A 56,918-nucleotide genomic window follows, 5' to 3' on the forward strand; every position below is an offset into this window, starting at 1 on the left:
TTATTAAGCACAAGTAATTTCCGCTATGTTGTCCTTGGTGTCAGTGCTTCTTGGTTTCTTATGATATGACTAATAAAAATCGGGCCCCTCGGTTAACCCCATTTCTAACCGTACTGCAAGTATCATAGGCATGAAAAGTAACCTTTCTCTCCCATCTTTAAAATCCCGCCGGCAAATCAGTCGCATACAGTGCGACGCTGCTTGAGAAATAATATTGAAATGTCCAAGAATTTAGAAGACAAAAAAAAAAAGATTGAATCGTCGCGACGGCACATCACAGGCTCCGAGGCGTCGAAGTCTCTATAACGAAATTATTTTTAAAGAGTTCTGATAGCGTCCACGCAACAATGGTTGCTGATGTACTGTCAAATGCTCATATGCTGCGGCCTAAAGCTCACGGCACGGAGCGAAAACGCGCTCACAGCGAAAGCAAAACATTGTGCGCGGGCATGCATGCAGACGCGCAGTCGATCGCTGCGAACCCGTGTGATCGCTGCATTGAGGCTTCGTTCTGTTATGCCCCATTTGGTTATACAGACAGCCCACTATAAGAACATATTTCACATAGTTTACTCTCAGCGTTTGCCTACCTTTCACGCAAGAAGCCCGTTCCGGAGACTCCATCGCGGCGACCGCGCGCACTGGCGTTCACTGTACGTATTCGGTAATAAGACAGCGTCTGTAAACGATTACGTGCTTTCAGTTTGGTCAAGATTATTCTATCGACAGTCAAAAACTTCTTTTGTTTTGAGAGTGCTTACTCTAAAGCCGCTCGAGTTCGCTCTTCTCCACGGGCGGCCATTTTTCCAAGAAAGTATGCCTTCCAACCACTCGACCATCGACCAAAAATCCACCATCGCGGTCAACATCAGTCCCTTTCCACGTAAGTATGAGGCTCGGAGCAGGAGCTATGGCGCTTCAAAGTAACCTGGGGCCTGACGAACCAACCGACTGAGCTATTTTTCCGGGCAACATCCAAGAGTCAAGAGCTCAAATCACCTGTTCTCTTCCTTTTTTTTCTGTGTTTCCCCCTTTTCTTTCTTTTTTTTAATGTCTTTTCTTTTAGTTTATCACTGTACGTGAATCCTCCTAAAAATTATATATATCCTCAATTATGTATGGCCACACATGTGCACGTCATAAATACCAGGTTCTCTAGCCGAGTGCCATCCGTGCGGTATAACCGAGCTCAGATTGGTCCACCTTGACTGATCAAATAAGGCACCACTGTAGGTTAAATGAGGCGTACAACTCCTGCGGGACCCGCCGTGGTTGCTCAGTGGCTATGGTGTTAGACTGCTGAGCACGAGGTCGCGGGATCGAATCCCGGCCACGGCGGCCGCATTTCGAGGGGGTCGAAATGCGAAAAGACCCGTGTACTTAGATTTAGGTGCACGTTAAAGAGCCCCAGGTGGTCGAAATTTCCAGAGTCCTCCACTACGGCGTGCCTCATGATCAGAAAGGGGTTTTGGCAAGTAAAACCCCATAATTTAATGTTTAATTTAACTCCTGCGGGGGCGGTAGAATATCCGCCTCCCGTGCAAGAGGACCGTGGTTCAAATCCAGGTGCCGCGCAATTCTCCACCGGAAAATACAAAAAAAAGCCGTGTATTGAAAAAATTGCACAAACAGGCCTGGAGTGCGGCCTGATCCCGGTGACCAGAACCGGTAACGCACTCTCTCACCACAGCAGGATAGGCCACCCTGGTGCAGTACTTGGCCACAACCTCCTATATGAATACAACAATGAAACCTCGGCCCTCAGTCTCCAGCAGCCGCGAAGCAACTGACCACGGCGGCGGTCAGATCTGTGACGCAGCAGAGGGTGCTAAGAATACCTGGCTCCGGACAGGCCGCCATTGGAATATGAACCTGGCAACGTTTAACGCTAGGACGTTATATAGTGAGGCGAGTCTAGCAGTGCTATTGGAGGAATTAGAGGGCAGTAAATGGGATATAATAGGGCTCAGTGAAGTTAGGAGGCCAAAAGAAGCATATACAATGCTAAAAAGCGGGCACGTCCTGTGCTACCGAAGCTTAGCGGAGACACGAGAACTAGGAGTCGGATTCCTGATTAATAAGAATATAGCTGGTAATATACAGGAATTCTATAGTATTAACGAGAGGGTGTCAGGTCTTGTTGTGAAACTTAATAAGAGGTACAAAATGAAGGTTGTACAGGTCTACGCCCCTACATCCAGTCATGATGACCAGGAAGTCGAAACCTTTTATGAAGACCTGGAATCGGCGATGGGTAAAGTCAAAACAAAATACACTATACTAATGGGCGATTTCAATGCTAGGGTAGGCAAGAAGCAGGCTGGAGACAAGTCAGCGGGGGAATATGGCATAGGCTCTAGGAATAGCAGAGGAGAGTTATTAGTAGAGTTTGCAGAACAGCATAATATGCGGATAATGAATACCTTTTTCCGCACGCGAGTTAGCCGAAAGTGGACGTGGAGGAGCCCTAATGGTGAGACTAGAAATGAAATCGACTTCATACTCTGCGCGAACCCTGGCATCATACAAGATGTAGACGTGCTCGGCAAGGTGTGCTGCAGTGACCATAGGATGGTAAGAACTCGAATTAGCGTTGACTTGAGGAGGGAACGGAAGAAACTGGTACATAAGAAGCCAGTCAATGAGTTGGCGGTAAGAGGGAAACTAGAGGAATGCCGGATCAAGCTACAGAACAGGTATTCGGCTTTAACTTAGGAAGAGGACCTTAGTGTTGAAGCAATGAACGACAATCTTATGGGCATCATTAAGGAGTGCGCAATAGAAGTCTGTGGTAACGCCGTTAGACAGGAAACCAGTAAGCTATCGCAGGAGTCGAAAGATCTGATCAAGAAACGCCAATGTATGAAAGCCTCTAACCCTACAGCTAGAATAGAACTGGCAAAATTTTCTAAGTTAATCAACAAGCGTAAGACAGCTGACATAAGGAACTATAATATGGATAGAATCGAACAGGCTCTCAGGAACGGAGGAAGCCTGACAGCAGTGAAGAAGAAACTAGAAAGTGAAGAAAAACTAGAAAAGAACCAGATGGGTGCGTTAAGAGACAAAGCCGGCAATATCGTTACTAATATGGATGAGATAGTTCAAGTGGCTGAGGAGTTCTATAGAGATTTATACAGTACCAGTAACACCCACGACGATAAGGTGAGAGAGAATAGTCTAGAGGAACTTGAAATCCCACAAGTAACGCCGGAAGAGGTAATTAAAAACGCCTTGGGAGCTATGCAAAGGGGGAAGGCAGCTATGCAAAGGGGGAAGAGGCAAAGCAGAAGGGTGGGTCTGAAAATTAATCTGCGGAAAACTAAAGTAATGTTTAACAGTCTCGGAAGAGAACAGTAGTTTACGATAGGTAGCGAGGCACTGGAAGTGGTAAGGGAATACATCTACTTAGGGCAGATAGTGACCACGGATCCGGATCATGAGATTGAAATAACCAGAAGAATAAGAATGGGCTGGGGTGCGTTTGGCAGGCATTCTCAAATCATGAACAGCAGGTTGCCACTATCCCTCAAGAGGAAAGTGTATAACAGCTGTGTGTTACCAGTACTCACGTATGGGGCAGAAACCTGGAGGCTTACGAAAAGGGTTCTGCTGAAATTGAGGACGACGCAACGAGCTATGGAAAGAAGAATAATGGGTGTAACGTTAATGCTATCTTCGGCTGGTCGTTTCTGAGCACTCTGGAGCGCTCTCGCGAGCGGCGTTGTCTTCGGCTGGTTGAAAGAGGGTGCGCGCCCTGCGTTCGGCTGGTTCTTCTCGATTGCTCTCCTCTATATTGGAGCGCTCTGAGGCGCTCCGAGCCCTGTCGTCGGAGCAGTCATCGAGATTGAAACGTCATCGCAGCGCCGCGTCGCTGCTGTTGGTGACGGCCCAGCGTAACCTTGGCAACCTAGGCCACTGCATGCTGGCGTCTCGACGAAGGTTCGGCCCCCCCGGCACGTCCGCCGGTTTTTCCGGCAGCTTTGGATGGGCGAAACATCGGACGTTGGCAGTAGTCACGTGGTTTCGCATCAGCAGTTTCCTCCTCCGAGAGCGAGTCGCACGTTCGGCTTGCGCGCTTGTCCCCTACCTTTGAGCTCGGGAAACGACCGATCTACCCGACTCTGCTTCGGGGCATACAGGCGACCAGTCGAAGATACCATAAGGGATAAGAAAAGAGCAGATTGGGTGAGGGAACAAACGCGGGTAAATGACATCTTAGTTGAAATCAAGAAAAAGAAATGGGGCATGGGCCGGACATGTAATGAGGAGGGAAGATAACCGATGGTCATTAAGGGTTACGGACAGGATTAAGGCGTTTGCAGACGGATTAAGACGGATTAAGACATTAAGACGTTTGCAGGGACAACATGACCGGGGTAGTTGGAGAAGTATGGGAGAGGCTTTTGCCCTGCAGTGGGCGTAACTAGGCTGATGATGATGATGACATAAATGTCCAGGAGGGCTGCCGCGTGGTGTTTTTCTTGAGCGCCGTAAGCGAAACCTGCGAGGAGCGCGCCGCGTGATCCCTTATACTACGTAAGGGAGGCGCTTCCGACAGATGGCGACTCCGTAATTCCTCGCCCCCAATACAGCTTCGCTGTAAAGTGACGCCGTAGAAACAGTAGGCATGCTTTATTCAGTTCACGATCGAAGTAAAGAGCCGTCGTTTTGGAGGGCCGCAAGAGTGTAGCACGCTGGAGGCGACGACGCACTTCTAGACCGCAGTGGCGAATCCGACGCGGTTTTGGTTCCTGTCGAACACTGTGTAGTATTCCTGCGTGAATGTGGCGCCTAAGATCCAGAGGCGTGCTTCCGACGCATCCGACTCGGAGATGCGCGTGAAGCACTGAACACCGCCTTCGATCGGAATCTGGAAAAAAGTGCCGCGTGTCAGTGCGGTTGGGAAGGATCTCTTATTTATTTAAAATTTCCTTACAAGCCTCATATGAGGCATTGCGTAAGGGGGGCGTCACTGTAAGCATTAAATGGGCATATAACAATACATAAAATATATACATGATAAGTAGATAGTACAGTAATGTACACCCAGCATTTTATACATATATTAGAGTATTGCGCAAAAATAATAGGAAATGGTTGTGTACATGTTATACAAAAAGACAAGAGATACAGTTCATTCAGCAAGCAAAATAACGATGTACAAAAGTAACCACTTCAACGTCATAGGATAAAAAGTACAAGATAATTAAACAAAAGAATGACCCCATAATTAAAGACAAGACAGCATGCAGAACGCGTAAAAATGAAAAAAAGAAATCATCCCGTTTGTCGAAGGTAGGAGAAGGAGGAGAAATAGACGGAAAAATAGGGACGTTAGCCAGTTAGACAGGGGGTTAGCCAGACCGGCTGGCTACCTTGTGCTGTGGAAAAGGGGCAACGGGAATAAAAGATAATACAAAAGCGATATTAAAAAAGTAAATAAGGAAGGAAGAGCAAAACTAAAAGATAAAAAGGAGAGGAGAATAAAGCACTGCTTAAAATCTGTCTCTAAGAGCAGTCCACCGCAAGAAGCGCAACAACGCTTTCAAAGCTTTCTGTGATGAGGGCGGTCTCGGCCAGTCTCCCAGGATCTTTTCCTCCGACAAACAGCATTTGTCAAGACTATCTAGCACTCTTGAAAGTTATTTCCTGGACGCACTGAAGCGGGGACACTCACAGAGAAAGTGGGCAATTGTTTCCTCGCAGCTACAGTTATCGCATGCATGCATGTAGGGCTGTTGGCCATTCAGATTCGAAATGAGTACGCATTCGGGATGGCCACGCCAAGCCACAAGCGGCACAGTAGCGTCTCCTCAGCTCTAGGTCGTCTTGACGGCAGGCGGAGCCGTAGAATCGGATCCAAGTTGTGAAGTCGATGGTACGTAGTGGAATATCAACTTAAGAGCTGGCAGAATTAACCAGAATTTCTTTGGAAGACGATGACATGGTAGGCTGCCGCTAATGCTTAGGCTTATTTGCGCTTGGAGCGTTTCTGTTTTACCCGCCCCCCTAAAACAAAGCCAGATATAAAAATAAACAGTGCATATTTACCCTAATGGTATATCTTTCTCCTTCAAGCGGGAAGGACTTGCCGTTCAGGTTGAGAGTGATTGGTGACAGGCTGGCTATACCGTTGCAATCGACCTCGTACTGAAAGCGTCAAAAATGAATGGGTGTAAAAACATGAAGCTCAATCTTGAAGAAAGACGTAATTTACGTCCGCCCCACACACAAGTGCCCATGTAACAATGAAGGGAGATGGCGCCAAGACCTCCCAGTTTGCACTACTCAAAATTGCATCATCCGCTCGCCAGGCTTTGTGCGGCAGAGAACGCGCTGCGAAGCTACCATGGTGACCGCAGCTCCATTGCGCAGAGCCTAGCGAGCCGAAACACGTTGGTACGAAGCAAAGAAATATCGCGTAGTTCGAGGCACAACTGCGCGCCTGTGCTTCGAGTGATGTGCGTGTGCCTCGCATGGGCAAGCGCGGCATAACTCGAACGCCGAAGCGCGAATTGCGTCCGGCACATAACAGCGCGGATGTGAACAGGTTAAGTATCGACGCGCCAAGCTCCGGCATGCCATCACATAGACGCATGCGTCACATCACACCACGTGGACGCACATCACATCGCATCACACTGACTCACGCATCTTCTGAGGCTACTATCCCAGACCAATTCTTCTCCCATACTGCCACTGAACTGTCCACCAACACCACCGCCGAGTGGCTGGTTCAAACAGGCAGTCTAGTTGATTTCGTCAGCACAACTATTATGTACGCCGACCCTGGACCCTGTACTGAGGGTTTTGACTGCCTTACAGCGCTGCAATGATCTCTCTTGTGGTTGCCAATGTAACCTCGTTTTCGTCAGAGCATTAGAGATTGGAGCCGGTAACTCACGGATGGACATTCAAATAGTAATAAAGTCCTCACATCAGCGCAGCGTCTCCGCGGCACTGTGTGCCTTGCCCTTTCACCACGAAAAGCTTAACAGCACGATTACCACGAGAGGTAGCCAGTGCTTTGTGTTAATTCTGTGATAGGCGATTATAGAGGAAATAATAAGAAAAGTGGCGGAGATCTGTGCAGCATGTATCAGCTGCACGTTATAGACACGGAGAAGCTGGGGAGCATCGTCACACTTCTTTAACCTTGTTACTGGTTTACGACTGCCTTCGTGCGCAGTACACTCGTTGCACCGCAGTACGCCACGGGTTGTGCCGCACTTCCCATTTACCCTGTGCAAAGAAGGTGAGCACTTCGCGAATCCCGGATACCCCGCGTATCTTGCATGTCTCTTCCAGCCGCCCTTTTTGCTGACATAAAACTGTTTCGTGCCCAGCGGTTCGAACCGCAATGGGTGCACCGCGAACTACTGCAGCTTTTAGCGCTCGGGCTCCGTTAGTACGCGCGTCAGTGTTGCGATGGGGGGACGCCGAGTTCGATGCTATTTTGCGGAGCATGCGTTTCTTCAAACTGCCTTATTTAATTTCGTCGCTGACACGATGATAACTTTATTTTTTCAGTTTGTTGCGGACAAGACACAGCTGGACAGCTCTGGCCTGAAGTGCGCAATTAAGTGCAAGCGTTACCTTGGGAGCTCGTATCTAAAGTTGTGGCAACGGAGTGAGTGAGTAAGGGAGTAAAGACTATTTCAAAACAAGGTATTGACAGGTGACCTCGTTGTTAAGCAGCCACGAGCTCTTGGGCCTGGGCGGATTGTTCAGCTCTCTTGATGACCTTGGCCCGCAGGTCAGGGCCGGAGCTGAGCAACACGGCCTCCCACTGCTCAGTATTACTTATTTCGTGCTTTGTATGATTTTCCGCTGGGCACGTACAGTCTCGGTCAAAAAATTTGAACCCGCTGTGAACAGTCGGGGAGCGGCTGCGCTCCGCTATCGTGACGCTGCCGCCGTCGGCGCGCGCCGCTGCTCGCTTGCGCCGAGAATGAAGAGGGTGAGGGAAGCATTTCTCTTGCTCTCAAGCATCCTTTGATAAGAGCGCTCGTGAAGAATAAATGCGTCGTTCGTCCTGCCAGCTGCGAGGTCGTCTTACGGCCGCTGTGGTACGGCGCTTCGTGTGAGTAAATGCGCTCGCCTGGGCAAAGCTGCCCGGCTTCCATGCAGCGCATTATACTACAAAAATGGTCCTAATAATCGAAATTGCCTATTACAATTTTGTCCTACACATTCAAAGGCGAGAGCCTTCGCATTACGGTTTTAGATTAATGTCTTGAATGTGTTTCGGAATGCGATGAAAACAAGAGATAAAATATAAACTGACATCTCTCAGTGCTGTCTAGCATTGTTCCAGGTTTTATTGTAATATGCGAGCAATTCAATCATCGTTCGTTTAGAAAAAACCAGAAGCAGTAATTTCGACTACAATGACTTGCTTCGGAAAGGGCCTGTAATCACTGTTACAATATTTCAAATACGTTGACCGCACTTCTCCACTATATAAGGAACGACCACATGAGTGCGTTTGGCGTTGAAGTTCTTTAATTAAAGCCACAATAAAATTTGCCCTGCCTGAGTAGCCGAGTTAGAACTATTCCCTTGGCATTTTGGAAAATGCGCACTACTTCGCCTTTTTTGATATCTTCGTGCACAAGGCCTCATTGTCGTTAGGGCTCACTTTCGTGCACACGTGAGGCCAGTGTAAGTTCATCTTGTTTGCATTGGGCATCACGCGTTTGAATCGCGTAAAGTACACCACGGCCACGAGATTATAGTATTCTCGCATATTGAAGGCGTCACAGCGGTGCTGCTGTCGCTGTCACGGGTTCCCTGGAAGAAGTATTGTGGATATAGTTTACGGAGGTATCGTTCGTCTCTACGAGAAAGGGCTTCACAGGCAGTTTTAAAAAATAGGTTATACGTAGCGTCCTTTCAACGAGAGACCTCGGCTAGTTTACAGTCAAACACATGCACAAGCTGTAATTGTTCGAGCCAACCACAGACCAAGCCACACTCAATGCCTTGAAGGCATGCTCGCCCTGTGATTTCGTCGAGGTATGCAGGTGCCACCCTGAAGCTTATGCTTTCTTGATTAATTTGCTACTTGTTACTTTCATGATTACAAATTCGAGATGCCATTGTAGCACATTATTGAATATATCATTCAGCTGCTGAAGACAGATCTTAGCTACGATCCTCGCAAAGTGCCCGTGTTCGAGCATGCGCCGGACTATTCATAGCGTTGTTCCTTTAATTTGCTCCCAAAAATATTAACTGATGATTACGATACTCGGAATTGCGAAATTTGAGCGTATCGCGTTTGCCAGCGGTCGCCAGAAGCCCCCGCCAGCTCGTCCAGCATACGCTGCAAACGGCATGCTAGCCGGTCGGGTGGCTTCCGCTTTGCATGGCTTCGCCACCGCCGCGCTCGCGCCGCGCTCGCCGCACTAGCTTTTCACAAGCGCTGTTATCAAACGACGCTTGACATGCTTTCCTTACCCTCTCTACCCTCGGCGCAAGCGAGCAGCGACGCGCGCCGACGGTGGCAGCGCCGCGATAGCGGAGCGCAGCTGCTCCCCGGCCGTTCACAGCGGGTTCAAGTTTTTTGACCAAGACTGCACGACCACATAATACGGAACAGATCCGTTTCTTTCTTACAATGGTTACATGTATTAGGGTATTGGTTCAGGTAGTAGTAGTGATAAGCTACGGGGTTTGGGTAGGTGTTAGTCTGATGTCGCCGCCAAGCTACTTCTTGTCGCTTGTTAAGCGATTTGTGTGCTGGCGGGTACACTGCCCTGGCTAACGGAGAAATTATTTTATTTGTAATCGACAGAACCGATACTGATAATAATTGTTGTAGGTTAAAGAAAAAGAAAATTAACAGACTGTTGTGAGCACATATTTTATTTAGCTTATCATCGTTTATTTAAACAAATATTACCGAGAATTGAAATGAAGCTTCAACTTTATGGCTCTTTAACTGAACAATAAGAAATGATATCATGTTTCCGTGAACTGCGTCTATTTGGACATCTAAAGTGGGCAGACTTCGTGTATTATGCACCTACTTTGAACTGATAAGGGTGCCTTCATGGAGCGGAATTAGTTTCTTGGCTGGATATGCGGTTTAGGTACTGGCAGGCACTAATGGCTGAAAACAGACGCTCGAAAACGGCTATTGTGTCGACTGACGAGTTATATGATTTCGTCGCGATGCCTTTAGGCCTGTTACGTTTCGCCTACGACGCGCGGTTTAGCCGGCGCGGCTGCAACAAAGCGGCAGACATTTTGGCCCGTTCGGCGCCGCCGCTACGCCTCCCCGCCAAGCGCGTCCAGGCATGTTCCGATGCCACGTGTCTTCATGTGCGTGTGTGAGTGTATGTGCATATTGGTGCCCACGCTTGTCGAAGCGCGGCAGCCGGGGAGAGGAGCTCCCAACAACTGTGAAGCGAGGGGGGGGGGCTGACCGGCGGCGACACGACAGTATGAGCCACCTTCTCCTCCCCATTGTGCCCGAACGGCGCCGGCACGACGGCTGCGCCACCTTATCCCATTGTGCCCGAGCGGCACAGTCACGTGCTCGTCTATAGAGGGGTTCCTTCTTGCCCTCAACTGCGACAGTATAAAAGCAGCTGCCCCCGGACGCCAAAGGAGGGCTCCGATTTCTTCTGTTGAGTAAAGTGCACTCCCGTCTCTCTACTTCGGTCAACCTGACCGCCAACTCTTTGCGATGTTAGAATAAACAAGTTGTTTTGTTGTTACCAGTCGACTCATGCTTTGCCGGGACCTTCGGATGCTTCCAGTTGTACCCCAGGCCGCCAGGCCAACGCTACCCTTGGGGCTTGCGACCCAGGTGCAACAACGGGCGTCAGCGCCGAGTTCCCAACAACTCGTGCCAGCGGCGCGACCACAACAACTGTCTGCCAGCGGTGAGATCGCGACAACGGAGGCCAGCAGCGAAGATATGCGGTTGACTGTATGCTGAGCAGCTCATCGACGATCCGGGAGCAGTGCAACGAGCCCTGTGTGATGACTGGTTGCCTGCAGCGGAACGACTGCGCTGGATTCTTGGCTGCGAGGTTTGGTGAGTGCGGGACTTTCTTCTTCTGAGCTTTGCCAGGCTTTTGTTAGTGTCAGAAACAGAGCTGGTAATTGTGGTTGTCGTTGCTGCCGGGTTAGTTTGCGGCAAGACAATAATAGGCAGTAGAGAAAGCAGCATTCAGAGCAGCCATGGATTTGAAGTCGTTGCGCAAACCGAAATTGTTGGAGCTTGCAAGAGAGTTGGGTCTGGATGTCTCGGACAAACTCAGAAAACCAGAACTGCTAAAGGCTATTCTTGAGTTAGAGGCTGAGGATGACGAGCTGTCGGAATGCCTTGAGACTATTGAGGAGAGGTCAAAAAGACATGAGCGCGAACTTAAAGAGCAAAAAGAGAGACAAGAGCGCGAACTTAGAGAGCAAAAAGAGAGACAGGAGCGCGAACTTAAAGAGCAGAAAGAAAAAGAAGAGCGCGAACACGCTTTGGAAATGAAGCGTCTCGAGGTAGAGATGGAACGCGCTCGTAATGGAAGTCAGGCACACGGTGCAGGAGAACGCGTATTGTTCAAAATGACTGACCTGATGCGGCCGTTTAAGCTTGGAGAGGACATTGGTTTGTTCCTGGTTAACTTTGAGCGAACGTGCGAGAAGCAGGGGTTCTCTCGGGAAACGTGGCCACAGCGCTTGCTCACTTTGTTACCCGGCGAGGCGGCCGACGTAGTCGCTCGCTTGTATAGAGAGGAGGCAGAGGATTTCGACAAAGTGAAATCGAGTCTGCTAAAAAAGTACAGGCTGTCAGCGGAGGCGTTCCGTCGGAAGTTTCGGGAAAGTGAGAAAGGCAAGAGTGAGTCATATACAGAGTTTGCCTACAAGCTTATGTCAAACATGCAGGAGTGGCTCAAAGAAGAGAAAGCGTTTGGTGACCACGATAAAGTTCTGCAGTGTTTCGGGCTAGAACAGTTTTATAGTCGGTTACCGGAGAACGTGCGGTACTGGGTCTTGGATAGGCCAGACGTTTGTACGGTGGCTAAAGCCGCTGAGCTAGCCGAGGAGTTTGAGACGCGTCGGGCTCGCGGAGCTAAGGACGGTCAAAAGGGTGAGTTTGGCTCGAAGTTTGAGAGGCCGAAGTTCACACCCATGAGAGCAAAGGGGAACACACGTAGTGCGGATGCGAGTGAAAGCAGTGCGACCGAACCTAAGGAGACGGCGGCAGCCGAAGCCGAACGCAGAAAGCGGTTCGAGACGAGGCAAGCGCGCGTTTGTTATACGTGCCAGAAGCCGGGTCACTTTTCGGCGCAGTGTCCGGAAACAAAACCAAAAGTTGTGTTTTTGTCATTATGCAGCACTGACGAGAACATGAAGCTTCCCGAGCCTTACATGCGAGACCTCCTCGTGAACGGGAAAGAGTGCCGAGTGCTTCGCGATTCCGCAGCTACGATGGATGTAGTTCACCCCTCTTACGTAGAACCCCATATGTTCACGGGCGAGTGCGCATGGATCAAGCAAGCCGTGGAAGCTCATAGTGTGTGTCTGCCCGTAGCAAAAGTGCTTATTGAAGGACCTTTCGGAGCGCTTGAGACGGAGGCGGCAGTGTCATCTATGCTGCCCCCCCAGTACCCGTACCTATTTTCGAACAGGTCCGATCACCTCCTGCGCGAGAAGGGGCTTTTGTTTGGTGAGGCTAGCGTTCAGGCCTTAACCAGATCGAAGGTTCGGGAGCTCGCTGCAAAGGCGGTAGTTGCGGGGCCGACGTTGTCCAACAATGAAAAAGGGTCAGAGGCGCAGCAAGCTGATATTCAGAGCACGCCTGAACTGAATAAAATTGAGTCTGTAACGTTAAAGGCACCAGATACTGGAGAGGAAATTCCCGATGCGGGAAAGTTAGAAGAGCTATCTGCAGATTTGCTCATCGCGCCTACGTCAGACGGACTTGATAGGTTGCTAAAAGTCAGCCGGTCGGCTTTGATAGCCGAGCAAAAGAAGGATGGCAGCCTAGAAAACGTACGCTGCATTGTCAAGGAAGGTATCGCCAAGAAAAATGCTCGTTTTGTGGAAAGAGGTGGAGTCCTGTACCGGAAGTATCTAGACCGCAGAGGAGTGGAGTTCGATCAGCTGATCGTGCCTCAATGCTATCGTCAGGATCTGTTGCGCTTGTCGCACGGGGGTTCGTGGTCCGGACACCTAGGAGTTAAGAAAACTAAGGACCGTCTCTTGCAAGAGTACTATTGGCCAGGGTGTTTTCGGGACGCAGACCATTTCGTGAGGACATGTGACACCTGTCAGCGGGTGGGCAAACCAGGGGACAAATCGAGGGCGCCATTGAGATTGGTACCTATCATTACGGAGCCTTTTAGACGGCTCGTTATTGATACAGTGGGACCTCTGCCGGTAACAGCCACAGGGTACAGACACATTTTGACTGTGATCTGCCCAGCGACAAAGTTCCCTGAAGCAGTGCCGCTTAAAGAACTCAGCTCAGTTGAGATAGTCAATGCACTACTGTCCATATTTGCGCGAGTTGGTTTTCCTGCGGAAATCCAATCAGATCAGGGCACAGTGTTTACTAGCGCTTTGACGACAACTTTTCTCGAAAGGTGTGGGGTAAAGCTGTTACACAGCTCAGTGTACCACCCACAGTCGAATTCCGTTGAGAAGCTCCACTCCGTCATGAAGCGCGTGTTGAGAGCATTATGTTTTGAACATCAAACTGACTGGGAGCTGTGGCTGCCTGGGGTGATGTTTGCATTACGGACCGCGCCGCATGCGGCTACGGGGTTTTCGCCAGCTGAACTGGTGTACGGTCGCTCGCTGCGATCTCCGCTTCGCATGCTTCGAGAATCATGGGAAGGCAGGGGCGACGACCCAGTCGTGGTGGAGTACGTGCTTAAGCTCCTCGAACGCTTAAGAAGGGCACAGGAGGTGTCAGGTGAAGCAATGGCAAAGGCCCAGCAGAGGGCCAAGGTTTATTATGATCGGACCGCCAGGGCCCGTCGTTTTGAGGTGGGCGATGAGGTCATGATATTGCGCGCATCGCTAAACAACAAACTAGACGTGCAGTGGGAGGGCCCAGCACGAATTGTTCAGAAACTGTCGGACGTTAACTACGTGGTGAGTCTGCCAGGAAAGCGGAAAGCACAGCAAGTTTACCACTGTAATCTGCTCAAACCTTATAGACAAAGGGAAGCAGTGGTGTGCATGATGGTAAACGTTCCTGAAGAGCTTCCGGTCGAGCTTCCGGGACTAGGCTCAGTGACGAACAGGAAAGACACCGGTCAAGTCATTAGTGACCTTATCAGTAAAGCACCGCTGTCGCCTGAGCAGAAAACCGAACTACACCAGCTCTTACAAGAGTTTCAAGGTCTGTTCTCTGAGAGGCCTGGTAGGACTTCTGTCCTTACTCATGACATAGAACTTTCCTCCCCGGAGCCAGTACGATCCAAGGCGTATCGGGTGTCACCCCGCCAGAACGATATTATGGAGGCTGAGGTAAAGAAAATGCTACAGCTCGGTGTTATTGAGGCAGGTGAGAGTGATTATACCTCCCCTTTGATTTTAGTTGAGGTACCGGGCAAGGAACCTCGTCCTTGCGTCGACTACCGCAGGCTTAATTCCATCACTAAGGATCAAATTTATCCGATCCCTAACATCGAGGAGCGCCTTGAGAAAGTTAGTAGCGCTCAGTTTATTTCCACCCTAGATCTTGTCAGGGGTTATTGGCAGGTTCCACTTACAGAAGAGGCTAGTAGGTATGCGGCGTTCATTTCACCAATGGGAACATTCCGTCCTAAAGTGTTGAGTTTTGGTTTGAGGAACGCGCCATACTGTTTTTCAAGCCTCATGGATAAAGTGTTGCGGGGACAGCAAGAATTCGCTTTACCGTATCTAGACGACGTAGCGATATTCTCCGCATCCTGGTCTGAGCATATGGCACACTTGCGGGCAGTGCTAACCCGCCTGCGCGAAGCGGGCTTGACAATCAAGGCTCCCAAGTGCCAGTTAGCACAGGCCGAGGTTGTCTACCTCGGTCACGTGATTGGTCAGGGTCGTCGCCGCCCCTCTGAAATAAAGGTGGCCGCTGTGCGAGACTTCCCGCAACCGCGCACGAAGACCGATATTCGGTCGTTCTTAGGTGTCGCCGGCTACTATCAGAGGTGCATCCCCAGGTACTCTGATATCGCGGCTCCCCTGACGGATGCTCTAAGAAAGACAGAGCCGCAAACAGTCGTCTGGGACGAGACAAAGGAAAGAGCTTTTAGCGCCCTAAAGAGTGCCCTAACAAGCCAGCCTGTGCTACGATCGCCAGACTATACAAAAGGGTTCGTTGTTCAGTGCGATGCTAGTGAGCGAGGCATGGGCGTTGTACTGTGCCAACGGGAAAATGGAGAAGTAGAACACCCCGTCCTGTATGCTAGTCGTAAGCTGACCAGTCGTGAGCAGGCGTATAGCGCCACCGAGAAAGAGTGTGCGTGTCTCGTGTGGGCCGTTCAGAAATTGTCATGCTATCTAGCCGGCTCAGGGTTTATCATTGAGACGGATCACTGCCCTCTCCAATGGCTGCAGACCATCTCTCCCAAAAATGGCCGCCTCCTGCGCTGGAGCCTCGCTTTGCAACAATATTCCTTTGAGGTGCGTTACAAAATGGGGAGTCTCAACGGTAACGCCGATGGCTTAAGTCGAAGCCCCTAACGTAGGAATCAGCCTCAAAATTGTTTGTTACTGATGTTTTTCTTCCTGAGGCAGGATTTTTAACATATTGCTTTTGTTTAGTGTTTCAAAGTGATGACATGCTTTCTAGTGTAATTTTCCAATTTGTGGACGCGTTCTAAGTGCTGCTAGACTACTGTAAGGACCTAGGCAGTGGTATAAAAGGGGAAAGAGCCTGGCAGGGCTTAGTGAGGGTTGTGCCGTGCTTGCTGACTGAGCGGTTGAGTTTCAGCGTAGTTCTAACGCTTGCCGGGAACGAGAACAAAAATGTGAACTCTCCCGAAGTCACTTTGCAGTGTCCTGTGCGAACCTGAACGAGAGAACGAGGCCTTCTCTGTGCGCTGCGCTCAAGAAACGTCGAGGGACGCCCGACTTCGGTTATGAGCATCATCGAGCGACATCCCTCCGGACAGCGGATGCAGTCCCCTGACCATCGGGATCTCCTTCCCCCGGCGGGGCGGTCTGTTACGTTTCGCCTACGATGCGCGGTTTAGCCGGCGCGGCTGCAACACAGCGGCAGACATTTTGGCCCGTTCGGCGCCGCCGCTACGCCTCCCCGCCAAGCGCGTCCAGGCATGTTCCGATGCCACGTGTCTTCATGTGCGTGTGTGAGTGTATGTGCATATTGGTGCCCACGCTTGTCGAAGCGCGGCAGCCGGGGAGAGGAGCTCCCAACAACTGTGAAGCGAGGGGGGGGGGGCTGACCGGCGGCGACACGACAGTATGAGCCACCTTCTCCTCCCCATTGTGCCCGAACGGCGCCGGTACGACGGCTGCGCCACCTTATCCCATTGTGCCCGAGCGGCACAGTCACGTGCTCGTCTATAGAGGGGTTCCTTCTTGCCCTCAACTGCGAGAGTATAAAAGCAGCTGCCCCCGGACGCCAAAGGAGGGCTCCGATTTCTTCTGTTGAGTAAAGTGCACTCCCGTCTCTCTACTTCGGTCAACCTGACCGCCAACTCTTTGCGATGTTAGAATAAACAAGTTGTTTTGTTGTTACCAGTCGACTCATGCTTTGCCGGGACCTTCGGATGCTTCCAGTTGTACCCCAGGCCGCCAGGCCAACGCTACCCTTGGGGCTTGCGACCCAGGTGCAACAACGGGCGTCAGCGCCGAGTTCCCAACAACTCGTGCCAGCGGCGCGATTACAACAGGCCTCTCCAAAGCGCCTGACGTATTGAAGGTAGTGTTGGACACTGTCCCCTGGTGTCCTTAGCGGCACATGTGTCTTTGGTACTTGTATACCACTGTGGGTTTTTCTATAAGTTTTGAGTCTCATCTCAATCACCTTCAGCACGTACTTGGGTTTCTCAGAGCCACTAGGTCGTAATAAAATTTTACGAAACGTCACTTATGTGCTCCAGGTTACTATCCTAAGGCACGTCGTTTCGAAAGAGTGCATTCTTCCAAATCTTGCCGAAATCCGCGCCGTTGCCGAGAAGTCAAAGCCAGCCACTGTAGAAGAGCTTCGGAATTCCATTTGTTCAAGCTCATATTTCTGGCATTTCATCTGCAATCTTGCCTTCGTCATTGCCCCTTTTGACGCAACTTGTCCGCAGCGCTGACTTCTTGGCTGAGTGCGATGACTGATTTACAGCAGTACGGCGGCTCCTCACGTCCCTTCCGACAATGCACCACCGACAGAGATCCACGTGAACGTTAGCTCGGTTTCTGATTTGGTGCTGTTTTAGCCGAACGCAACGACTGCGTTGGGCCCAACGCAAATTACCACCGGCTTAATTCTCTCTTCTCCATGGAAGCGAAACTTCTTCCCTAGAGGGACACTGTTCTTCCTTTCCTGCACAATGTTTCTCAAGCGACACGTAGTATTATCAGAATTTCGCTGCCTATAAGCCAAGGAATGCCGGCTGCTCGCTCGCTCGTTTACCGCCGTAGATCAGTGGCGCCAGAAATGTCATGACGCATCGGCATATAAGGTTCTCGCTATTCTCCCGTCATACTGGTTTGGCACTGGGGCCCGTCTATACTGCTTCCAGCTCTACACCAAGCTGCTGCCCACAGTCACCGCAGCCTCTAACTCATGCGAAAAACCTCTCTTCGCGAGTGCGTCGTCGAGCCGCTCGAGCAGTGTTAATCCAATAGCATTAAGGGCTCCATGTTGCCGAAAATCCGGTATCGGCGTCGCTGGACTGGCCCTTGAGCGAAACTTTTTGTATATATTTACGTATATGTATATGCCACGCCTTGCTGTATGACATGCGGTATATGCCTGTTATTTTGCCACACCATTCTATCACTAAGTAGCTCATCTCTTGTCCTTCATTCTTGACAAAGTTATTCCTCGGAATTTCGAGAATGGCAACCCACAAACAAATTTCATGAAGCAAAACACCGACAGCGCATGCATCTTATGTTAAATCTTCTCAGACTTAAATATTAACAGTTTCAAACAATAACAGAAACGTGAAAATGATGTGATTTTTTTTGGCGCGGCTGTGATCCAGGAGGTAGCCTCCTGGATCGGCCCAACCAAGAGGCCGCGTTTCTACCCGAAAGGTCGCCTTCGTGCATAGCGGTGAACACTATCATTTCCCGGTAAACATGACGGTTACATAACCTGCAGTTGCCGGGAAGTGTGAGAAGCAGTCAAGATCCTTTTAATGTTATGTGGTTCCGCTCGTAAAGGCGAAGCTTAAACGTCCTCCAAATTTTTTCAGAACAACGTTGTCACAAGTACGAAACTATAGCATAGAACGCGTCTCAAACTTAGCTACAATCCGGCTTTGTTGTCTTGTAGTTCGCATAGGCTGCTAGGATTGTTGCTTTTTCCCCGGAGGAGGGAGGGCATTTGCACTGAAAAATATAGGTGCCAGCACGAAGGGCACACACATTTAAATATCAAGGCGATTTGTGGACTCGTGTATTGTGCTAGCTAGGTCAAGGCGGAACCGCATGGCGCGATTTCGGGCGCGATTGACGCGCGGAGGGTGGGACGCGCGCGTCATTTTGACGCGTGCCCAACATGATCCGTCACGAAATCGCGCCGCCGCGTGCAGCTGCTCGGAGTAGGAAAAAAAAAAAAACGCGTCGCGCGGCGCGTCCGCCAATCAGAGTTTAGGTAAGTCACGTGGCATTTGGTCACGTGGCATTTTGTTTTTTTGTTTTGCCATCAGATGGCCCTGCTCTCTGCGCATCTCTAGTGTTCCTGTATATGCCCCCGTGAGCAGAGTTGCGCATAACTTTTCCGGCGCCGCTCGCACCGCTATTCGCCGAGTGCGATCACGTGGTGCAAAATGACGTCAAATGATCAACTGCGCGATCCGAAGCCGACTTTACGGAAACGGCGCCTACCCGTTTCTGTCAGTGCCATCGAAATTGCAATCAGCAGACCGTCGAGCGTGCGTAGAAACCATCGGCTCCGGGTTGCAGGTAGGGTATTGGAGGATATTAAGTTAATGACTTTGGTGAAGTGCTACGAAGCAGGTCATTTTGACACTTGTATTCCAGTATGACGAGTTGCAGCGCACCAAATTGCGCAAATCGCACGGAAGGTGGCGCAGCTTTTTACGCGGTGCCGTGCGGGCCGACGAGACCGGCCGGCTCCGGAAGGGACCAGGATATGCGAGGTCCATTCGCCTTGTTTACAGAGGTGAGTTCGGCTTGTTTACACTAAAGCGGCATTTATCTCGAGTAACACTCCTGTACACGCTGAAATGCGTACGCCTGGCATAAAAGGTTGTTCACTTGTGCAGTTTTTGGTGTATATGTGCAGCGCGACACAGACGCGGTACAAAGAAAGGACGACACATCTGTGTCGCGATGCACATATACGGCAAGAATGTTAACTTGCCAACTCGCTCAGTTCGCTTTGTTGGTTGTACGGTTGTTCTGACTATGCGGCTCCAGAAAAGTGTGTTCAGAAGAGAGTAAATACTAGCAGGTACAATTTGCTCGCTGCACCCTGGCTTTTCTTTGCTCCGTTTTTATTTTAATTTTTTGTCGACGCTCTGATTTTTCATATAAAGTCGATTGATGTGCTATTGTTCATTGTTTTTAGTAAGCGAAAACACCGTGCGCCCGCTTATGATAGAGCTGTGATAGCTTCAGCATTTACCGCCCGCAATATGTTGCTTGTTCGATCAGCCTTAGTCGACGTGAGGAATGTGAAATTATTTTTGTACGTTTAATAAGCGCTGTGTTATAGGAAATTAACCTGAGTAGTATGAAGAGATAAAGAAATATGTGCTGTCATATTACAGTCTGCAATGTGTCAATAATTAGTTTGCCAGTTTGTCATCTTATGTGATTAGTCCAATAAAATAAACTGTTGTTACTCTTAATAACTTGTTGCCTTTCCAGTGGCTTTGAATTCTGCCCCCAAGGCTCCAAGAACCAGCACTCATCCCCTGCTGCCACCAGCCATTGCTCACCCATTCCCTTGTACGAAATAAATTTGATCTAGAAGCTCGTGCATCTTAATCTTTTTCCCGTTGCAGATTTGCTGCTACGGAATAGCTGTTAAGTTTGCGGTGTGAATCGTAAAAATAAAGTTTGCATAAGATGTGCGCATGTGAACATTTCAAATGCGTTGAAATTTACGTGTCTGCACCACATATATCGAAAACGTGCAGCTGCTGTGAACGACGTTTAGTGATGAATGACGGCCAACGGTCACTAACATAATTGCAGGTGCGATAGTTCTGTTGGCGACCTTAATTCGTCTCATTTCGGCAGCCAAAATGTGCTCACTTAATGGTCTACCACACGTGTGTGAAGTTTTCTTTAAACAAGCCCTTTAAAACATTTCCTGCCTTCCGCTTCCGCGAGAAAACTTCATATGCACGCTGAAAAACATTGCACCGCTTTTTGTTGCAAGGCACCGCTTTTTGTTGCAAGCGAACTTTTGAGGTGTTCGAGCCACGGGCGTAGTGAGGATTTTATGTGGAGGAGGGGGGTCCTATTCTTTATATGTACATTCGTGCGTGTATTTGTATATGTGCGTGTAATATCATCATCATCATCATCATCATCATCATCATCAGCCTAGTTACGCCCACTGCAGGGCAAAGGCCTCTCCCATACTTCTCCAACTACCCTGGTCATGTACTAATTGTGGCCATGTTGTCCCTGCAAACATCTTAATGTCATCCGCCCACCTAACTTTCTGCCGCCCCCTGCTACGCTTCCCTTCCCTTGGAATCCAGTCCGTAACCCTTAATGACCATCGGTTATCTTCCCTCCTCATTACATGTCCGGCCCATGCCCATTTCTTTTTCTTGATTTCAACTAAGATGTCATTTACCCGCGTTTGTTGCCTCACCCAATCTGCTCTTTTCTTATCCCTTAACGTTACACCCATCATTCTTCTTTCCATAGCTCGTTGCGCCGTCCTCAATTTGAGTAGAACCCTTTTCGTAAGCCTCCAGGTTTCTGCACCGTAGGTGAGTACTTGTAAGACACAGCTGTTATACACTTTCCTTTCGAAGGATAATGGCAACCTGCTGTTCATGATTTGGGAATGCCTGCCAAACGCACCCCAGCCCATTCTTATTCTTCTGGTTATTTCAGTCTCATGATCCGGATCCATGGTCACTACCTGCCCTAAGTAGATGTATTCCCTTACCACTTCCAGTGCCTCGCTACCTATTGTAAACTGCTGTTCTCTCCCGAGACTGTTAAACATTACTTTAGTTTTCCGCAGATTAATTTTCAGACCCACCCTTCTGCTTTGCCTCTCCAGGTCAGTGAGCATGCATCGCAATTGGTCCCCTGAGTTACTAAGCAAGGCAATATCATCAGCGAATCGCAAGTTGCTACGGTATTCTCCATCAACTTTTATCCCCAATTCTTCCCACTCCAGGTCTCTGAACACCTCCTGTAAACATGCTGTGAATAGCATTGTAGAGCTCGTATCTCCCTGTCTGACACCTTTCTTTATTGGGATTTTGTTGCTTTCTTTGTGGAGGACTATGGTGGCTGTGGAGCCGCTATAGATATCTTCCAGTATTGCGTGTAATATATGTACACACAAACTAAACATTTTGGGGGGTTGGCACGTCTCCGGCTACGCCAATCGTTCGACCTTAGCCTGCATTAAAAAGTGTCATCTTGCTCAGCGCTTGCGTACAGTTGCCGCATGTAGCTGGCTACCAGTAGACAAAAAAGCAAATGGAACACCGCGCGGCATAGAGTTTCTAAATATACTAATATGAAATTCTATGCCGCGCGGCATTTGCCTCCCGCGCGCGCGAGGAGTGGCTCCACTGCAGAGCTGGATCATAAACCGGACCTATGCGCAACTCTGCTCTCTGCGGGAACATATACAGGAACACTACGCATCTCGACGGAACCTTTCTGGTGCAATTTTTTTTTTCTCGGCAGAACTGGCGCGTGCGTCAAAGAAAGAACGTGCTACCGTGATTTCGTTCGCGCATCGTGTTCACCTAAAATGGACAAAATAACCTTCAACGAGGTCGTAATAACTGAAATGGAGAAGCGTCGCGTCCTGTGGGACGTACGCGACCGCAATTACAAGCACATCAAACGTGACCAGGCTTGGCGAGCTATAGCAGATACCCTCAGCGTAGACGGTATAGCAGATACCCTCAGCATCCCCTTAATAGTAGCAATCGCCCCTTCTGCTCGGTTGTAAGCGGCTGATACTCTATTTTCTATCTGAAGTTGTAAACAAGCAGCGGCCTCTCAGCATGCGGTAGGTACATAGTCGCAGTTTCGCACACAATATTGCTGCTTGAGATTAAGCTTGATAAATACACTTCAGACAAAAATGTCGCTGCCTAATTACACTAAGATTATTTTTATTGTAGTGTTCTGTGTGTTTAATGGCATATTATATATGCCTTAACTGAGACAATTCATGTCGTCGGGAGTTATGTTGTCTGGCAACCAGGAAAACGGGACGTGAAAGCGCCGCTCCCTTTTTTCGTGCGGGTGCTCGCGCGTCGGCGGCAACGTGGGCGTTTGCCGCGAGTCGCGTTTAGCTGGAACCGCATGGCGCGTTTTTCGCGTGCGAAAAAAGCCCTACAGGACGCGACGCTTCTCCACTTCAGTTATTACGACCTCGTTGAAGGTTGCTTTGTCCATTTTAGGTGAACAAGATGCGCGAACCAACACGGTCCGCGAACGAAATCACGGTAGCACATGCTTTCTTTGACACACGCGCCAGTTCTGCCCAGGAAAAAAAAATGCGCCAGCGAGCTTTCGTCGAGATGCGCAAAGCCCCTTAAACCTCGTAAGTAGTGACACTCTCCTCCTCCGTCTTCACTCCTCCTCGTTTCTCCTCTTTTTCACGCTCCCTCCTCGACCGTGGCGCCGCCTACACTGCTCGAGCGTAGCTACGGCGCCAACATGCGCTCCTCGCCACTCCGTAGACACTTCTCGAGCAAAAATGGCGCTGATGCACGGCGCGAGGGCCCATGTGACGCTACTAGGCCAATAGCGACGCGGCGTCGGCCTCGACCACAGCGCGCGAGGTGGAGGCGACATTTCTTCAAAGCGTGGCAGTACTTTGCGAAGTTTAAGGGGCTTTAGAGATGCGCAAAGAGCAGGGCCATCTGGCGGCAAAATCAAAAACCAAAATGCCACGTGACCAAATGCTATGTGACTTACCTGAACTTTGATTGGCGGACGCGCCGCGCGACGCCTTTTTTTCCTACTCCGAGCAGCAGCACGCGGCGGCGCGATTTCGTGACGGATCATGCTGGGCACGCGTCAAAATGACGCGCGCGTCCCACCCTCCGCGCGTCAATCGCGCCTGAAATCGCGCCATGCGGTTCGGCACTTAGACATCTACCGAAGGGGTCCTCTGTCGAATGCCGTCCATACACTTCTTAATAAAATAGCACCCTCGTTATCAAATGTAATAATCTGAGATCTGCTGGAAACTAATATGTCACATTTGTCCACTTTAGAACACCTGACAAATATAGTTTAAAGATATTGTCTTCTAATGTGTGTTGTTGGCCCAGAGTTACAGAGTTGTGAACTTTGGTTCAATTTTTTTAGTTTATCAATTTTCGGCCATTATCATAAAGAAGTTGAGCTGCTGATTCAATGTTATGTTTCCCGTAGTCGGTAGCATTAGGTTATCTTTTAAATGCTACAGAATTTATTGAAATCTGTTCAACTGTTTTATAAGGAGGGAATTTCCACGTTGTACACGTATTTGAATAGCACGATCAGAGTTGGCTTCGAGCCTAAAGCTCCCTCTTAACGCCTGTTCGCAAATTAGCTGCTACATCGTCGTGACGACTTGATATTAACAACTGTAATTTATGATTATGCCACTGGCATGATCAAACATGATATCATGCCCCTATGCTACTTCCTCTCTTTATTGTACCGTTTTAACAATAGAATAATGACACGAATTTATTTCCAGTAAGCAGAAAATGCGTGGACATAAAATTATGCGCCATTTTCCGCCGTTTCTTTTATGGTGGCAAAAAACGCAAATATCGCGGTGAACAGAAGACGGACACTTTTTGTCGGCGTCTGTAGAACTGGACACTGGCACCGCGGTACAGGAGGCTTAATGACATAAGTGTTAGAATACGCCCTGCTTCGCTAGAAAATAGAGCAAAAATGATCAGTCAACACCTACGAGGCGCGGAAGCATTCACGTCATCGTGGTAAGATTTCTGCGGCGTGCTTACGTATCCAGCAGGTGTGCGCGTAGCGCCAATGACCCTGTGAAGAATTTCCACTTCCGCTTTGGGTCCACTGATGAACGACGTTCCGGAATCGACCACAGCATTGCAGCCACCGACGCAGAGCGTCGTGCCTTGAACGTCCATGCTGCCCAGGGTAGAGAGAACGAGAATTAATGTACTGAAGAAATTCCCAAAACAGGACACAGCACAGCGAAATAATACAGAGAAACGTCTTTGGAAACAGCTGCTTTCCTGCCCGTGTGCTACAGCAGCACCTACGCACTTCGTATATCGCTACGTAGACTGTGCCGTATGAAAATATATATGAACACGTTAATGGATTCACTCTGTTGCGGTCTTTTCTGAAATGTACCCGCAGAAGCTACCCTTTTAACTTTTGTCTTTGTTGCGGCGCTGCAGCAGTTTTGGTTGCTCATCTGTCGTGCGCTCTTTCATCTTCTGAAGTGTTTTTATATTGAATAATGTAGGAGGGGAAAAAAATCTGCCGCGAAATAATTATATCGTTGTTCGAAATCATGACGTCTACCTAGCTATAAAATCCGTCATTTTAGCTAGATAGCATGAGTTATTTATTTATTTATTTATTTTCAATACTACCATTCTCTTTATCGAGACCATAGCAGGTGGGCATATTGTTACAATGTAAGCGTTGATACAGCATTTTTCCATAGAACATGTGTATACAAAATACAATAAACTAGATACGCTACATGTAGCTGCGCAGTACAGTCTGGAAAAATACAAATGTAGAAATAAAGACATTGTTTCATGCATTTAACTGGTGAAGTCAACTCTAACGAGAAAAGAAATGTTATAAATACAATAAATTGTGATACAATACAATCTCGTGAAATGTAAATGCAACACAACTATTTAAAACCTAACAATGTATAACTTAATACAATCATAACATAACATAACATAACATAAGAGATAGATCTAAACAATGTAAAAAACAAATTTGGATAAGACTAAAGTTCTAGTAGTTATTTCTTACTCTTTTCTATCATGTTACTAAAAATTGATGGCGATTCTATATCAGCTATTGTTGAGTGGAGGTAGTTGCACTCCCTAACAACAGTAGGGAAAAAGACTATATAAATGTGTCCGTTTTACATGGGTAGTCAACTAACATTTTGTTATGCTTATGCCGTGAAATACGGGACGTAGAGAAAGTAATGTATTTTGAAGAATTTATGTTAAAGCGGTTGTGCAACAGGTTGCGTATGAGCTTTAGCCGAGCTTGCCTTGCTCTATTTACCAGTGTGTCCATTCCGGATGAAGCCAGGAGTTCTGTGGGCGAGTCAGTGGTTTTGTACTTGTTGTGAATAAACCGTACTGCTTTCCTTTGAACTTTTTCCACCTCGGTTATGTTTGTCTTTGTGTCAAGAAACCAAACCGTGTTGGCGTATTCCACTAATACTGGCCGCACAAAGGTTTTATAGCATAGCAGTGTGATATGACTGGGAGCAGACTTCAGGGACCTTTTAAGGAAGAAAAGCTTACGAGTGGCTGCTGAAGTGATGTTGGCAATGTTCTTGTTCCACTTCAAGTCAGATGCTAGAGTCAGTCCTAGATACTTGTGCTGAAATTTAGTTAGGGGTGTACCATTGAGAAAGTAGGTGAATCCTGACTTAATCTTCTTTGTTGTTACTACCACTGCCACTGATTTATTGATGTTAATAGACATTTGCCATTGTTCACACCAGGTATTTATCTCATTAAGGCATCTGTTCAAAGTAAGGTGATCTTCATAACTTCTTATTTCTTTATATATAATGCAATCATCTGCAAAACGCTTTATGTTGCAAGATATGTTAGTGACGATATCATTGATGTAAATTAAAGATGAGATGGTGCTTGATCATGGAAAAGAAACTGTGAACGTTGTGATAAAAATCCCTAGTCCATGCTGTAATGCTTCCGTTTCCAATAATTGACTCCAATTTTGCAATTATCTTGTTGTGACACACACAGCCGAATGCTTTGCTGAAATCTAGAAATATTATGCCTGTTTGACCGCGGTTGTCAATAGTCTGTGCTAGGTCATGTATAACTTCAGTCAACTGTGTTACTGTTGACATTCCGTGCAGAAATCCATGCTGATTGGCTGTTAGTATGCCATTTTCTTCAAAATATGTTATTAGGTATTTTAAAGTTATATGCTCTAGTATCTTGCATGATGTACTAGTTAGTGATATCGGTCTGTAGTTGGAAGGAGAGTTTGTGTCACCTGATTTATGGATTGGTATTACCTTTGCTTTTTTTCCAGTCATCTGGCACACGTCCGGTTGAAAGTGATAGGCGATAGATAATGCCAAGTTATCTGCTGCACCATTCGGCCTATCGCTTTAAGAATTGCTTCGGGACGTTAATTACATTATGGGATTTTACGTGCCAAAACCACTTCCGGATTATGAGGCACGCCGTAGTGGAGGACTCCGCAAATTTCGACCACCTGGGGTTCTTTAACGTGCACCTAAATCTAAGTACACGGGTGTTTTCGCATTCCGCCCCCATCGAAATGCGGCCGCCGCGGCCGGGATCCGATCCCGCGACCTCGTGCTCAGCAGCCTAACACCATAGCCACTGAGCAAGCACGGCGGGTCGTCAGGGCACGTCGTCAGGGCCACTAGAATTTTTCGTGTCCAATCCAAGTATAGAAGATTAAAGATTCCTGAGTCAGTTATGCTTAGTGAGTCGATGGTGAAACCTGTAGAAATTATTGGGGGGACAAACCCGTTATCTGCAGTAAATACCGATTGGAAGTACTTGTTGTATGCATTAGCTTGGGAAACATTTTCATCGTGGGCTTAGTGTGATATTAAGTTGTGCCTTGGCGGTAATCAACTTTGATGTCTGGAGTGATTGATTTTTAGCCTCCTTCAAAGACCGACGTAACCTTTTCACTTTTCGTTTGGCATGAATTACCTCACGCGTTACCCATGGGTTGTATTTCCGCGATTTCCTTGTTTTTAACAGTATAAATTGTTCAATGCAGTCATGTATTACTGTCTTAAACTTAATCCAGAGGGCATTTGCGTCTGCCGAAGGATTGCAAGCCATTTCCATAAAGTCTGTGAATTCATGTGCCATGTACATCAAAACATTGGCGTTGTCCGATTTCGCAAAGTCGATGATGGGGCTTTCTAAAGACCCTTTTTTGTATACTAAACGACAGAGGTAGGTGACATATTGGAATAAGGTGGTCAGATACGCCTTCAACAATAATAGTATGTATTTTGTTTACAAAGAAGTGATCAGAGAGTAGTATTAGGTCGAGTATATTACTTGCAGTACCATGTGAGCGTGTTGGTTGATCAACTACTTGTTGCAGGTTGAAGTTTAGCATTAAATTAGCGCTTCTGAAGTACGTGATGAGTATTGTATTTTCTTCCAGTTAATTTCTGGAAGATTAAAGTCCCCCATGATGATAATTCTTAGGCTGTGAGCGTGGCACTGCAAAAACTCATGTACGTTATTTATGAAGCTTTCGTCCGAGTCAGGACTTCGGTAGACGCAGCCTACAATTATGGCAGTGTTGTTGCAGGTAATTCTACAGAACACGGCCTCAGCATCCCTCACATTTGGCAACGGTTTGTATGGGAGGGATTTCTTTATCAGCAGTGCCACGCCACCACCACGTGTCTGTCTGTCTTTTCGAATGGCGGAGTAATCGGGCGGCACAAATTCGTGATTTAAGACAGCCGATGAAAGCCACGTTTCAGTTATCGCTACTATGTCAGGATTATGTTCAAGGAGGAGATTTTCAAGCACGTCAGTCTTATTTAAAATGGTTCTCCCGTTTATATTCGATAACGTTAGCTCTTTGACTGCGCTTGGCTTCGTGTGATTGGACGCTTTGCTCCTGCGCTTTCTTTAAGTAAAACTCTCTCCCCCTTGTCCTCATCCCAAGGGAAAACTTGGTCATTAATGTAAAGTTTATCTAATGACAAAGAAACCCTGTCATGCTTTTATCGGTTTGGCGCTATTCCACAGCATTTTCCTCATTTCTCGAGTTCATTTACAGAAGTCTTCCCCGATAGACAAACCTGTGTTTTTTAGCTTGCGCCCCTTTCCTAATATTATAGATTTCGTTATGGTTTCGTTATGAGCGGGTTTACCAAGACGATGAATTCGCTCTATGGCTATACGCTGCAAGCCAAGCGTGTCCTGGATGATGGTCTTATCTACAGTTTGTTCTAGCTTTTCACTGTTTCCGTCAGACCGTATACTATTATAGGTTTGACCGTCTACTCTGGTTTTCCAAGTCGTTCATTCGTTTTTCCAGTTTCCTTGCACTCTATTGTATGTCTTGTATTTGGTTTACGCATGAGGTTGTCGTCGACTCCAGGCATGACAGAGCATCTAGTTTTTTACTATACTAGTTATAATTTCAATAATTTTACCTCATTGCTTTGTCCCTCTGGACTTTGGACACCGAATTTCTCCTGCAAGTCTGCACGCTAACTTTTAGCGCCGCTATTCTCTCGCTCCCGTGGGTTTCGGAAGGAGGGAATGGTCAAGGGGCTACTCTGATTTCGCGAGAGGTGGGCTTTGCAGAGGTGCAAGTAGGAGCCGGCGTACAGCGAAAAAAAAAATAGGGATGAAAACTTTTCTCGCCCAGCCTGTCCGAATCCGTCTGTGGCTATAGAAGGTGCTTGGCCTCTTCAAATTACTCCTGTGTGACACAAATCAAGAGTGCGAATGGTGAGGGTTGTGGGTCCACATGAAATGGATGAGGCGCAGCTCCTTTAGCCCAGGTTCGAATCTATCCTCGCAATTAGTATTACGCTGTGTCACAAAATAGATTTCTGTTACCATGTGGAATGTGACGGGCTTCAGACATTACCGCACTTGATAAGTGGCGCTCGGGCGGAGCAGTTGCCGGAAAATTTCGCAAGGCTGGATCTGCCTGCAGCAAGCAACATACTCCTTCTACTCGCCTCAGAACGGCGCATCCACCTTCGGATTGATTTCCAGGCACCTGCAGATCCATGGCCTACTTCTGACAGCCGCCATAATCGCTTTTGCACTGTTTTACGGGCGCTCGCTCCATTGACATGTCGCCAATAAGCGCTATCGGAGACACCGCTAGCACTCCCCAGTAGGCGCTGAGGTCATAATCAGTGTTCAGCATACGGTGTTGTCTCAGCACCATACGTCACAAAGAACTTAGCACCCGCAGGTTCCAGGTTTACTGCTGATACGCAAGCAGATGATAGCAGGATTCGGATTCGTGAGAGCTAACGTTAAATCCGTGTTTACTTGTTTGTTAATGACGTTTAACGTTGTCATGACAGCCTTCTCATTTTACACGCGCACATGGATACTTCAAATAATCTGGCTATTCCGTGGAATATGTAGGGTGTTGCAGAAGAAAGCATCTCGGATGATGCCTTCTAGTTGTCACGAAGGCATCTTTGTCTAAAGCTTCTTGGTAGCTACGAAAGTGCGATGTGACCATGAAAACCGCGTCGAGGCTCGCGCATACTGGCCCAACGTGCTTGGCGCAAAGCCTTATTCTACCTACCCCATTCCCTCCTTAGCAAGTGGGCTCACTTGTCCATGGTGACCTGCCAGTAACCGGGCTGGTTGACGGCCACATAATGGATGTCACCCGTGTGGCGTTGCGCGTTGATGCCTCCGAAGTAGATCTCCCCGCCGTTTTGCTCGCTGGGCTGCTTGCTCAGGTAGAGCGAGAACACGGCCTGCTGGACAACGCCCTGCTTCACCATGGCGTCGAACAGTGGCAGCTGGTGGTTCTGCAAGATGCTCGGGAAGGCCAGTCCGAAGACGCCGTCATACTTTGCGTTCATGAACAGCTGGCCGTCTGAGTGATCCATCTCGGCGAACTTGTACTGCGTCACAGTGGCCGGACCGACGCCCACGTTGTCGATGCTCACGACGCCCCGTACCACGCCGCCACTGTAGCGGATCCGGATGTACCGTCCGTCTTTGGTGTAGGTGCTCGACTGGCTGCTGTCGTACTTTGTGTGGTTGCCTGCGATCGTGTGGAGGTAAGAAACCGAGGGTTATGAGTTAGGTTTTCGAATGGCGCAATGAAAATCATAGTAGGCGTGCGTATACTTACGGCAGGCCATGCTCTGATCACAATTCACCGACGGCACCCAAAAGTTACTGGAGCCCGTGTCCATGAGTAGCTTGAAAGATTGGGGTGGGGTACCGACAGTCAGGACTCCGTAGTATTGCATCTGTTTAGGAATAGTAAGCGACAACAGAAATGAGAAGAAAACATGAATGTTGTCGAAGCGGATTTCTGAAAAATTATTTGTCTTGAGCTACAAGAAACTGGCACGCACTGTGCAGCAGTTGTCAGCTAAATGGGAGTTTTTATTGGCATGTAAGCATATTCTCGAAATTAATTTTTAGTCTTACATTGTTGTAGTTGGTCAGGGTTATCGGGACGGAAGCCCATCCGAGATTCGCTGTTACATTGGGGTCTTTCCATCCCAGTTGGATACTGAAAAAAAAGAAAGAACAAATTAAAGTAACTACACCAGGAAAAAAAAGGCGATTTAGTGTACATGAGATCTCGCTACAATAATGAGATTTGCAATATCACCAATTGATCCCTGGTACCTCCAACGCCTTATAAATGTCTATTACCCGTATCAACACTCTAGACTACATGTATAAGAGTGTCAACAGTGTTCTGTTGCGGGCGTCTACAGCTTTTGGCCCATTATAAACATGAATATAAAAAAAAAGCGCTAGCGTGTCTTACTGTGATATATGGTTGAACTTCGCCACGCAGGCGATATGCGACGCTACCTGCTGTGGTTGCTTAATGGATATGGCGTTAAGCTGCTAGGCTCGAGGTCGCGGGATCGAATCCCGGCCACGGCGGCCGCATTTAGACGGGGGCGAAATTTCGAAAAGACCCGTGTACGTAGGTTTAGGTGCACGTTAAAGAACCCCGGGTTGTTAATATTTCCGGAGACTCCCACTACGGCGTACCTCATAATCAGATCGTGGTTTTGGCCCGTAAAGCCCCCGATTTCTTTAAATATATGAACCTGCGAATTCCACGCCAGTTCACAATTACATTTATTGCTGTAATGTGTAATGCTCTTTTGGATAAATATGATAGCGGAGGAATGTGCTTAGGGAAATGCTCGCTCATACGACGTCACGTAGCACTAAAGGGAAAGAAAAAAAGAGTAGTGCCTTGGCATCTGCGGAGAAGCTTGCCTGTTTGCTTCAACTACGTTTTCTTACACGAAATACGTGTCAAACGCATATCTGGTTTGTCTAGAATAACGTTAGCATAACTTGTGAAATGTTTGTACGTCGGATTCCTTTAAAGTTGTGCTTTAGATTGCGAGATTATAAGCTGTTGTGTGAAAAATATATACCAGTGATATGAATACAAACATTTCGTTTTGCCTGCGTTCCTACAATTTCATTGTTTTCAGCATAATTTTAATAAGAAATAGCGCGTGTCAATTCATGCATCCGAGCTTCTGGTTTAAAGATACATTAAAGGCAAGCACGAAATAAATCATGAATGGCCATGTATTTGCTCGAAACACAATTTTCTTTTGCGTGAAGCTGTTGATTACAGTGAGAAAAAAAATGCTGTTTCGCCCTTATGCAAAACAGTGACACCACAGATGGCCCAGTATTATGCTCAGTAAGTATTGCACTATTTCGAGCGCTTTAGCGCGGAAGAAGTTCTTCAAGCTTTGGTCCATTTAAGAACACAATGTAGTCGTTTTCAATCGTTAATGCGTTGACCAAACCTCCGGAGCCGCTATCAAAATCTAGGACGTCACGAAACGCTGGTGCGGGAAAATGAAGGGGCCGTCTCCCGTATTTCGTATTCACGTATCTTCTGTCTTACCAAGGCATTCGCTAACAGCAAGAGTTGTCTTTTCGGCATTCTAGAAACGTTATTTAATGTTTACGAGAACCGCTTAAATAATTACTTTTAGTGCCGCTTTAAGCGTGACAGCGTCACACACACACACACACACACACACACACACACACACACACACACACACACACACACACACACACACACACACACACACACACACACACACACACACACACACACAAACAAACAAACAAACAAACAAACAAACAAACAAACAAACAAACAAACAAACAAACAAACAAACAAGCAAGCAAACAAACAAACAAAGAGCTTAACTAAAACAAGGTAAAAAGCCTACAATTTCACGACGTTCGCTATCTTGCACGAAATTTGAAACTTTCCTAAGTTCTTTTGAACCTACCGTCTTCACTGTACATAAAAGGGGTAAAAAGGGTAATAAAAGAATGTCTGTACTCACTCATCGATCAATAAAGCTGCAGAGAGGTTATTACATAATTGTATCAGCAGCTACATGAAAAAAAAAAACTTTCTGAAGCCCTGCCCATATGGTTTTCGAACGCGTGGATTGACTTCCTTAGCTTTGATTTAATTAATTGATTACGCTGAAGAATCACTTAATCTCGTTAATTTTGACGGCTTGGTTTCTTGGACTTTATTAAGGAACTTTTTATACTATCATCCATAGCATGTTGTTTGCCAAACTACCATTTGTTAGAACAACCAATCCAGCACATGTTAAACAGTTAACAAATTCACCGAGAAATGATTGTGTGTAAGCATATAAGTGTCTACACCAGGTGCTTATTTTGAAAGAAAAATTATTAACCTAGAATTGGCACGAGGCTCATACCGGTCCCTTACTGTTCTGAATTTAGGTCACGTCGCCCAATGTAGGGTTGGAAACCAGAAGCCTCTCTTCACGTTAACTTCTCGGCCCTTTTCTCTATTGATGTATATATATATCAATGATTTACCCAAGTGTCCTCACTATTCATATAGTGTATCCTACGTTCAGGTCGTACTACTATTTCAAAGAGAATTACCTGGTATTCCTGAAATAACTCTCAATGGTCACCTCATTATGGCTTTCGACTGAGTGGAATTTCTCGGTATTAAATTAGATTGTCACTTAATGTTTCTTGATCACATTGCTTGCGTAAAACAACAACAACAAAAACAGGATTTCACATATGAGCACTAATCAAACCATGTGCATTTTTTTCCCCAAAGAGACATTATTATCGGCTTGATTTGCTTTCATAATCATAGTACCACTGGCACTGCTTCTTGGGCTAGTTTTTATTACTTTCACGTTCTGTTCTGTACATAAAAATAAAACACAGGTGATTGGCATTATTACTTACAGCGATTTTCCTTGAGGGATACATCTTGACTGCGTATGTACTGAATTCTTCCTGTTAATTATTTGCTCAACTATCCTCAAGGGATCTTAGTTGACAAATTACTAAGCGAACAATTTTCTTATAAATTCACAGGCTCTATATCTTGCTTATAAATCCCAATAGTACCAGTGTTTTATCTCATGGTCATTTTCATTTACATGTATTATTATTATTATTATTATTATTATTGGGTTTGAAGACATATATGCAGTACGCAGGAAAGGGAAAGCAAGGAACAGGCTGACAACTGACACCGGAAGGGGTATGTCACTTTAACTATGAAAAAATGACATCCTCTTTTGTTGCACGAGAACAGTTAGTCATTTATATGCGCCTAGATCATCCTCATCCTTATATCCGTTTAAACGTCACTTCTAAAGTTATTTCCTGTGGAAAAAAGTTTAGATGGTCTATTTCACTACTTCGCTGATATCATTACCTCTCTGAATTTGAGACCCTTGTCTTTATATCAGCTGTATCTGACGGGTCGCATCACGAATATAGTCACAAACTGAACCTGAACGTGAAAAGTACAAAGACCAAATACACATTCGCGTTTTCTAAAAACAAAACACTGTGAATATAAGTAGTTCAATCACGTGCGCATGCCGACAACATGAGCAATAATGCCAAATTTGCCTTTTGAGAGGAGGGCGCCATAAAGTGGTTTCTTCACTGTATTCAAGAGCGAACCTTTCATTTCCTAGCCACTTCCGAGCTTTGAGGGTTTTTCCCTCCTAGTAGACGACGAAGCGGTGGCGAGGCAGACAAAATGGCTTATGATAAACCTATCTGTACTAGGCCTACTGATGTGCCAGGAGACCGGCTTTGTTCTTTACGGAATTAGGCAATGAAGCAACAAGCGCCAGCTAAGTATCCCTATTGCAACAGATATACGCCTTCAAGAGCGAACGTCTTTTATTAAAGCGAAGCGTTCTTTTTGTTCCTCCACGGGGTCTAGCGTGTCTGCTCAGTCGGGTTATTGCCGAGTAAAGTGTACCGATTTCGGAGAGCTAATGGCGGAAACTCTATTCCGAGGTCGCGTGGCGGGCGCTTTTGTGGGATAGCGCGGGTAAGGCTGAGCATATAAAAACCGACGTTGTAATTGTGCCCGTGGCTTTTGCACTGATGTTCTAGGACCGAAGCGCATTCTCAAACTTAAGAAGAAGCGCCTCACCGTGCACGTGCATATTCACTATAAGTATACGTGGCGCAAGACGCGATGCAGAACGCCAAGTTACATGTATGCGCGTCACCGCGAAGCCAATTGACACATAACTTATGCGCTGGTAGGAGAACCTCGCGCGTAGTTGGAAATAAAATAAGATTGCACCAATTATGCGTGTTTTTTGCATAGCACTTAATTGGAACCTTTGAAATCGGACGTGGAGGAAAGGGTAGCAGACATCGTAAAACATGACGCGGTGCCCTAAGGGAGAGGCCATGCAGTACACAACACCAAACATAGGTGTATATTCAGGGGGGGGGGGCAAATGATGTCGTTCACTCCCCCCCCCCCACACACAAAAACACACTTTTGAAAACGGGCACTGGCACTTTCCGCTGCACGCTGGAAAATCCATTACAACTACAGCTGAAGCGAAATGTTCTTTCTTAGTAGAGTGACCACATAAGTAATGCTTTTCTTTACTACGCCTATCCATGCTTGGACAACGAAGGTTGCCTTTTGTGCTGTCTCGGGATTTCCCGCATCGAACGACGCGCGGGATTCGCCATCCATGCTCACGTTGCGGATACCACCTGGCGCTGGGCAGTTCCCGCCCTAACAAACCTTCAGCTTGCGTAGCTTGCATTATGCCCCAGTGACTATAAACTATTATTGTCAGCCGCGCCCAATGAATGATGTGCTCCACAGCCTGAAATCGTTGGATTATCAAGCTGGAACTATTTATTCCCTGACCGTTGCAGCGTTGCAGTCTCAGTATCTTATCACCATCAAAAATCTTATCAAACCTCTTACAGGTATAACCGTAAAATTTAACTGTGCAATCACGACTTATCGTAGATGTGCTCCTGAAGATGGCCATGGGCGGACTCGCAGAGCCATATCAATATCTACGGAACCGACTGGAATTTTTTTCTAAAGGCATGTGTCGCTTCTGACTGACGATTTCATTTTCAGGCTGTTTCTAGTTAAGAGCTACACTATTGCTTGTTTCGCAGCAGAAGCAAACACGGCAGATATTTCGTAATTTGAAGAAGATGACGCCACTTTTTGGGGATGTGTACCGAACATTTGCACTTCGAAGGTTGCTTATGTAAAGCAGTAACTGACTGGTCGCTTTATCCCAATTTTCATGCGTTATACATGGCATTAGCTTGTATTCCCCCGGTACCCTCGGTAAAGTATGCGGGGCACAGTGTTTATATTTATTCGATGTACGAATCAATGTTCCGAGAGACGAGCGGTTGATGTTTATTCTTTGTAGCTTCATTGCAGCCTTTGTAGAAAGTTTCTCATTGAAGCGTTACAGTGTGTCATGCTGCCGCTAATATAGATGTTTCCTTGGCTCCTAAAACAACGCACGATATACGGGCCTGAAATTCCGTGAAAATGGGAAAATTTTAAGCGCAAGTTGGTTGCGAAACTCACTTTCGTGCCTTAAAAGCAAGTGTCGCAGATAATTGCTAAACCCTCGTTTTTTCATGTATTTTCGTGAACTACTGTAGCGGCGCGACTATCGCCCCCACAGCAGGTGAAGGAGGAGATGGGCTCACGTGCAGGTCGCGTGAGAATTGTACGCACTAGCGCATTCGACCTGACCGACCGCGTGGTCGGCCGCTCCCGAGATCCCGCTGCACCGTGGCGACGGCGGCTATACTTGTTCGCGCCGCCTGCCACAATACCGTCAGTCACGATTTAGGATCGAGTGTCGACGAATGTGTGAAATTTACATAATTTTATCCCAAGGTGGGGGCTCGAGACTCCATACAGAGAGCTAGTCAAGGTGGGAGAATGACTCTGTGCATTTTATACTGGCCCATCTTAGTTACATAGCAGTTAAATATTCATTTATTGTACAGTCAGTCAGGCTACGTTTCCTCATTAAATATATTGAATCACCCGCTCTAATTACATGCACAAGGAAAGAAATAGTATTTCGCGATTGCTCCCGAAGCGCCCCACTTCAAAGGTCCCGTCAAAGAGGATAGTGCCTTCATGAAAGCGGTCGTGTGAAGCGATACATTTCACTCAGAAGTGAAATGGGTGTACTTTAAGAAAGCAGAATGTTCAATTTACTCAACGCTTAATATTCATTGTCTATTCCTTGCAACCACTGCACTGTAATGGCAAAAATAGGTCGCGTTCACAAACGTGCACGCCGTGAATGTAGGGGTTATTACGAGATTCGTAGTTTGTTTCCCCAGTGTCCTCGGTGAGCTAAACAAGACATCTTGTTTACATCTAGCGGAAATTGTGGGCATGGTATGGATAAGGTGTAGGCAATGTTCCCAAATGAGTGGGTTAAATGCACATTTTCCAGTAGAATACGTATGCAAGTGGTCCATAGCGTAATTAGTCTGTTTTACGAGCGGTGTAAGACTTAGACGGCTGCGCTGGTATAAATACAATTGGGGCAAAATTTTGCGAACATAAGGGGAGCAATACGCCAAGTTTGTGCGCCATGGTAAATACGTCTTGATCAAATACAGCGTTAAAAAAATGTAAGCAAGTGTTCGAAAGTATCACGCTACTACTATTAGCGAAGTTTCCTAATGTCCCAAGAAAACTCCGAGTTTCAGATATTTTATAATTTGAAGGAATAGGCAGCACATTAAGTGCAATGTGTTGCGTAGTTTTAACCTTTGTGGCGTATGTAGAAGCGTTGCGAAAAATTATTTAAGATTGATCTTTTTTCTTACTTTTTCACGTGTGATATATTAGTTTCGCCTGGTGTCCTAACTGAACTAGAGAATGCAGCTTCGTCATGTTTGGTGACTGTAGGGACAAGTTAATGGATGATGTGTAGGTGAAGTTCAAAATTGATGGGCAATTTGGGCGTTCGCAATAAATTACGTGTGCAGGCACTCCCGAATCTATGAGCATATCTATGGAGCGGGGAAGAACTGAGCCCGCTGCCCTGGCAGAACTATAAAAGCAGGTGAGACCAAATATAGCAAAAATTTGTGGTACACTATGAAAACTCTCTGTGCGAAGCTAAATACGGTTGGATCAAACACAGCCTTTGTAAAAAAATTCTTATTCAAGTGTTAGAGCATGTGCATGACCGCTAGCCATGCTTCCCAGTGTCCCGACATAGCTGCAGTTTACAACAGGTTTATATTTTGTGGAAAAGGGAAGGGAGACATGGTAGCTGCAATGTGCGGCAAAATTTTTACGTTTCTGGTCCGGTTAGAAGCGTTGCAAATATTGAAGGAGCTGTCGTTTTTCTTGCCTTATTTTCAGGCGTCATAACACGTTTCGTCATAACTTCAGCGATGTCCTCGGTGAAGTAAACAAGACATTTTGTTTAAATTTGGGGAAAATAAAGGGCGTGTTATGGACAATATGTAGGTAAACTTCAAATGTAGGGGACTAATTATGATATTTGTTGTAAATTACGCATGTAATCTATCCGCAGCTTTGTGAATGTGTTTTGCGAACAAAAAATTCATCCAGTTGCCTTGGAAGATCTATGAACTCAACATATATCAAATCTAGCGGAAATTGAGGGGGGGGCTGTTATAAAGCAATAAAGCATTGCATACCCACCTTAGCAGTTGTATTGGTGGTTCTTAACAGATTGGTTGGACATCCACTCTCGCAAGGCTGGGATGACGAGTCGATCTTTTTTTATGACCATTTCAAGTAATTTATGTTGATCGTACGTCGTTGCGCATGACCTTGACAATACTATTACCTAAACTAGCGATACATTTATGCTGTAGACTTAAACAGCAAGTATAATTCTAATGTTCTATAATGTGCATTTTTTATGTGCACTGTACTGCTGCTACTGGGCGGTATCCGGGACCACTCTGGTGCATTTATTGCCATTTGTCTCTCTATCATCTTGAGATTTTATACAGGCACGAGATATAAAAGCAAATTCAGATCATTTTTCGGGTCCCTACGGTTCACCACGTGGTCCCTGTCTGTGAAATATAAAGATGACTGACTGAAGCATTTCCAGGCCATATCACTTACTGTAATAGTAATTCGATATTTTATCTCTCTCTCTCTCTCTCTCTCTATATATATATATATATATATATGTATATATATATATGGACTGGAAATGCAACATTGATGCCTTTAGGTAGCATATGTGGGTTTATTGACCAGTTGCCTTCACCCACAAAGATCACGTTCTCGTGACGCCGGCGGCTTGAAGGACGTTCCACGTCCGCCGCCAAGGTCTGTAAGTGGCGGCGCTGGCTAACACTCCCAGGGTTCTAATAGGACGCATAAATACCCAAAAAAGTGGATGGGAAAACAGCGCCGCGGTAGCTCAATTGGTAGAGCATCGCACGCGAAATGCGAAGGTTGTGGGTTCGGTTCCCACCTGCGGCAAGTTGTTTTTTCATCCACTTTAATTACCATTAATTTATCGTTTCATTACTTCATTTATTAAGCACAAGTAATTTCCCCTATGTTGTCCTTGGTGTCAGTGTTTGTTGGCTTCCTATGATATGACTAATGAAAATCGGGCCCCTCGGTTAACCCCCTAAACGCAAGGGCCTTTTAAATTGCGCTTTAACAATCATAAATCTTACGCTAACACGTTCCCCAACCAGCCCATCTCAAAACACATACACTTCAATGTCAATTCATTTGATAAGCTGAAAGTCATATTGCGTGAATCTGGATTTCGTTCAATTTATGATAGAGAAAACCGTAAATCCTTTTTTATCTATAAGTTCGACACCGCCGCGTCTGCTTAGAATGAAAGTCTAGGAAAATTGATTTGCCTATCTTCATAGCCCGTCACATCTTCCCTCGATTCCATTCTTTTTAATAGGACGTCAGTATCTTTTATTTTTGTGCTTATCTTTTATGTTTATCTCTTCATTGTTTTTGTTTGGTAACATGGCACGAATTAGGTGACGGTTTCTGCTGTCACCTGACAATTCCTTTTCTAATTTCTTGCGCGTATCATCGCTTTGTATATTCGAATGATGTGTTTGCTAACGCCAACTTTATATATATATATATATATATATATATATATATATATATATATATATATATATATATATATATATATATATATATATATATATAAATACCGCGGTCGAGACGACGCTTTATTCCAAGAAGGAAAAATGGCGCCGATGCAAAAACGAACACGAACCGATGATTGATGATGACTTTGCACTGATGAAGATGAAGTCCGCATAAATGCTTACACTAATTTCCCCCGTGGACGGAAGCGGCCAGCCTGGCCGCACATTAGACAGTTGAACGGAGATGAAAGGGCTTCAGGTGAGAAACGTGCACGATCTCTGTTCCGCGGCAGCGTCGGCCGGTTGGGGCCTCAACAGGTGTAACGCGATAGTTCACCGGCGAGGTCTGCTCTATGACTTTGTAGGGGCCAATATATCGAGACTCAAGCTTCTCACATAAACCGGGTGTTTGTGCAGGTGTCCATAGGAACACATCGTCACCAGGGCGGTAGAAAACGGCGCGGTGAGAGGCATCGTACCAATGTTTGCGATTGTCTTGGCTGGCTGCAGTGTTCATACGGGCGCGAGGACGACATTGGGCAAGACGAGACACAAACTGGTCGCAAATGAATGGTGAAGCGTTGACGGGGCCAGAGAAGAAATAAACGTCGAATGATGAGGTTGGGTGGCTGCCGTATACTAAGAAAAACGGAGAGTATCCGGTGGTCCGTTGAACAGACGTATTGTACGCAAATCTTACAAATGGGAGAATCGCATCCCAGTTACGATGATCAGGTTGAATATACATGGATAGCATGTCGCACAGCGTGCGATGAAATCGCTCTGTTAGGCCGTCGGTTTGAGGGTGGTAACTAGACGTTGTCTTGTGCACGGTGTTGGATGCTTGCAGAACTTAAGAGTGCTTGAATAAAATGTCTTGCCTCGGTCGCTCAAAAGAACGTGAGGCGCCCCGTGACGTAAGTAGACAGCCTGCAAGAAGAAGGCTGCTACTTCTGAGGCAGCTCCTGAGCGTATTGAGGCTGTTTCAGCGTACCGGGTCAAGTGGTCAACAGCAGTGACGATCCATCTGTTGCCGTCTGCAGTAGGTGGCAGTGGCCCGAAAAGGTCAATGCAAACGACAGAGAAGGGTTCTGCTGGACAAGGAAGTGATTGTAGCGTCCCGACCGGAGCAGTAGTAGGTCGCTTACGGTGTTGGCAAAGCGTGCACGAGGCAACATATCTAGCTATGCTCGTGGAAAGGCCTGGCCAATAGAATCGGCTGCGTATGCGCTCGTTTGTTCTGTGGTAACCCAAGTGGCCTGACGTAGGGTCATCGTGTGAGGCCTGCAGAACTGCAGCGCGAAGAGAGCGCGGTAGAACGGGAACCCATCGATGGCCTTCCGGGTGAAAATTGTACCGGTAGAGCACGTCGTCTTCAAACTTGAACAGTTTGAGCTGTTTCCGTAGCCTGGCATTGGGTGGAGATGAAACACCGCTAAGGCGATTGATGATACCATAACATTAGGAATCGGCGCCCTGGTGAGTGGAAAGCACTGAAGGGCGGTTTGATGGAGTCAAGGAAGAAATCGGTGTAATTGACGAAACGTCCTCCGTGCGGCCAATTGGACAAGGTGATGTGATGGGCTCCGATGATGGCGGTAATGGGCATCGTGAAAGAGCATCGGCATCTTGGTGCTTCCTTCGGACTTATATATGACATCGAAATCATATGCTTGTAATCGGAGTATATCCAGCGTCCAAGTTGCCCAGACAAGTTTTTGATCGTCGACAACCAACATAGCGCATGGTGGTCGGTCACAACCGTGAAATGTCGACCGTGGAGATATGGACGATATTTCGGAGGCGCTTTAAGATCCCTTCGACCTCAGTCCACTTCAAGATCTCTCCTGGAGCAACGTTCGGGACGCCGCTTACGCCAAGAGGCCGCCATGTCGCAAGACCAGACCACAGCGTCCACCATCTCGGTTGAAGTGCCAGCTACCCCGCACCTCCACCACTTGAAGAACCATGGTCGAGACGACGCTTTATTTCAAGAAGGAAAAATGGCGCCGATGCAAAAACGAACACGAGCCGATGATTGATGATGACTTTGTACAGATGAAGATGAAGTCCGCATAAATGCTTACAATATATATATATATATATATATATATATATATATATATATATATATATATATATATATATATATATATATATATATATATATATATATATATATATATATATATATATATATATATATATATATATATATACACATATATATATATATGCAGTTTATATACCTCTGCATATCAACCGTATCAATATATATTTACATGAAAAACGAAGAAAATGGGTGAAGAAAATGCGTGTCAATCGTTCTGAAGAACAGCTGATGCATGTATAACATATCGCATTTGCAAACACATCGTTTCAAGATACAAAGCGATCGATGTTACGAACAAAAATGAAGTTCGAAAGGGAATTGTCAGGTGACAGCAGAAAACGCCACCAAATACGCGCTATGTTAGCAAACAAAAACAGATCAAGTGTATCAGAACCAGGCACTCTTCCACCGTAATTTGTCCACTAGCGAGATGAATGCACCAGATACTCTGTCCTCTCGCAACGACGTCGTCATTAAACCTGCTGACAAAGGTGGTGTCAGCAGGTTTGGGGCACGCTGATTGGCCCCAACTACGCCAATATATGGGTCAGCTAGAAAAACATTTTTTTGCCAACCCGGGCGCTAAAACTATTTTATTACAAACGTTACATTGACGTTGAGTTTATGATTTGGTCGCATGGTGAACCGGAGCTGCTTTCCTCCATATCTGACTTTAACAATGCCCATCCACCCCGCCCGCCCTCCCCCGCATTTCACCCATATCACTTTCTCACACGTATTCTGCATCTACAATTTACTTACTTGATGGCAGCATTTCAGTGCAAAATGATAAACTGTCTACGGCCCTATACGAAAAGCCGATAGACTGATATGAATATTTGCACTTCGATAGTGTAAACGTTCAACATTGCAAGACTATCATTCCCTATCGTCAGGCCTTACGTGTCAAAGGAATCTGTTCTGAACAATCCGGGTTTCAAAAAAAAAAAAAATCGCGGAACCCTAAAAACGCTTCAGTCAAACAAAATTATCCATCACAACTAAGTGAAGACGCCATAAAACGCGCAGACGTGCATGATCGTAGGACGCTTCCGTCCTCTGCTAAGAAACCGACTCTCTCGCCCCAGATAAATCTTGTCCTAACCCATTGTCCGTCAGTCCAATGTGTTTTCGATATTCTGAAGAAGCACCAAAATATCCTACTGCAAAATGAACGTCTCAAGAACATCTTAGCTAAAACGCCTAAAGTAGTATGCCTTAAAGCTTAAAATTTATGAGAGATACTGTTATCGTCAACTAAGACTGACTGCCCTGACGCCATCGGAAGCCATCCTTGCCGAAAACCGCGATGTAAAATATGCCCCTACATGTGTACATCGCAGCGGGTGACTAGTATGGCTTCAAACTTTCGTTTAAGTATGAAAGGCGATTTCACGTGCGATACTAAAAACGTAATATATATGCTTGAATGTACGCTGTGCAAAAAAAAAGACTACCTTGGACAAACGCAAGGGCCTTTTAAATTGCGCTTTAACAATCATAAATCTTACGCTAACACGTTCCCCAACCAGCCCATCTCAAAACACATACACTTCGATGCCAATTCATTTGATAAGCTGAAAGTCATATTGCGTGAATCTGGATTTCGTTCAATTTATGATAGAGAAAACCGTAAATCCTTTTTTATCTATAAGTTCGACACCGCCGCGTCTGCTTAGAATGAAAGTCTAGGAAAATTGATTTGCCTATCTTCATAGCCCGTCACATCTTCCCTCGATTCCATTCTTTTTAATAGGACGTCAGTATCTTTTATTTTTGTGCTTATCTTTTATGTTTATCTCTTCATTGTTTTTGTTTGGTAACATGGCACGAATTAGGTGACGGTTTCTGCTGTCACCTGACAATTCCTTTTCTAATTTCTTGCGCGTATCATCGCTTTGTATATTCGAATGATGTGTTTGCTAACGCCAACTTTATATATATATATATATATATATATATATATATATATATATATATATATATATATATATATATATATATATATATATATATATATATATATATATATATATATATATATATATATATATATATAAAGTTGGCGTGCCCATATATATATATATATATATATATATATATATATATATATATATATATATATATACACACATAAGATGGCGGTAGCAAACACATCATTTGAATATACAAAGGGATGATACGCACAAGAAAGATATATATATAAACTCCCAACAAAATCGTGTGATTTGCAGAAAATAGAGTACCAATGACAGGAGATTAAGCAGGACAAGTTTCAGCGATATCTGCAGTGAATGCAGTGAATGAGTCTTTCCATGGCCTTGTGTGTAGTACATCGGGCTATTATGCCCGTAGAGTCTGGTTCAGATCCAACTATTGGACAAGCACTTTTAATGCGTAAGCATTTTTGGGCTACTTTCCTCGGAAATCTGTCCGTGCGTCCGTCCGTCCGTCCGTCCATCCGTCTGTAACGTGCGACAACATGCGCTCCGTAGGCATACGTGGGGCTCTAATGGGTATATATGAGAATGGGTATATAATGGGTGTATATTTATGGTTATGACTAATATATTGAGTGCTGAAGAGGTTATAGGATTAAATAATGATATTAAAAGACTAATCACATTAATTGTATACGATGAAATTACCCAAACGTAATGATGAATAACTTATGTTAATTAATAATAGGATGGCGAAAGCTAACGAAGATAATTTAGATTATATTAATTAGACTAATGAAATGTAAGAATGTTAATTAAATACACCTAATTAAGATTGGTTAAGAATACTTAAGATGAAGCCTAATCTTGATTAACATTAAATTGAATAAAGTCAATCAAGATTATTTTAGGGTAATTAAGAGGGCGTAAGTACAATAAACAATTAAGATCATTAACCTTGATTCATTTATTAGGTAATATTTATTAACAAAAATAAACCGAGCAAACGTGGCCGTCATGCGACCAGAAGCGTTCGGATACATTAAAGACGTGTGTTTGGAAATAATGAGCGACTGGAAATAACGCGTATACGCACTATCTGACAAGTCCCACTAGGTAGTTTATGCAGTGACCTTTTCTTATAGACAAGCCGCTGCTGCCATCGCCGCCACCTTCGTCATTGTTTTACCGAATAGCTCATAAGTCGACAGCACACATATAACGAGTTGCCTTATACCCATCGTCATCTGAAGATACCCTTAAAGATGTTCTCAATTCTTTGCATAATTACGCAATGAAACGACAAACTCCCGCTAAATATACATCTTCACTACAGCAAGTAAGCGCTTTCGAGCGCGTCATTCCTTTATGAAAGCGAACAGATTTCTTTGGCTCTTTCTCCGTTCTCGTGGTCGGGGGAGCATGCGGCCCCAATCGCATGCACATTTCTCCTCGGCCAACGCCAACATGACTCATTGAGGCGCATCGGTATCCTCTCGCGCAAACAGTAGCCGCCGCTCTGTCAACGATTCAGGCGCTATTCTGCGTGTCAAGACATTCTGAGTGCCATGAGACGCTCGTCTTCCTTCTGGCTTTGATCACCGTGACAGGCGCGCAAAATGTTGACAATTTATTAGAGAGTTTTAAAATAGGGGCCCCAAAAGTTTGGGATACCAAAGAGCGTTGCGGGTGTTAGGGTTGGGGCACGCAGGAGTAAAGCGATTTAGAATAGGGTTTGGCGTTTGAGAATAGCGTCTTGCGCTGACAGCGCCACTACGGCGTCCAAGAAGAACTATTAGAAATAGTTAAATATAATATATAACATTTGATGATAAGAAGAGGAATTTTGACTTTCGTGTTTTCGCGTTTAATTAAAATTTAGAGGTTATTCTATTAGCAGCATAGTTGCGCTTAGTTTTGAGTAACCAACTTTAAGTGCCTACACCAGCTAAGCTAAACCGCGTTATGCCTACGAGCCATAAAATCGCCGGTCGAATTCGGAATCAGCTGTGTCTAATCAATGAATCTTCATAACAGACGCTATAGTTGAGAGAAAGCGATAACCGCAGTCACTTCTCCTAGCTTGCGAACTTCACGCGTTACCACGAATCGAGCCCAGCTTGGTGCAGGCATGTACCTAAGGGGCACCCCCCTCCGAAATTAAGTAAAACCCCTTAAACTTTGTAAAGTAGTGCCACGCTTTCAAGAATGCGTCCTTCTCCTCGCGCGCTGAGGCCGAGGCCGACGCCGCGTCGCTATTGGCCTAATAGCATCACGTGGGCCCTCGCCCCGTGCATCAGCGCCATTTTTGCTCGAGAAGTGTCTACGGAGTGGCGAGGAGTGCATGTTGGTGCCGTTGCTACGCTCGAGCAGTGTAGGCGGCGCCATGGTCGAGGAGGGAGCGTGAAAGAGAGGAAAAACGAGGAGGAGTGAAGGCGGAGGAGGAGAGTGTCGCTATTTTGCGAAGTATAAGGGGCTGTAAAGTTAAGCGGCATAACCCCTCTCTTCCCGCTCCCGCTACCACTCCTCACATACATTCCCAAAGCGCCGCCAAATCAATGTTGAGACTTGACAGCTATTCGGCGGTCAACAATTTGCCGCCTTTTTCACTCCTTTTGGATGGCGGTAATTAATGACATCTCTTGGGCTGTGAAGGCCAGTTTTATCATTGATTCGGTGCCCGCGCGATTAATTAGAGATGCCTTTTCTCACCATCTGTTCAACGGTCAGACGCATCGCTGTTGCTTCGTTAGTTCAACCTTCTTTGTTATGACTGATCCAGGGAGCTGGAAAGGGATTCTGTTCGTGATCAGCTGGTCTATAGGCTCGTGGAACGAGTTGACGCCGGAGAAAACGCCAGTTGCGTTTAACTTTTCCTTTCGCTTCATTATTTTCTGGAGTGACGGCTCGCCGCGACGCTGACAGATCCTCGGAACCGTTTACCTGCGATATGGGTTAAATAAGGTGGAAATAAATAATGCGAAACAGCGTCCGTCATCAAACCCTGCAAGAACCATTAAACACATAAGCAATATGTCTGTCACCCGTTACCTCGTCTGGTTTTTACCTAATTGTACAGCATTTCTCGTGCAAAATTGGCAACTGGAAACAAGAGTCGCAAGTAGTTGAGAAATTAAGCTATCTACTAAGGGAGAGAGCCAAGGCAACAGCCAGACAGGAATGAAAAGCGAAAATTAACAAATTTAACCGTTGGTTACGAAAATATTTATGGATCATAATCTTTTTATTTAAAAAGAAAGTAGGGAAAACGCCGCCGGAAGTGGAGAACAATTCTGTGTGTTTTGAACGACGCTTCTACAGTTATCAGTCAAGCCACCTGAGGTATCCGCTGCTCTGCTGTGCTTATGTAGGTGTTTTTGTAACCTACCGTGGTGGGCGCAGTGCGTCTAGAATCGCAGCATCCTGCGCTCTACGCGGGTGTACGGGACTGGCGGCCACGCATCGTTACACAACTTTCTAAGTGACAATACGAGTCGGTTTTGGCACGTAACTTGGTGGAGCAGTAAACGAGGGCTGATTGTTTAGCAAGTATATATTTTCCTCCAACTCAAATTCTTCCAGAGCTAAATAAAAAAAACACTGCTATACTCGGATACAACCTAAATATGCCGTGAAGCCCCGCCCGCGCCCTCATAACCGCCAGCCACCATTCCTCCGCGAGTTTGCAAACAATTCGTACTTAAAGCTTTTCCTTTTACCCAAATAAGGCGGTGACCACAAAAAAAAATTATTAGCGCGTAATTTTGTACGTTTTCTCTCGCCTATTATAGTGGAATGGCGAAAGCCTATGTGGTATTGACCGAAGGTGGAAGTCAGACTCCAGCCGTCCCGAAGTAGAAGCCGTTTATTTAACATATAGAACCAATATATATAATGAAGAACAGAAGCGCCCCCTGGGGAATAAAGAACTGAAATTAATAACGAAACTGAATATAACATACTCCCTCCCTTACTTTTAGTGGTTAGTTGTTAGTAAGTATTGGTAAGGAAAACCCCAAAGCATGCATACTGTGCTTATTTACACATATTTACAACCCATGTACACAATGACAGACTGCCAACTAATTAGTCTGATAGTCTTGGAGCCAGGCCGGTGGCCGGCGCTCTCGGGTCGGCCGCGTTGGACGTCGCACTGGCGACGGGCTCGTTGACTGCTGCTGTGGTATGCCAGGAGACAGTGCCTGAGTCCTGGGAGAAGGAGGCTGTAGCACGGCAGGCTGCAGCACATCGGGAGACAGCAGCTGCGGCGTGGCAGGCTGTAGTGCCTCAGGAGACCGCGGCTGCGGCGTGGCAGGTTGCAGCGCATCAGGAAGCTGCGACGTGGCGGGCTGCAGCGCATCAGGAGACCGCGGCTGTGGCGTGGCAGGTGGGCCTGGTTCCCAGGTGCCCTTCTCCGAAACCCTGGAAAGCTTGGAGGCATTCCACGTACGGCCATCTCCAAGTCGGAAAGTGGCTGGTCCCCTCCTCTTGATCACCTGAGTTGGTGAAGAAAAGGCGCAGTCTCCCTTGAACCGAACGGACGTTTTTTTGATACGGGCAAAATCGCCTACGGCTATCTTAGTCTTCTTGGCGGCTCTCCTTTTGTCCGTGTAGTGCTTGCTGCTTTGCTGCTGACGCCTAACCCTTTGACGAAGTCGCGCCAACTCCTTGGCTGGGTCTTCAGCAAATGCTGGTGCTGAGAAACCCACGACATCCAGCCTGGTTCGGGGCATTCTACCATGCAGCAGGACTGCTGGGGCGACCCCGGTGGTGGCGTGCGGAGTACAGCGGTAAATGGCAAGGTATTCTGTGACAGCTTGCTGGAGTGGTCGTCTTTCGAGGAGTGAAACTTTAATGAAATTCTTCAATGTGCGATTAAAACGTTCTATTTACCCATTGGCTTGGGGGTAGTATACCGAACAATGTGAAAGACTGATGCCTCTGTTTTGCAGGAAAGTTATGAACTCACGCGACGTGAACTGAGATCCATTGTCACAAACAATCTCTTCCGGGTAGCCTTCACGGGCAAAAAAACTTGTTAAAAAGTCTTTCACGGTGCTCGTGGACACTTCGCTGCAAAAATACACCTCTGACCATTTAGAATGGTAGTCAACAAGCGTTACAGCAAATCTGCTGTTGTAAGCTGCATGCTCCAAAGGACCAACAATGTTTAGGCCAAGCTTTTGCCACGGTCGCTCAGGCCATTCAACAGGTTGCAACGGTGCTGGTGATGTTTTGGCGGACTTATCTGCCTCCAGGCAGATTTTGCAGTTTTTTACTGCTGTTTCAACTTTCTTATCCATTCGTGGCCACCAGAACCACTCACGCAGTCGCGCCTTCGTGCGCGTGATACCCGGATGTGTCTCGTGCGCGGTGCCGATGATCTGAGCCATGAGGGAGGACGGAACAACGAGGCGCTCTCCACGCAGAAGCAGGTTATCGACAAAAGAAAGTTCTTCCCGAATGGCGTAGAATGGGTTCGCCTAGCTCTTCTGGTATGGACTTCTTTGGCCGCCAGGAACTCGGCACGAATGACTTGATGGTTTCCAGGCAACTGTCGTCGATGGCGGCCTGCCTGAACTTCTCTTTAGTCACGCAGGATGGCTCAATGAACGAGACAATTTCTTCCTCCTTAGCAATCTCTGCCTCCGAGGTAGGTGCTGGCAGCCGAGAAAGGGCATCTGCTACAGTGTTTGTGGACCCCTTGTGGTATTCAACAGTGAAATTGTAGCAAAGCAGTCGTGCACTCCAGCGTGCAATGAGGAGTGGGCGTTTTCCATGTCCTTGTGGCGACAGCAAGGGCACCAGTGCCTGGTGGTCTGTTCGAATTGTGAAATGGCGACCCCACAGGTATGTGTGCCATCGCTCACACGCCCAAATGCACGCAAGAGCTTCTCGTTCCACGACTGAATATTTTCTCTCTGCAGGCGACAGTGTACGAGATGCGAAAGCGACTGTGCGGAGCTCGTGGCCACTTTGTTGCTGCAGGACTGTTCCCAGCCCACAGTCGGACGCGTCGGTCGACACAATGACTGGCAATGACGGATCGAACATCTGGAGGACTGTACTCGACGAAAGCATTTCCTTGACCCTCCGGAAACTGCTGTCTGCTTTGGCAGACCAGATGAATGGCTCATTTTTGCGAAGTAAGACTCTCATAGGCTCAACCACTTGTGCCAAATGTGGAACAAACTTGTAGTAGTATTCTACGAGGCCCAGGAACGAACGAAGGGTGGCCACATCAGTTGGCACTGGTGTGTTAACTATGGGGTCTACTTTCTCTGGAAGTGGCGAGATACCACGTGCAGTGACCTTGTGCCCTAGAAAGGCAAGCTCTGGAACGTCGAAAATGCATTTGTTGTTGAGTTTCAGACCTGCGTTTTTGATCTTTTGCAGCGCGGTCTTCAAGTTTGAAAGGTGTTCTTCTGCGGTCTTGCCAAAAATGATGACATCATCAATGTAGAACAACACGCCAGGGCAGCGGTCAAGGATTTTCGCCATCATCTTCTGAAATGCCGCTGGGGCAGAAACCAACCCAAAGCAAACTTTTAAAACGGAAAAGGCCATCATGAGTGATGAAAGCTGTCAGATCCCTGCTGTCAGGGTGCAAGAGAACCTGATGGTAAGCGGAAGCGAAGTCAAGCTTGGAGAAGTGTGTAGCGCCTACCAAAGCGTGAAGCAGCTCCTCTGTATGGGGCAATGGGAAACTGTCTGGAACAATAGCTTTGTTCGGCTCTCGAAGGTCTACGCATATCCTGATGCTACCATCTTTCTTGTTAACAACAACAATGGGGGACACCCATTCAGAAGCATCGGTCCGCTCGATGATGTCAAGGCTCAGCAACCTCTGAAGCTCATTTGATACTGGTGACCGGATGGAATACGGCAGACGGCGAAGCTTCGAAGTTACAGGCTGCACGCCTTGCCGTGTCTTGATACGATGCGTGAACCCCTTAGCAAGACCCAACACTGGACTGAAAAGTGAACTGAACTCATGTGCTAAGGCTGGCGGAAGAGCTTTGTTACGGGGCTGCGTGCTTGATGGTGTGGAAATCGAACAGGATAGCGGGTCAACAACAGTCGCCTGCGGAGCAATGGACGTGTATAAGCACTTGAGAGCAGAACCATCAATGCGAAGATCCAAGGCTTTAATGCCGTCAACGCCGATCAGACAAGTTCCTCGGTGAACAACATAAAAACGTAGCGATGCTGTGCGGCCTTTAAACCGAACTTCTGCCTGGAAACAACCTAGCACGGGAATCGGCCGTTGAGAGTAGTCAAACAGACTAACATGCGGAGCAGGCAGAGTGGAACGCTCTGAAAATATCGACTTAATTCTTGCTCCGCCAGGATTGAAACAGACGACCCTGAATCAACAAGGAATGTCAAAGTGACATTCGCGACTTGCACTTGAATATGAATTCCGCTACGCACGGAACGTTGCACAGTCAAAACTTTCTCAGCACTGCTGGATGACGAAACATCTTCATGAAATTCAACTTCAAGGACTCGGCCTTGCATTTGGGTTAGCTTGCGGTTGCACACCCTTTGAAAGTGTCCCTTGCGACCGCAAAACGAACAAGTCTTGCCATACGCTGGGCACTGCGGCGCTGACGGGATGTGGTCGCGCGAGCCACTTCGGAAACAATGTTGCGAGCCGGAGCGGCTACTTTGTTCTCGGTTCCGCTGAGGGGGGCGGTTCCACTGCGGCGCACGTGAGCCGACCGTGCTCCTCGTTAAATTCTGCTCTAAGGTGGCTGCCGGTTGTGAACTCCTTTTTTTCGAAGAATGCGACGATGGTTTTCGACGCTGCCGCAATGAAATTGCTTCGACCGAAGCAGAAAGCTCCTTTAGCTCTTCAGCCGCCTGCTCAAACTGAAGTGCAATTCGAACAGAATTCTCGAATGAAAGTGTGGAACCCTCGAGCAGTAACCGCTCACGTACGCGAGTGGAAGCTACGCCGGCAACGAATTGGTCCCGCAGAGCATCATCTTGCGAGGCAAACGAACAATGTGACGCTAGCTCCCGCAGAGCGGCAACAAAGTCATGAACGGACTCGCCTGTGCGTTGTCTGCTGCGGTGAAAGCGATGACGCTCGATGATAACGTTGCGCGACGTCGAAAACTGGTGCCGTAATGCGGCGAGTGCAGAGTCGTATTCGTCAGGAGGGGCCACGACAGACTTGTCATAGGCGCGTGCTGTGGCACTTGGCGCGGCCGGTGCTGCGGCGCTGGTCCCTGCATGTAGCGTCTGATAAATACGCTGGCCCTCCGCCCCCAAACGATGCAAAAGAATAGCCTTGCGTTGCTCCGGCTTGAATGCGGCGGCTCCGGATGCCAGCAAGTACACGTTGAACATCTGCTCGCACTGCTCCCATGGCAATGAGGGACGGCCGGGCGTCGGAAGGAAAAACGGTGGCGGAGCAAGCCCGGTGAAGCTCATGGTGGGCGGATACGGACGGCGCAGCGGGGCTGGGGGTACGTTCACGACATCTTCGTCGCCAATGTGGTACTGACCGAAGGTGGAAGTCAGACTCCAGCCGTCCCGAAGTAAAAGCCGTTTATTTAACATATAGAACCAATATATATAATGAAGAACAGAAGCGCCCCCTGGGGAATAAAGAACTGAAATGAATAACGAAACTGAATATAACACCTAACTTTTATGGAACTGAAATAAAATGCTTGCTTCTCTGCAACTATTTATTGTCAAGTTTCACTTCAGTTGGCAGTGAAGTTCCGTGAGTAAAACGGGTTCAACACTGAAATGAACTCTACCGTAGACTTTAGAAGGGTGAAATGCTCAGACTCCATACACTTTGCCCATGTCTGGTGCACACCTCATTGCTTCCTCCGATGAAAAGACTCTTCAAGAACAGTAGACGCTCTGGAGGTATCAAATGCGATTCCATTTTGAAAATGCCGCGTTACGACGATTTTGCGAGTGGCTGGCGGAGTAACGCAACCCCGCGCCGTTTGTGTGCCTTGATTGCCAACTGCTGTGCTTTTAAGTTGTATTCTACGAAAGTAATCTTTATTTTACTCTTTCGCTTGTTCACTTGTTCTTGGGAGTGTTCTTCCTGCGCTTCTTTCCTGCGCGAGTCCATTTTATGTGGTTCCTTGTTTGCCAAGTAAATGAGAGGTGTGTATCACAGACGTATCTGTGAGATACACCTTATTTAATAACTGAGGTTTTTTAGCGCACGAGAAGGGACGAAAGACAGTGGCGAGACGAGGACACAGCGCTAACTTCCAACAATGGTTTTATTCCACAAAGCGGTACACACATATATATAGGTAACACACACAACCGTACGCATGCGCATATGTACTGATTTCTAGTCAAATGAGACAGCAACGAGACATGTGTTATGGAAAGTTAAGATCTTATCAAAGATGAAAGAACGACGATGCATAGCCAAAAAATTTTTTGTAATTGCAAGATTAAAATGTAATCTCCATCAGGCCACCCTCTGTGTCACGTTTAAAAAAGCGAATTCTTTACTTGAAAGATCTATTGAAGGCGCGCTAACACAAGCGCTCCCTAAACTAGCAATCTTCGCCGCTTCAATAATCTCACGTGTTGTTTGCGCTGGGCTTCTTCCTATCACCGTGCACTGTTTATAAATGGGAGTGCACCCATGCTTTCTGTAGTGAAAAGCCAGATGCCCCACTCCTCCACTTCGCACATTATTTGCGTGTTCACGCAACCTGACATTTAGGCACCTTCCCGTTTGGCCGATGTATTTTTTGCCGCACGACAGGGGTAGTTCGTAAACGATATTGTTCTCGCAATGAAGGTAGCGTTCCTTGTGATTTGTCCGGCAACTGGGCTTCTCAGAACCACAGTAGCTGGCCTTGCACAAGTTGGACAGCTTGATTGGCGCTGAAAAGATGACGCTTAAATTTGCGTTACTGCCAATCTTCTTCAGTCTGTGCGAGATATCGTGGATGTACGGTATGATTGCGCGTTTCTGCTTCACTCTCGAATTTTTCGGTGAAGTAGACTCTTCATCCTGTCGTCCGCGTTTTGTGGTCTTAAGGAGAACTTCGGCCACAGCTGTGATGATGTGCTGCGGGAAACCGGCCTGTTTCAGGCGATCTACTTGCGCCATAAAACTGGATAAACACTTGTGAGGACACGAGCGGAGAAGAGCATTCATTAGGGTGGACTTTGCAATCCCCCTCTTAACCAACTTAGAGTGGCCTGATGTAAATGGCAGTAGCGGTTTTTTCGCCCTTGGTTCATATGCCCAGCACAGCTGGTGTCCCTCAAAAAACATTCTTAGATCGAGAAATCGCAAAGTACCATCCTGTGGCGTTTCATGCGTGACAGTGAGCGGTTGTAAACACTTGCTGAAAAGATCTAGCATTTGCGTGACATCAAGACAAACCTCCCCGCTAGGGCTTGGATCGAGAAGAACAAGGTAGTCGTCAACGTACCTATACACCTTTTTTACATTTGAGTTTTCTAATTTGGCATCCAGTATCCTGTTTACACGAGCAAGGTAAAGGTCACTTAATATTGGCGCAATACAGGAACCAATGCAAATCCCTTGTTTTTGAAGTTAAACACTTCCATCCCACTTCGAGAACGTCGAGCATAGATACATGGACAATAGTTCAAGAAAACCCTGTGTAGATATGCAGATGGTGTTTACAAACTTAACTTCATCGTAAGCATCAATAGCCTCTTGAACACATACTAATAACTCATCATGTGGCAGTGAATAATATAGATCTTTTACATCTATAGAGAAAGCTTTCAAATTGCTGCCTACATGCGTCTTCAGGTACCCTATTACTTCTTCTGAGTTTTTGGTCAGAAAAGGATCATTCACTGCAAGCAACTTCAACTTGCGTTGAAGGAAAAGCCCTACGGACTTTTGCCAAGTTCCCCCTTCCGACACTATAATACGCAGTGGCCATTCTGGCGAAGTGGAGTGGAATGTGCGAAGTGGAGGAGTGGGGCATCTGGCTTTTCACTGCAGAAAGCATGGGTGCACTCCCATTTATAAACAGTGCACGGTGATAGGAAGAAGCCCAGCGCAAACAACACGTGAGATTATTAAAGCGGCGAAGATTGCTAGTTTAGGGAGCGCTTGTGTTAGCGCGCCTTCAATAGATCTTTCAAGTAAAGAATTCGCTTTTTTAAACGTGACACAGAGGGTGGCCTGATGGAGATTACATTTTAATCTTGCAATTACAAAAATTTTTCTTGGCTATGCATGGTCGTTCTTTCATCTTTGATAAGATCTTAACTTTCCATAACACATGTCTCGTTGCTGTCTCATTTGACTAGAAATCAGTGCATATGCGCATGCGTACGGTTGTGTGTGTTACCTATATATATGTGTGTACCGATTTGTGGAATAAAACCATTGTTGGAAGTTAGCGCTGTGTCCTCGTCTCGCCGCTGTCTTTCGTCCCTTCTCGTGCGCTAAAAAACCTCAGTTATGGAATACCAACACGCCCTAACCTACGCTCTTTCACCTTATTTAATTTCTCTTTTGCGGGTTTACGCGTCTTTATGGCGAATGGTGGGCGCTATTCACATTTGTACTAGTAAATCTACCCCCGCCCCCCCGAAAGAGAATCCTGGGTACGTGCCTGGCTTGGTGCTAGGTTAGAGCCGTCGCTTCGATGGGTGCCGCTAGGTTTGTCGGCACAAATATTTTGGAGCAGGTTTTGGGGCAGGTTTTGGGGCTACCGCTAAATCAGTGAAATAGCATCTCGCGCATGCGCAGTAGCTTCGACGCTATTTCTTTGGAGCCCCAGATGTTTGGAGCCGCATTCTAAACCTCTCTATTATTTGTGTGAGAAACGTCCACTCGTCTGAAAATTCTTTGAGGTGTAAATAAAAATGCTGCAGATTTTTCATTTTACATATGGCTAACGAATGAAGTACACCGTTCTCTCGTAATTAGTAAAATCTGATTAACTTACGCAAACTGTGCACGTGAACCGACCATCAAAGTGAGAGTCAGGAGAAGCGTAGCCCAGAACGCCATGGTGAGGCCTCTCTTGCGGTGAAGTGCCAGGAGGAGCCGCCGTAACTGCTGGGAGCTAACGTCTTTCTGCTGTTATAGTGCATTTCTTATCGGCGTCTGCAACACAAGTGCAATACATCAACATTTCGGGAGGGTCGCAGAGGCGGCTGCACTCAAAACCTTTGATGCTTCTTTCTTGAATTTTTTGAAACCGTATCGGTTCTCAGCTTCACAGTTGTTCTCGCTTTACTTTCAAAGAAAACAACTTGCATTCGTCGTCGCAGTGTATATTAGACTTTCACGGCTTGTCTAAAGTGGCAAGAACGAATCTCAACTTTACGGATAAGACCAGCCATTTTTAGATCAGGGGTGCTATGCAGGATGCGTCGAGTTTGGCGAAACTCGGGACCTTCACGAGCTCTGGCGACACCCCAAGATGAAAGCACAAATGGTACCGAGACACAGTTTATCTTTCGACAAGCCTCCAGTTTCATTGGTTTATCTAGATTCACTTTGGGTGGCTATCATTCCTTGGGCGTTGCCTTCTGGGCGGTCGACAAACTGGGGCTCACGTGATCACATCGTCGGTGCATGGTTCTGCCTTCTTTCACTTGTTTGTCGTTCCACCGAGTGCATTACATGCACAAGCAAGTTATAAAACAAATGCATTTAGTACAATATTATTAGTTACTTTAACGTGGTTTAGAAGCATTTTAAAGCTTACAAGATGTACACTGAATGTGTATTGGACTAATTTGTAATTTAATACGCTTCGCATCATACCACGAGGGAACGCTGTGGTGGCGTCATCACATCAATTCACTAGGCGAGCATGGCGGCTTAAACATCGAAGAGGCCCAGTGTAAACAAACTCGTACAACGAGCTTGCAGTGCGCGACGTAGTGATCAGGCTCGGCGATGACCGCTATTGCTTGGATAGTTCTGTTCCTCCGTGAGCAAACTTTCCGTGCACCCCGTAAGACTGCCAATAGCTTCGGTGATTTTACAGATCGCAACGCGCACCTACTGTTCACGGCGCAACGCCGAAGAAA

The 56,918-nt window shown here is 46.7% G+C and overlaps 1 protein-coding gene and 1 long non-coding RNA gene across 2 annotated transcripts; one reads left to right on the top strand and one right to left on the bottom strand.

Annotated features, from left to right (window-relative positions):
- Nucleotides 1–4,589: 4,589 nt before the first annotated feature.
- On the bottom strand, nt 4,590–56,343 carry LOC142572607 (lysosomal aspartic protease-like). Its single transcript, XM_075681832.1, has 7 exons — nt 55,823–56,343; nt 30,765–30,849; nt 30,460–30,580; nt 29,928–30,369; nt 24,348–24,489; nt 6,055–6,153; nt 4,590–4,873 (listed from the first exon to the last, which is right to left on the bottom strand). Exons 1-7 carry the CDS (start codon nt 55,885–55,887, stop codon nt 4,718–4,720), a joined length of 1,110 nt encoding a protein of 369 aa, XP_075537947.1. The 5' UTR covers nt 55,888–56,343; the 3' UTR covers nt 4,590–4,717.
- LOC142572600 (uncharacterized) lies at nt 19,004–20,139 on the top strand. The gene is made up of 2 exons (XR_012826113.1): nt 19,004–19,321; nt 20,032–20,139. It is a non-coding gene; the product is annotated as an uncharacterized LOC142572600 (long non-coding RNA).
- Nucleotides 56,344–56,918: the final 575 nt, after the last annotated feature.

The sequence above is a fragment of the Dermacentor variabilis genome, chromosome 1 (genome assembly GCF_050947875.1).
Source record: "Dermacentor variabilis isolate Ectoservices chromosome 1, ASM5094787v1, whole genome shotgun sequence".
Lineage (NCBI taxonomy): Eukaryota > Metazoa > Arthropoda > Arachnida > Ixodida > Ixodidae > Dermacentor > Dermacentor variabilis.

Coding starts and splice junctions, on each gene's coding strand:
- LOC142572607 (XM_075681832.1), bottom strand. CDS start 55,887: ATGGCGTTCTGGGCTACGCTTCTCCTGACTCTCACTTTGATGGTCGGT. Junction 30,850..55,822: donor GGTTCACGTGCACAGTTTGC/GTAAGTTAATCA, acceptor CTTTTTTTTCAG/TATCCAACTGGGATGGAAAG. Junction 4,874..6,054: donor GAGAAAGATATACCATTAGG/GTAAATATGCAC, acceptor ACTTTTTTCCAG/ATTCCGATCGAAGGCGGTGT.